The sequence below is a fragment of the Mytilus trossulus genome, chromosome 3 (genome assembly GCF_036588685.1).
Source record: "Mytilus trossulus isolate FHL-02 chromosome 3, PNRI_Mtr1.1.1.hap1, whole genome shotgun sequence".
NCBI classification, from domain to species: domain Eukaryota; kingdom Metazoa; phylum Mollusca; class Bivalvia; order Mytilida; family Mytilidae; genus Mytilus; species Mytilus trossulus.
Genome location: NC_086375.1, coordinates 38,179,273 through 38,251,361, shown reverse-complemented (window position 1 = coordinate 38,251,361; position 72,089 = coordinate 38,179,273). Strand labels below are relative to the sequence as shown.

General features: G+C 31.7%; 5 protein-coding genes across 5 annotated transcripts in view; 1 reads left to right on the top strand and 4 right to left on the bottom strand.

Annotated features, from left to right (window-relative positions):
- Positions 1–5,159, bottom strand: part of LOC134710748 (ribonuclease Oy-like) — a 10,066-nt gene extending 4,907 nt beyond the window's left edge. Inside the window, exons 1-6 of the mRNA XM_063571144.1 lie at positions 5,019–5,159; positions 4,674–4,730; positions 3,676–3,737; positions 2,515–2,596; positions 1,225–1,280; positions 336–405 (exon numbers count right to left, since the gene is read on the bottom strand). Coding sequence (XP_063427214.1) covers positions 336–405; positions 1,225–1,280; positions 2,515–2,596; positions 3,676–3,737; positions 4,674–4,730; positions 5,019–5,159 — 468 coding nt within the window. The remainder of the gene's footprint in view (positions 1–335; positions 406–1,224; positions 1,281–2,514; positions 2,597–3,675; positions 3,738–4,673; positions 4,731–5,018) is intronic.
- Positions 5,160–10,548: 5,389 nt separating this feature from the next.
- LOC134711420 (ribonuclease Oy-like) lies at positions 10,549–22,218 on the bottom strand. Its single transcript, XM_063571987.1, has 10 exons — positions 22,108–22,218; positions 21,429–21,486; positions 20,519–20,597; positions 18,065–18,120; positions 17,061–17,130; positions 14,952–15,019; positions 14,009–14,122; positions 13,096–13,144; positions 11,738–11,809; positions 10,549–11,039 (listed from the first exon to the last, which is right to left on the bottom strand). Exons 2-10 carry the CDS (start codon positions 21,476–21,478, stop codon positions 10,881–10,883), a joined length of 717 nt encoding a protein of 238 aa, XP_063428057.1. The 5' UTR covers positions 21,479–21,486; positions 22,108–22,218; the 3' UTR covers positions 10,549–10,880.
- Positions 22,219–25,754: 3,536 nt separating this feature from the next.
- LOC134711419 (ribonuclease Oy-like) lies at positions 25,755–38,209 on the bottom strand. Its single transcript, XM_063571986.1, has 11 exons — positions 38,082–38,209; positions 36,629–36,788; positions 33,646–33,707; positions 32,921–32,996; positions 31,915–31,970; positions 31,019–31,088; positions 30,464–30,531; positions 29,845–29,958; positions 28,516–28,564; positions 28,105–28,176; positions 25,755–26,019 (listed from the first exon to the last, which is right to left on the bottom strand). Exons 3-11 carry the CDS (start codon positions 33,696–33,698, stop codon positions 25,801–25,803), a joined length of 777 nt encoding a protein of 258 aa, XP_063428056.1. The 5' UTR covers positions 33,699–33,707; positions 36,629–36,788; positions 38,082–38,209; the 3' UTR covers positions 25,755–25,800.
- A 5-nt stretch (positions 38,210–38,214) lies between these two features.
- Positions 38,215–59,061, top strand: LOC134711418 (uncharacterized). The gene is made up of 8 exons (XM_063571984.1): positions 38,215–38,324; positions 50,507–50,963; positions 51,458–51,795; positions 53,852–54,055; positions 54,819–54,984; positions 55,647–55,775; positions 57,830–57,980; positions 58,681–59,061. The coding sequence occupies exons 2-8, from the start codon at positions 50,665–50,667 to the stop codon at positions 58,903–58,905; spliced, it is 1,512 nt and encodes a 503-aa protein (XP_063428054.1). The 5' UTR covers positions 38,215–38,324; positions 50,507–50,664; the 3' UTR covers positions 58,906–59,061.
- A 2,360-nt stretch (positions 59,062–61,421) lies between these two features.
- LOC134711417 (ribosome-releasing factor 2, mitochondrial-like) lies at positions 61,422–70,995 on the bottom strand. Its single transcript, XM_063571983.1, has 8 exons — positions 70,751–70,995; positions 67,943–68,071; positions 67,162–67,242; positions 65,109–65,902; positions 64,310–64,552; positions 62,917–63,271; positions 62,325–62,491; positions 61,422–61,700 (listed from the first exon to the last, which is right to left on the bottom strand). The coding sequence occupies exons 1-8, from the start codon at positions 70,953–70,955 to the stop codon at positions 61,440–61,442; spliced, it is 2,235 nt and encodes a 744-aa protein (XP_063428053.1). The 5' UTR covers positions 70,956–70,995; the 3' UTR covers positions 61,422–61,439.
- Positions 70,996–72,089: the final 1,094 nt, after the last annotated feature.

Below are 72,089 nucleotides of genomic sequence, written 5' to 3'. Positions count from 1 at the left end.
AACACAACCACATACAACAAAAAATACAAAATATTATATATATCTAGAGATCCATGGCTTTCAGTTAGCATTTTGACTTGAAACTCTAATTGGAGACAAGCATATATGTTTCTGTTGGTAATCAATTATATAGGAAGATGTAGTTTGAATGCCAATGAGACAACTCTTCATCCAATTTATACAAGTAAACCATTGTAGGTCAAAATAAGGTCCTCATCATGGATCCTTGTCTATTTTTTGTTGACACACTCATATTGGCTTAATAAACAGATTAACACATGACTCCTCATTTAGAAAATGTCTTTTTATGGATGTTGAAATATAGTTATCATTACCTTTATCTTGCTCATATCGAAAGGAACTGATTTACAATTCTTTGGCGTTTCTTTTGATCCCAATGACGGCCTGAAATTTTAAAAAAATCATCATACCTTTTAAGATGAATTGAGTATGTCTGGTTGCTCAAAGTCCGATGGTAAGTGTTTCATCCACATTCCCTTAACATACCTTGTATGTATATATCTTTAAATGAGTCAGGTTCAAGCAGGTGAGAATTTTCAAAATGCAACTTTATTTAGTGTAAAGCCGTTTATATACATTCACCGGGGGTGTTTGTCCCCAAAAAAAAACATCTTTAGGTCGCCTCTGTGTCTGACATCAGATTTTTAAAGGGACAACATGTTAGCGTTAGGTTCAGGTTTCTAGGTCTGTGCATTATTTATGCATGTTACTGCATAAGGAGGGTCATGTCCCTAACCTCAGGCCATCTAAAATAGCATCTGGGTATAGCAAATAGTACATTATCGTTTGACCTTAAGGGTATACTATCTTCATGAGTATATTGCAATGAATTTAATTTTTTTCTTGTTTTTATTGCTGTAATTTTAATGAGTGGCAATCTGGAGAAAAAAAGAAATCTACCTGACTATCAATCAAAATATCAAATGCTTTTTACATTCTTTTAATTATCCGTCAAATTAAACATATTCTTATTACAAACTTTACACTATGAATAAAAACTACTATGATGTTATTAAGACGTCAACAAATAAATATCTTAAATGCATGTTGGTTATCAAATATTTTGCGTGAATTATCACGCTCATCTGGCATATACTTTGAAACGTTTAGCTGTTTTGATATAAGTGTCACTGTTGAGTCTTTTGTAGATGAAACGCGCGTCTGGCATATTAAATTATAATCCAGATAACTATTTTAGCTTACCACAGTCCGTGAATAATGAACGAATTGATGTAAGCAGGAATGGAGCATGTTTTGTGCTGTAAAAGAAAAGGCTGAAATTGATTTCATGTAATAAAACACCCACCCTGTCTAAAATCCCTCCTATAAAATTGCAATTGCATGGAAGAAGCTGCAAAATTGCACTTCGTCACATCGATGGCACCGGAAAAGGAAGTATAACTTTTTGCTCTGTTTATCTTGAGTATTTAGAACAACTCGAAGACTGCTCAAAAAGATATGTTGCTATAAACGTCATATACCCTTGTTTTACATGACACAAATAAACTCATCAGGACAAGACAAAATTGTTCATCCAAGTTTCATTAACTTGACGTTTAAATGTGGTGCTCACATTGTAAATAAAATACGACCAGTTAATGAGTTAATTTACTACCGGTGATGTTTTTTTCTTCTTATAAGCAATAAGATGTAATGTAAAATATGAAAATAAAGAGATGAAATATGATTGCCAGTGACACCACTACCCATCAAGTTAAAATGAAGTGGATGTTAGCAATTATAGTGTTCACTGTAGTACTGCACATGATGAAAATAAACTCGTGCGAAGTATAAATTGGTTTGAAACAAATAAAGATTATGTCCAGTAAGACTGCTAGAGAAAACAATGGTGGTAAAACTTCTGAAACTGAAATCGTAGAAGTTGTTCATATTTCGTGCCTTTATGATAATGGATATTTTACATTAACATGTTCACTATGTATTTTTTGAAATCTATTACTTGATTAACCAATGCTCAGTCATATTGCAGCGTTATTTGTGGTTCAGACTGCTTAATATATGTGAATTAACTACTAATTTAAATAATGTGCATCAATGCTTTTTCGCCAAAATCCATATGAAAAATTATTGTACAAATTATCAGTGATTTTTTGTCTATTTTGTACAAATTGTAATTTGTACAAGCACTTTTTGTACAAATTATAATTTGTACACGACATATATATTTAAATCATATAACCCTCATTATGTGTGCAATGTTCGTGTTATTACAAACACAATCATATGTTTGGAGTAGTGCATATGTGCTGATTCTTTTCAATATTTTTTCACAACTACATTTAATCATTGAAATAAGCTGAAATCGTGAGATTTTTTATTTGTAAGAAAACATTGCATATAAAATAATAGATGGGGTTCTATGAGTTCAGATGTTAGTCAAATACAAAACCCTTATGTCTTTTTCCCTCTCCCCTGTGTAATGAATACACATATTGAGACATATTCGGTTTTATTAACATATAAGAGGAATACCTCTTCTTTCATGCCCATCGTGCAAGCTGTTTGAGGCCATTCTTGTGCGAATATGAAGTGATCCCATCTGGCACCGTAGGTTCTAAAACGAATATCCAAAACTAATTTAGAGAATGTGAATGCTGACATGATGGGGACCTTTTTATTATATGTCGACTATTCGAACCTTCCATTAGAAATAATTTTAGTTTATCACCATATATGTATTAACTATAAAACAATATTATGCGTTTGTAAACTAGTACTAGTACTTGATTTTGTGCAAGCACATTCGTGTCAGCCATGACATTGAGGGATTTTGGCTTGGTTTGATATCGGAATAAAGAAAATATCCTTCATTTCTGTAATCATATATCTAAGAGCCATTTAGCCAGCCAGTCTGACCACCAGACAGATAGACAGACATACGGCAATGCAAGATCAACATTTATTTCTTGATAGAGGGTTGCTGCTCACAAGGAAGCTATTAAACCAAGAGTTCCAAATAGTGAAGTTGAAATCATCCCTTCGTAAATATTACGGACGCCATCACGAGTTGGTTGACCGTTATGGAATAACCGTTTCACAAATGATATCGGATATGTTCCTTACGTCGTTACTACAACGCCACTCCCTTTCATGACTGTGACCTACCGAATTAGACTATTTACCGGATTTGTTATCACATAAACAACATGACGGGTGCCACATGTGGAGCAGGATCTGCTTACCCTTCCGGAGCACCTGATATCATCCCTAGTTTTTGGTGGGGTTCGTTTTGTTTATTCTGTAGTATTTTATGTTGTTTCATGTGTACTATTGTTTGTCTGTTTGTCTTTTTCATTTTTAGCTATGGCGTTGTCAGTTTGTTTTTGATTTATGAGTTTGACTGTCCCTTTGGTATCTTTCGTCCCTCTTTTATTCAAATATGTATACTTATGGAGAGGATAACACAATTCACACTTTTTAAAGTTTTCATGAATACAAAAGTTAAAAAGTAACGCCAATAGATCAAATAATTAATTATAAGCAGTTGACTAATGAAACAACTATCCGCCACAGTTTAAAGAAAGTGGTATTCAGAATTTATAGGCCACCGTATGGCTTGCAACAATGAAGGGAAAATATATTTTACGGCGAGTGACAGATGTGTATCTGCATAAAATATATTTTATAACTTACGCAGCTATAGAAGTCAACAGGAAAATTGTCACAAAGAAGAAATTCATCACACCATCAACAATCTGGTAAAAATAAAAATCTAGATTAAAAGGACAAAATAATCGCAAAGAAGGTGTAATTAACGTTATTTGATTTCTTTTAATAGTAATGCTTAGTGATAATTGTATTATCACTGCAAATAGATAAAATGATAATTTCGCAATTTAGTCTTGTCTTGTCCATATATTGTACATATAATTCACCATTGAATCAAGTGTGTTACGGTATTTCTCCACACGAGACAGGTAAATTTTAATATTTAAAACGAAAGAGAATTAATTAACTGTTCAAATTGGAGAAATATCATAATACACGAGTGGTGAAGTATATTTCTCTTAAGATTTTTGGACGATTTCTAAACCAATTGTTTTATCTTTCTTTTTCAATATTTCAAAGAGGAAAATAAAAAAAAGAATACAAATTAGAGAAATATTACATACGTATCAGGAAAAAGTGTCCTTGTTAAATTTGTCTAAAGAAATCGTGTGTGACATTCCATCCCACAACATTGAGTTCGAAACTGACAAATGGTCGAATGATTCTCTAGTTTATCATACATCACACAAATGTTTATCCTGTTATGTTTTTTTTTGGTGGCGATCTTCTTCGACGTCGGTCTCAACAATAGCTTCTGACATAACTACTTATAAAAATAGCACTAAACCGTGTTTGGTCAATTACCAAAATCATCTCTTTTGAATTATGTCGGTTTTAAAGAATATGGTATATAAATCTTTACCTACAGCAACCTACCACGTCCAAATAACCGTGGTTGTTTTCAACCATCTTATGTTTATTGCCTTAAAGATACATTTTTTCGACGATATTCTCTTTCAGTCTTATCAACAATCAAACTGAAACCTAATTCACTCTTTTCGTCCGCATTAGTAAGTGTTGTTCTTTTGCTAAATTAGCTTAAAGAAATTGAGAAATAGACAAGGAGTGAATTATATACTTACTTGCTGATAAATCAACAATAAAAAAATAAGCATGTGTTCGGACACTAACACAAAAGGCTATAAAATAAATAATCATATGATCAAGTACTTCCTCATATGTAATTTCCGGATACTTAGTACCATGACAAGGAATAGTTTTAAATTCTAATTATAAATTTCATTTTCGTATTTAAAACTTATTTTATAAAAATCAACCTTTGAACAGATATCGACTAAAATATCCATTCCGATCATATTGACTACAGCTATGTTTTGAATTAATGCTACGGCAACAATGTGGATTGGTGCTAACTTCAACTATTATGCTTGCTAAACATTATTAACAAAAAATATTAAGAAGTATACTAATTTGATACTAATTCTGGCAAAATGTAACTGAAACTGATGCCACCAGAATGTTGGATATTTTGTCAACTCATGTTTTGCTTGAGATGGACTTTCTTCTTTCCTGAGACAATTGGCATTCCTATTGGAATGTCTTATCATTTGATTTCAAAGTTAAATAACATTGTGTTAAGCATGGCTATCCCATTGAACTTAATTTGATATACCACGTACTGGTATATTAAAGTACGCTCCATAAATTAAACCACATCTAAACATCGACAACTTGTAAAGTTGGTGGAGAACCAAACTTCAAGACAGAAGAGATGACTGTTTTTTTCAACTGTGAACTTCTATTTTATAAAAAAAAAATGTTCCCACTTATGGAATATATTTAGCCGAATCTACTATTTTATTTGATATTAGAATTTTTAATGACAAAAGATAACCATGCTATATCATGTCGGTATTTTACACTTTTCTATGACAGAGTTGTAATCAATTTCATTTATATAGGACTATTTACTGATATGATCCTATGCTAACTTCCAATACTAATCTTGTCACAGGAACATACAAAAGGTATGCATAAACTTTAAGGTTTAACCTACCCTTTTTTCTTAAAATGTTCTGTACCAAGTCAGGAAAAATGGCCAATGTTATATTATAGTTCGTTTCTGTGTGTGTTGCCTTTTAGTGTTGTGTCGTTGTTCTCCTCTTATATTTGATGTGTTTCCGTCAGTTTTCGTTTCTGACCCGAATTTGGTATTTTTCGCAATCGATTTATGAATTTCGAACAGCGGTTTACTACTGTGGACTTTATTTAAGACAAGAGGTATCGGATGCTTTTTCAAACTTTTATTTATACATATGATACAAAATTTCGTCTTGTACCTATGGTTTAGACATATGCAGAAGAAGGTCAATATTTCTGTCAATTATTCGCTACCAGTTGTAAACCAAATTTAGCATATGCATTTTTACCAACCGTTAACAATGGGCGTTGAATGGTCAAATAGGGACAGTTAAGCATATAGAAGTATGTAAACATATTTAATTGTTTGTTTTCGCTATTGTGGCATTGTGATAGATAAACGGGTGTTAATTTCCTATTTTGTTTATTTGATCATAATTATTAAAGGGATAATTCGCGATTTTTCACTTTTCATCTTATTATGTTCATAATTAATACCATAAAAAACATATTCACCAAGTTTTATTTTGATATGAAATCTAATAAAGAAGAAAATTGGGAATTATTAATTTTATTTTTTGAAACTTCCTGACTTATGTGACGTAGTTTAAGTCTTTCATGCATGCCGGGAGTGAAAATATCTCATTTAAGTCTTGTTCGTTAACCATCTAATAACGCGATTTAAAGCGCATCGACGACTTTTGGTGTAGCTAGTAACCAGCGAAAAATAAGTGATAGCCATGCAACTTTTAAAATAACATCGTGTGGATTTTTAAAACGAATTTTAATAATAAAAGTAAATCATACAATAGAACATTTTTATGATTTTTTTTCTAAAAAATACTTTAAAAAACATATGAAACTGACATGATCGATAGTGTATTAAAAATACATGTTTGTATTCTGACCTTTTTGCTTCATTCCAGCAATCATTTTCACTTGCTTGTACGGTGGTAACAATAAAATGTGTATTGTTTGTAACACCTAAGGAATGTTAAATGCGTAGTTTAACTCAAGGTAATTAAAAGATTAGCATTATGTAATTCTAATCTTTTGATCCTCATTCAGTGAAATCTAGGCGTCACGGTTCACTGGCATTTCAGGTGTGAACAACATTCCGTATCAACTGTAAACGGGAGTCAGACAAAGTTTCAGATACACGAATGTAAAAAAAAAAAAAATAATAATTAACGGGAATAATAAGATCGCACAATAACTGGATAGCTGTTGTATATTTTCATATTTTGCATAAGACCACTTTTAATGAATTGTTACTTTTGATTACTTTAGTAACGATAACATATTGAATTATTTTAATTGAAGAATTAATAAATAAAAATAGCCTTCAAAACACGAGTTTATGAACTAAAAAATGTACTATTTCAAATTAGGAACGGCAGCCTTAAATATTTCAAACAGATCATTATTGACATTAACAATTGCAATTATATAATTTAGTCTATCCAAAGTGATCTTTAATTACCTATTTAGGAATTAAACTGCTCATCAAAATATTTTAAATCTCACAACACATGAATACTTCAGATATTTGAAAAAAGATGTTTTAAAAAAATTGACAGGAAATTAATGGATCTAATTGAAATGGAATCAACAAATTACGAACAGATATGCTTTTCAAGTGGTCGGCAAGTGCGTACATTTTTTTAAATCAATATTTCTGGCCTTCACCATTGACAACGAGTTTATATTACATTTTACCAAATTTACCCTTGGAAAAAATACGTATAAAGATTTTTATTTCATCAAATCTGTTTGGTTTTTTTTTGGTATTATTTATATTTTTATAAATAATTTTCTTTTCACCAGAAATGTCATTAATAAACAAGCGTATGAGTTTAGTAATATCACTTTCGGACACGCAAGATAGAGATGTATACTATACATCTAATAGTTCAAAATGGAAAGTTATAAGTTACCGTGTAGTACACTTATCAATACACTAAGAAGTGAAACGATGCATGAATTTGCAAACTGGACAGGAAATCGCTTGAATACCTGGACGTGCCACCTCACACCTTTGGGAGTAATACCTTTAGCCATGCGGGTGATCAGTGGAGCGAAGATCCTAATTTATTTGAATAAAGTTTATTACATAAAAGAATTATTTCAAGATTTCCGATAACAATTCAAGTTTCACGGAAGACTTATTTATGATTTGAAATTTTGGCTTTTTCACTAATTCCTATATTATCAGTCTAAAATAACAGATCATGGTTATTTAAAAAAAAAGAAGAAAATTTTTCGTATCAAGTTAGTTAACTAGTTATACTAGTCGGATAAAACAACCGTACGATTGACGAGATATCGACACGCAATTACGACTACGTCGGGTTACTGTAGTTTTGGTCCTTAGACATATTGGGACTGTAAATCGGAGAAGGTGACAAAATGGCTGACCGCAGAGAATTGATACTCTAAATTTAAAATCGATGGTGATCTCTTATCTAGCAGAATAAAACTTTAATATCTATGAATTTGAGCATGTTTATGCAGAATAAACATAATATCAATTTTTGCGAAGTTTCCCTTTAAGTGCAGTTTTCGTAAATTAAAAAAAAAATCTTTTTTTTTTCAAAAATCATATAATCAATACTTTTAATTTTGGCATTGCACAAGTCATGTCTTCTTTAACTGGGATGTGTTTTAGTCTCAGATGCATGTTTTTTTTATTATCAATTGTTTTTGGCTTTTAAATAGCTGTCAGTAAAAAGTATAATCACAAAAATACTGAACTCTGAGTAAAATTCAAAAATGAAAGTTCCTAATCAAATGGAAAAATCCAAAGCTCAAACAAATCAAACGAATGGATAATAACTGTCATATTCCTGACCTGGTACAGGCATTTTCTTGTATAGATACAATTGCGAGTTCGCTCAAATCGAACTTTCTTGTTAATTTGACATGTTGTTACAATTTGTAATGCTTTTGAGTTATTAAATGTTTACTTTTTAAGGGTTATGTCTCATCTCTCTATGTTGTAATTTATACCAGCTTTGATAAGTCTTGTTGGTTATAAAATTGAGAATGGAAATGGGGAATGTGTCAAAGAGACAACAACCCGACCAAATAAAAAAACAACAGCAGAAGGTCACCAACAGGTCTTCAATGTAGCGAGAAATTCCCGCACCCTCTCCCTATACCTCTATACCTCTATACCTCTAACCAATGTAGAAAAGTAAACGCATAACAATACGCACATTAACATTCAGTTCAAGAGAAGTCCGAGTCTGATGTCAGAAGATGTAACCAAAGAAAATAAACAAAATGACAATAATACATAAATAACAACAGACTACTGGCAGTTAACTGACATGCCAGCTCCAGACTTCAATTAAACTGACTGAAAGATTATGATTTCATCATATGAACATCAGGCACAATCCTTCCCGTTAAGTATCATACCATCATAACATATATGAGAAGAACATAACCCGTGTCATGCCAACAACTGTTTTTAGAATAAATGTGTTTAGTTCCGACGCAAAGACCTTATCAGTGACTCAATATTAACGCCAAAATATGACTATAATTTTTCACTTCTTCGTACTATGTACAGAAAACAACCACGGTTCTTCATTTAAACTGTATACTTTATACCAAAACTATTTTCATATACCTGTGTATTTAATCTATTTAGCGTTTTTTTTTATCAGGGTTGTTTTTTGAAATTACTTACACCTCACAGTGGTATACTACTGTTGCCGTTATCTATTTTAAAACCCCTCATTTTACTGATTTTTTTACTAACAATGTGTCATACATCAAATTTATTCGTTAAGTGTATGTTCAATTGTGTTAATATTTTCTTTTGATTGAGTAAAGCCATTTCTATTGATATTTTATGGTGTGTCTTACTATGTTGCGATGTTACACTGTTATTTCAGGTAAAACGTTTAAACACACCATATTTGTTTGCACCTGTCCTAAGTCAGGAATCTGATGTTCAGTAGTAGTCGTTTGATGATTTGGTTTCTCGATTCTCGTTTTTTATATAGATTAGACCATTTGTTTTCCCCTTTGATTGGTTTTACACATGTCATTGTTGGAGCCCTTTATAGCTGAAATTGAAAATTTGTTTTTCATTCTCTTTAATTTCGTAATTTATTTTGGACATTTTAACTCATTTTTATCAACAGTCACTTATGAGTCTTCTGTGAACAAATATCGCATCAGTCGTAAAGCCGTTACTCCTGGTATGTATCTATGATGTGTTAATTTATTTTGGCTCTTTCTGTAGAAGGCATTATTATCTTGCCTTATTTCTAGGAAAATATCGATTATGTCAAATGACTCTTTGTTCTTTTCTTTACAGACGAAATAGTGCATTGTTGGGGATATCACCCACGATATTCGTACCGATCAGAAATGTGTTATGCGTTCATTTATTGCGGGTGTGTTAGGAATGCCAATAATATCCTTGACATTGTATGCCAGCCTTATTACTATTTAGAGCTGCTTGGAAATTCGACCACGGCGATTTGATATAATAAATACGAATAGAAAATACAAGATTCTTTAATGCCCTTATGAAGACGACAAGATAATTTGCTAAAAAAGTAAATGGGATAATTTTATTTCAAAAAATGTTAACAATAGAAGCAAATTTTAGAAATACATTTTAAATGTATACGAGAAGCACTGCCCTGGCTGAGCAAACTTTAAAAAAATAATGGTTTGGCTTTTTTAAAATTCATGCAACTATACTTGTATGGCAAGCTGACAATACTGTCAGCCATATTAAGAACACTTCACTGTTTGTATCAATAACCCAAAACTGAAAATTCATTTTAATTGCATTTTAGCTATAATTCATCATGCTTATTAATTCCTATGTAAACGTGAGCTACGTGGAACCAGTCACAACTCGTATACCCTATCATAATTATAAATTAACTGTTAAAAAAACTTTGAATTATTGAAAAAATAAGGCTTTTGTACCTTAGGAATAGATTAATTAGAAGTATTTGGCAAAACTTTTAGGAATTTTTGGTCCTCAGTGCTCTTCAACATCGTATCTGGCCTTTTAAATATTTTTTTTATTCGAGCGTCACTGATGAATCTTTCGAAGACGAAACGCGCGTAAGGCGTAAATATTAAATTATTTATTCTGGTATCGATGATGAGTTTATATGCATAAACATTCATATATGTGTTGGTCTCTTTTATGATTAATTCCTTTTAATCTCTGGAAAATATATCTTTCCTCCTCTACAAGGTTCAGTTTCAGCCCGTCTCTTCCAGTATAGGGTCAATTCACCAGTAGGGCATTCGATAAGTTTAAACTGTTTGTCCATACATATCCTTATTTCTGCCAGTAAGTAACCTAACTGAAGTATAAAACAAACACATTTATTGATTTACACTGTGAAAATACAATATGAAAATGTGTGAATAGCAACATATTAATTCGAAACGTTTCACTTTAACAAGTCAATTATCCACTTTCGATATTACCTTCTGGTATGTTTTTATAGAATTATTTGCAAATCTAATACGACGTGCTTTTTTCGCTGTGTGAAAAAAAACTATGCTCTAATTACAATAAGATTTGTTTGCACATGCGTATTAACTATTGCAGAATAATGAATTAAAACAAATTGACATGCATTTCATATATTCCATTTACTTAAAACACTTCCAAACTCTTAAATGATTATTTCTATTCATCTATTATGACTGTAATATGTTGCAATTCGAAATGGACATATTTGACCAAGATACAACAACCGTTCATGCTTGCTTTTCTAATCTCCTCTCTCTGTAAAACCACATAGCAAGTCGTTTGCTTGCTTACAAACAAAAATGGGAGGTTTATAGAAGACCCTACATAGACGCTCTTCACTTATTCACATCAGACACACATATTACCTTAATTGTCCTAATCAGAATCTAAACAGTTGATGGAAGCTATACTTTATTGTAGTTTCAACATGGGTAGGCATTATATCGTGTTATTTCTTAATTTAGGGACCCACAACATGCACAAGTAAAAAAAAATGAAGATTTTAAGATTAGTTATCATTACCTTAGATCTGTAACACTGTAAATTTGGCATTACACCGAGTTTCCTTTGAAGGACACTTTGAACTGTTTTAGTCTGTAAGGAAAAGAACATAACAGAATAATTGTAAAAAAATAAATGACTGTGACATTTGTGGAATTATTTCGAGATAGGTAAACGTTAACCAGAACGCAAATTTTGAGATCCATTTCTTGGACTATGGTAACGATTTATTGACAAACTGGTAACAGTGAAGGGCTCTTTTACGTTGCTCGAATTCGATGTAGGAATCTATTTGGGTGAGTTATATAAACAGTGCTTCTTAGAATAGACCTAAAGTAAAAGCTAATGTGACCCATCTCCTCTCGATCAAAGAACTGAGGTTCTCTACCATGGTCCCTTGTATATCATTTATTGTAATGCATTATTTCTATAAAACAATTTCTTTCACCAACATGTACATTCCCGTTTGAATGGTTTTACATTAGTAGTTTTTTATAGCGTGCTGTTCGGCGTGAGCCAAAGCTCCGTGTTAAAGGCCGTACCTTGACCTTTAATGGTTTACTTTTATAAATTATTACTTGGATGGAGATTGTCTCATTGGCATTCATACCACATCATCCTATATCTTTACATATCATCCCGTTCCGCTTTTCGTAACAAACGCTTCGTGAAATGAAGACTCTTCTCTCTTAATTTCCGGGATTTAGAAAATATCAAAGAGACAGCACTATATGATGCTATATCGCAACTAAAAATTGTCAATTGAAGTCGCTTGAGAACTTAATTGTACGAGTCCAGTAAAAGCATAATTTCATTTCCTGTTGTAAACATTTCAACAAGTTCAAGCCATGTTTAAAAATTCAAGATGGGTGTTTATCCTAGAACATTTCAAAGCAGCTGTTTCAATACCTACGACACACATGCATTTCAATGAGTAATGGGGTTTTCTTCTTCGACGCTCGAGGATCAAATATCCGTAGATCCAAAACCAAGTACAAAAAATTCAGGAGCTAATACACTGCAAATGAATAAAAACTATGTAAAAAAATCCAGAAAAGGAATCAGAGTAATGCATAAAGGAGATATTGCCTTTAATTACAAATGAATCCATTTGTTTTGTCACTTTGAAATTCATTAAAGGCAATCATGTCCGTACCAGCGTAGTGTAGAACTTGGTTAGTGATATCCTCGAATACCAAGGGTAAATCAGTAGAAATGTCGACCTATTGTCAAAAATGGAATTTCTCGCACCAATTAAAATTTGAACGATGCGCAATTCTATAAGTGTTGTTCCGAGGTCAAAATAATCAAGTCTAAAATAATTGAAATTATGTCTTTGTTTTATTTTCACATCGTATAAAAACAAATTTGATACTTACAACGTAAGGTGTTGTGTCATTTGGGGTGATATTCATTTTACTCAGATACCTATAATGTAATGAATATTTGAACATCAATTATTATGGGGGTTTTTTCTCGACTAATACTTGTTGTATTAACACTTTATTTTTATATAATGCATACTGAAAGAAAGTGTTCGAATTTTATAAATAATATCGTGTATGCATTAATTGTACAATGTTTAATTATTCCAAGGCACTGCTGGTGATAATCAAACTTTAGAATTAATATTGAAACAAATAAGCAATAACACAATACTTAATATGATATAATAAAATTTGATGCGACTGTCAAACAAGTTAGAGGTTTAGCAAGCAATAAAACCAGGTTCATGCCACCATTTTCTACTTTAGAAAATGCCTGTACCAAGTCACAAACATCTATTCGTTTGATGTGTTTGAGCTTTGGATTTTGCCATTTGATTAGGGACTTTCCCTTCGAATTTTCCCCCGGAGTTTAGTACTCTAGTGATTTTACTTTTTATTGTACAAAGCCTTTTTATCCAAAGCTACTTTCGACTTCTTCTATTCATAGCTGCTTTTTGAATTAATGTTTTTCCCCGATTAACAACATTTTTAACGTCTCAAATTCATCAAATGTTTCAAAACATGTGCTCGTCTTAAATATGCATGACATATTCACCACTTTACATTTAACAACCAAACTTTATATATCAATCAATCTAAAAGTAATTTTGTTTCAGTGGCATACTATTGTTTGCATTGTTACATAAAATACTACCAATCATATTTTTAAGCGGTATCACATCGAAACTTTGAAAATAGAACTGACTGTCTTTCCTTGAACATATCTTGTCTTATTTGTATTTGCGTCGTCTGGCATAAGAAACTTTTCTGTGATGGATTTTATATTACTCAGTTTAAAACTTACCTTGAAGCATTGTATATTTTCATTAGGTCGAGTGTTTTCCTAAAGAACAGATATTCTGTTCCAGTTGTGTTGAGACTTAATGCACATGTTCCATGTGTGTCCCATTCATGTTTCCTGAATCCATTCAAATCAAATATTGTTTATATATATAAATGTTATGGTCAATGATGTCTTTGTCTTAAAAATAAACAAGATTTAAAAATAAAAGAAGAGCACACTTGATATTAAAAGATCAGTAAATGATAAATTAAGTTCCGGTTGTCTACAAGTGTCATCAAAGAGAGTATAATAGAAACCAAAAGAGAAACCGACAATGTTTTAGGTTCGGGATTTTCGCTCCGTTTTGAAGGCTTTATTCTAAATTTGAGATGTGCTCAGTTTTGAAGGCCTTATCCTGGCTTTGATATGTAAAATAGCAATTACGGCGCTGTTTGCTTGGTTTTTTTGTTTGTTTTTTTTGTTGTTTTTTTTTGCTGTGCATGTTCTGATTTGTGACATGAATTGGTATTCCATATCCTTCGTTTTTTTCTAATTATACAATAGAACAAAACCACAATTGGATGACTGTGTTAGTGTACTAGAAAACACAGAAATTCACAGATTTTAAAACTTAGCAACGGTAGATCCGTACTGGTTCCAACTTTTCCATTTTCTTATGATCTGACCTATGTCAGTTTAAATGGTATTTATTTTCAAATCAAACTCTTTTGAAGAGCAAAAATAATGGCGTTTATCTGAATATGAGTAAACTTTCTGTATGAGTATATATTACCTACTAAGAAACAAAACCGTCATGTTCCAGATATAAAACAGTAACAACTGTTACTGTCTGCTGTATCAAGTATAATAATGCAGGATCAAGAGGTATCTTCAAATTACATTCAGTGATAAGTATTATTCAATGGTTATTAATCAATGATAATAAAAATGATAAATATCTTACCAGAAATCATTACGACCAGTACTGCTGTAAATATTTGGCCAAGCATTCAGTAATTCATCTGTAAGATTCTACAAACAAGAGTTGAACGTATACTACATGTAATCGTGGACTCTTTTATTTTTTTTTTTATTTTAAAACAATTATTCAAACCATTGACTTCATTTGAACATAAGATAGGAAAACAAGTCCCATTTTATTTGCAACGATAAATGAAACCAATAAACACTGACAGCCTGTACATTATCGGTTCCTGGTTTGGAACAAGCACATTACACCACAATAATCTCCTTATTCACAAAGAAAGTAGCAGAAATTTATGATATGAGCTCTAAACATTACTCTCGTGTACGAACAAAGAAATAAATAACTGTAGACATCAGTTGAAAAGGGTAATTGGATTCATACAATCTGCACAAAACACGAAATAATATATTTGTCTAAGATACTGTGCATTGATTTCACAATTTTATACCATTGTATACTGCAACTTGTTGTTTTTATTTTCTAATTATAGAAACACAGCTATATTTGGAAATCAATATGGCGTTCATTATCACTGAACTAGTATATATTTGTTAAGGAGACCGCTTAAGTACGCCTCCGGGTGCGGGAATTTCTCGCCGCTACATTGAAGACCAGCTGGTGACCTTCTGCTGTTATTTTTCTATGGTCGGGTTGTTGTCTCTTTGACACATTTACCTTAGCCGTATTTGGCACAACTTTTTGGACTTTTGGATCCTCAATGCTCTTAAACTTTGTACTTGTTTGACTATATAAATATTTTGATATGAGCGTCACTGAGAAGTCTTATGTAGACGGAACGCGCGTCTGGCGTAATAAATCAAAATCCTGGTACCTGTGATAACTATTCACACCACTGGGTCGATACTACTGCTGGTGGACGTTTCGTCCCCGAGGATATTTCCAGCACAGTAGTCAACACTTCGGTGCTGACATAATTATCATTTATGTGGTCATTTTTTTTATATAAATTTCCTGTTTACAAAGTTTTGAATTTTTCGAAAAACTAAGGATTTTCTTATCTCAGGCATAGATTACCTTAACCGTATTTAACACAACTTTTTGGAATTTTGGATCCTCAATGCTCTTCAACATTGAACTAGTTTGGCTATATAAATATTTTAATATGAGCGTCACTGATGAGTCTTATGAAGACGAAACGCGCGTCTGGCGTACTAAATTATAATCCTGGTACCTTTGATTACTATTTACACCACTGGGTCGATACCATTGCTAGTGGACATTTTGTCCCCGAGGGTTTCCCCAGCCAAGTAGTCAATACTTCGGTGTTGACATGAATATCATGTATGTGGTAAACAAAAATTTATATAAATTTCCTGTTTACAAAACTTTGAATTTTTCGAAAAACTAAGGATTTTCTTATCCCAGGCATAGATTACCTTAGCCGTATTTGGCACAACTTTTTGGAATTATGGATCCTCAATGCTCTTCAACTTTGAACTAGTTTGGCTTTATAAATATTTTAAAATAAGCGTCACTGATGAGTCTTATGAAGACGAAACGCGCGTCTGGCGTACTAAATTATAATCCTGGTACCTTGATAACTATTTACACCACTGGGTCGATACCACTGATAGTTGACATTTCGTCCCTGAGGGTGTCCCCAGCCAAGTAGTCAATACTTCGGTGTTGACATGAATATCATTTATGTGGTCATTTTTTTTCATATAAATTTCCTGTTTACAAAACTTTGAATTTTTCGAAAAACTAAGGATTTTCTTATCCCAGGCATACATAGATTACCTTAGCCGTATTTGGCACAACTTTTTGGAATTTTGGATCCTCAATGCTCTTCAACTTTGTACCTGTTTGGCTATTTAAATATTTTGATATGAGAGTCACTGATGATTCTTATGTATACGAAACGCGGGTCTGGCGTACTAAATTATAATCCTGGTACCTTTGATAACTATACCACATCTTTTATGTAAGATTATTTTTAGTAATCAAAACAAATTTAAGGCTGGCAAATACATTAAAATTGCAGTAGTTTAATATACAGACTAACACACAACTCCTCATTTACAGACTTTGTGTTAATGGTTGTGGAATTAAAGTTATCATTACCTTAATCTTGTTCATATCGAACTGAACTGATGAACAATTCTTTGGACCTTCCTTCGATCCTGCAGAAGGCCTGAAATTATACAAATTAATAAATTCAACATAGCTTTTGTGATTGATTGATTAATTGTTTATTGGTTGTTTAAACATTTGAGAAAGAAGAACGTGTTATTTGATGTAATATAAAGACATCTCTTTTGTATGCTTGACCTGTTTGGAGAGAAATCATTTGTCCTCAATGTGCTTTTCGTCAGATGCGGATCTACGATTTTGAAGAAGGAGAGGGTAAGAAGGCAACAAAATAATACATTTTCAAAGAAACAAAGGTATAATGCATCCTCATGAACAAATATTGTAATTAAAACCATTCTTATTTTTGTGTACAAAATCTTTAACCTGAAGTTTAATGAGGAGACAATCTAGACGAAATAGTTAATATACATGGCTAATGCTATCTGTCAAAGGCATTTCTATTACTTCAATCATATGTCAAAGGTTTTAATGTTTTTATTACTAGTAAAAAAAATTCTGTCCTGAGTGTTCTTGCATTTTTGTATCCCTGTCACGCAATGATTTGATTTTAGCGGTATTTTGAATATTACCATTTAAGCGGGATGTTTGGGCAGTTTAACTCAGCATTTTTTCTTAAAACGTCCTGTACAAAGTGAAGAATATGACAACTGTTATATAATATTAAGTGTTTCGTTTCTATGTATGTTGCATTTGCGTTTGTTTTGGTGCCGGTTAGTGTTTCTGTTGTTCCGTTGTTTTCCTTTTACAGTTTATGTTTTATACCTCGGTTTTTAGTTTGTACCCCAGACGTTTGAAAAGCGATATACTATTGTTGCCTTTATTAGCACTCAGAAAAAAGCATACCATAATGTGTCTTGGAACGCATACACAACTATTTATATAACGCATGGCGGTTCTAAAGATGTTGCGTACATTTATCACACTGATAGTATTATCCTTATTTGAATGATCAATCTATTAAACGTTTTGCTTACCATAATCCGTGAATTATGAAGGAATTGATGAAATTAGGAATGTAACATTTTTTGCCCTAAAAAGAAAAAAATGATATTGATTTGATGTTTATATTTGAGCTATTGAGAACTTACATATTTACAATTAAAATATTTTACAAAACTTGCAACCATGCTACAAAAATATTAATGTGTTGCTTGCAAATCTCTTAATCGTCTTGATGAATAAACATATGGCTTGTGTGTGCGCACACGTTCATAATTTATTGAAAAATGTATAGTCAATTTCAACAAACGGCAACTCATTGGTTTTGTCAGTTAATCTGATAGTTTTTTTTCATTCATAGGTGAATGTTCAAACCTCCAATCTATATAATGAAAAAATATGAAGACGGTCGTACTAAGCTTGAAGTTGTGGAAATAGAGAAAGACATTGGAGTAATTATTGACACGAGTGTCGTTTGCTAATTACATTCAAAATAAAGTTAATTATATAGCTTATCAGATTGTAGACCTCATTCGAAGTTTCTTTTTCCATCTAGACAATTGCACATTTATTTGACTATGTTAGGCACTTGTAAGAATGCATATGCAAACAGCTAGGTTAATATGAAAGACTGTCAAATCTAATTCAAAAATAGAACACGGGTTCCGTTAAACGTATGAAGCACAACGAAATCCGTTTATATATTTTTATTAGATTTGACAGCTGACATCACTAGTTTTTAAAATGTCCATAAGAGAGCGACCAAATGGTGCCTACAATGAGATGACAGAAGTTTACAAGCTATTGACAGGTTAATATAATAAGATTGCAAAAAATGAATTACTAGAGATGAACAACACAAGCAAATCAATACAACTTCAAGGCCATTTAATGAAACTGTAGAAACAACGAAGTCGTCCAGATCTGAGGAAGTATTTTTCGCCAATAGAGTTGTCGACCTATTGAACAGCATCCCTTAAAAGTTGATTTCAGCTAAACAATTTAACACAATAAAAAATAGATGAATTTTAGGTCAACCAAACGTTAATAGATTCTAATACATGTATATGATTTCGAGGCAGAATATGAAAATTTATCCGGAAGTGAGAAACGTACAGAGCAGAAAATGAGGGTACAACAGTGCCAGCGTTTTGAAGATCAATAGATATCCATAGGTGGGTACAAGTCTAAATATAACGCTTTTCAATTTAAACCCCACCTCTTTCTAAAATTATTCCAATCAAAAACCACATGGAAGTTGCAAGCAAGCATGAGCTGCAGACATGCACTCCATCATATCGCTTGTACCATAATAGATAAATATAGCTCGTTTTGCGGTTTATCTTGAATGTATAAAGCAAGTCGATTATTGCTCATATAATTGTTGTCATGTTTTTCTAATACCCGTGCTTTAAATGAAAAATGCCCTCACGTCAGAAAGACAAAATTGTATCATCTTTTCTTCAGCTTGGCGTTGAAAATGTGTTGCTTACATTGAGACCATAATTAAGAGTGTAGTAGATAGAGAACAGTGTATACCTTTGATAATTTTCTAGGTTTATTTTCCGTGATTGTTGTTTCCTTAAATTCAATGAAATGGTATATGGAATGTTTATCGAAGTATTGGAGGACAGGATAACACTTAATTAACATGTGCCAAGTATTTCTTTTTTTGTAAATGTGAAACATGTTAATTTAAAAAAGACTGATGGGAAAAACAATGGAGCAAGTACAAGATTTTAATGATGGTGTCTATTATAATTTTATTTTTTAACCTGAAGTTTAATTCGAAGATAGATATAGGAAGATGTTCATATTTCGAGACTTTATTAGAACCAAAATTTTACATTAAATCTTTTATTATAATTTTTTGTTATCTTTAAATTTACGGTAAGTATATATACTAAGTCTCATAGATAAACTAATACTGATATTGCAGAGCTATCTACGGTTTGAAAAACTTAATCAAACGTGTTTCTCATTCGAGAATACAATTTACACTTCGCAAGATTGAGACGTTTTCCGGGTTGAATGAGGAAGACGACCTGTAATGATAATATCGTTACTTCTTGGGTTTCGTTATAGTCTACCAGGTTTGAGTATTCAAAAGTGATTATCTTGTTCTATATCCGGACAAGATTTTGTTTCATTTTGCGTCAATCAGTAATCGTGAACTTTTACACTCAAAAGGGCCAGTTGAAAACAAGTCTGACCGAAATGATCATTGGGAATCTCGCTTCAAAATTGAAGATTTTTATAAATTTTCTAGTCAGGTTTACACTCTCTTTTATTTTATGTGTAATTGATATTTCAATCATACCCCCTTAATTCTATTTGTGTAATGTTCTTCTAAAACAATCTTAAATTTGAAGCAGTTTTTATGTGGCTTAAATCCTTTCATTTTCCAAAATCTTTTTTTTTTAATTATTACAATATTAATTATACAGAAAAAAATAAAACGGGTTATATGACCAATATGAAATAAATACCTCTGCCTTGCCCATCAAGCAAGCTGTTTGTGGCCATTCTTGTGTGAATGTGAAGTGGTCCCATTTAGCACCGAAATCCCTAAAGTGAATATGCAAGACAAAATTAAAGAATGTAAATATTGATATATGTGAGCTATATGTCTTGTGAACATCTCATAGCCGTTGTTTTCCTCTCCCTCGATTGAGTTTGTAACCGAATTTGATTTCTCTTTATGACTTTTGGACAGCGGTATACTACTTTTGCTTTTATTTAGTTGATAAACTAATTATACTTTTATATTCGAGGATATAAGAAGTCGGTTATCCGAACCTTCTATTTTAATGAGTTCAAATTATAACCGTTTATACTATACTCAGTAACATTAGCTTGCGTTGGAATACTACTACTTGGTTTTATTCTTCTCGTCTCTCATAATCAGATTAAATAAACTTTAAGGGATTTTGACTTGGTTCAATATAGGAATAGGGAAAATCCCCTTCTGACCTGTTAACATACTTTAAGGCAGACTGGCAGGCAGAAAAGCAAACAAATAGCAATGCAAGATCGGCCTTTAGGGAATATCCACACATGTAAGTATGTGTAGAGGATCACAAACGCAAAACTGTTGTATAATCATAATATATAGTTGTGCATGTATTTTGATTATATTGAAAAATTGTCACCTAAATTGAACATCAAAATGTCAAATACTGGAACAAATGAATAAAATTTTTAGATTTAAGAAGATGTGGTGTAAGTGCCAATGAGACAAATCTCCATCCAAATAACAATTTTAAAAAAGTAAAACATTATAGGTCAATGTACGGCCTTCAACACGGAGCCTTGGCTCACACCGAACAAGCTGTTATGTTAAACTCGAACTAAATATGTGTTTCTACATAATTTACAAATAGTTATTTCAAAACTTACCCAGCTGTCGATGTCAACAGAAAAATAGCTGTAACGAAGAAGACATTCATCTCACAATCTACAATATGGTAAAAAGAAAAATCATGTTAAAATGTAAATTTTGCAAAGAAATATTGAGTTGATGCCCCCATCCCCTCCACTTTAAAATCATGTTTATTAATGACTGCGGGAATCACTGCAAATAATAATTTTGCATCAAAATTCATTCGTGTGTATCCAAAACTATCGTAGAAATAAATACAAGAAAATCATCACTTGGTTTGATATAAGTGATTTCAGACATAAACATGATCCTTCCGCTGGGGGTATATTTGGTGGATACCATAGTGTGGACGTCGGGGGACCAGTTCCTTCGCACCTCAAACGTTTGTCCAAAAATTAAAATAATCTCTTCTGAATCAAATATATTAATACAAAGGATATGATATGCATATCTATGCTGACAGCAACCTCTCGCGTCCCAACTCCAAATACCGACATTTGATACCATTTCATCCATCGTTTGTATTCATTGCTTAGTAGATGCAGTTTTTTTTCTGTGTTGTCAGTCGTAAAATACTGTCAACAACCGAAAAGAAACAATATTTGCTTCGTTCTTCCACATTTTTGGTTGCTTGTAATGTTGATAATAAAGTTATAAGATACCGAAACATTGACAAGGAGAAATGTATCTACTTACTTGCTAAAAAAACCCAACAATAACAAGCAATTCTAAGTTAGAATGTTAACAAAACAAATCATACAAATCGTCATATGATCAAGCACTTATCTTCCTGGTATGTAGTTTCCGTATAACTATAACAAGGAATAGTTTTAAATTCTAAAAATAAATTTCAAATGTGCATTTAAAATACATCTTATAAACATCTACCTTTGAACAGATATCGACCTAAATATCCGATAGGATATTGTTGACTGCACCTGTTTTCAATTAATAAAATTGTAACAAAGCGGCCTGGCATCATGCGAAATTTAACTACTATGTTTTCCAAATATTATTGACAAAAACTATTAAGAAATCCGTTAAAATTACAGGAAAACTTGAAATTAAAGTCAATTTGTGTTTCTTGTATAAGAACAGCTAGCATAATTGAAATCACACAAATCTAGCTACGCTCTGATTCTAGCAGAGCGTTCCCTGAAACTGACACCCAAAAGTGTTAGATATTTTATCAACTCGAGTATTAGTTTTGCTTGTGATGGACTTTCTTTTCAACTGATACAGTTGGCATTCCTAATGGAGCAACACGTCTTCCAGTTTTAATCTACTTGTTCCTGCCGTATGAGCCATCCCATATGGATAAGAAGCAAATAAAGGCAACAGTAGTATACCGCTGTTCGAAAGTGATTAATCGATTGAGAGAAAACAATTAATCCGGGTTACAAACTAGAAATTAGGTAAACACATCAACTATAAGAGGAAAACAACGAAACAACAGAAACCCTGAAGTGAAACAAAAAACCTAAACGACAATGTAACACACAAAGAAACGAACTATAAGATAAAAACAGCCATTTTCCTGACTTGGAACGGCACATGTTAAGAAAAATGATGGGTTGAACCTGGTTTTGCGGCTAGCCAGAACTCGCGCTTTGATGTCAATGTTAAATATTAACATTTATACATAACAGGACTACAGTACAAATAAATGTAAGAACATTCAGAACAGAGAAATACACAAATAAAAATTACAATATGATATTTCGACATACTTATAGTTATCAAAGGTATCAGGCTTATGAGTTAATACACTATACGTGCGTTTCGTCTGCATAAGACTCACCAGAGACGCTCAGATTAAAATAGTAAAGACAGCCGAATAAGTACAAAGTTGAAGGGCATTGATGACCCAAAATTCTTAAAAATTGTGCCGAATACGACTAAGGTTAAATATGCCTTGGATACGAAAATCCTTAGTATTATGCAATCACTATCCATGCATTGCACCTTCATATTTAACAGATATATATTATACACAGGCACTCGTCTCAGGAAGAACATTTTCTTTATACCTTTATATACCACATAAAGGTGTATAGAATATATTTTTTTCTGCGACGAGTGCCTGTAGTTAAAAACTATTGTGCGTCGATGGTTCATACATAGTGTCATATAAGGAATTTAAAAGGACGTATTTGCCAATCTCCTTCTGTATAAAGCCAAAGCAATGGAAATACTTTTTTAAAGGGGTATCTAACAAGTGTCACTAGTGGAGTAGAGACTGCTAATGAATTGAGAACACCTACATTTTCACCAATTTGTAAGATTCGTGTTTGACACTAAATACAATTTTCTTCTGAATCACTCATCTGTCTTTCTTCAAATTATATTTTTGTATTGCCTCTTTGCTTTTCCATATTTTTATTTAAGACAATCTAAAATGAGACATACCATTTTGGCACTGTTCAATGCGCATTTCTGAACACAAATAAAATGAGGATTTGTACAAGGAGCATATTTTCAATTTTATCTATTTGAAGATATAGTTGCAAAATTGTCCCCTTGCCCATTACAAATAATGACGTCTTAGAAAGCTTAGAAACTGATTTTCTCAAAGAACTCATGAATAATAAATTTATTATATGCAAATACCATACTCTACCGTATATCCTTGATTTTCACACTATATTTAGCCGATACAGTCTGTGACTCTTCTCCTTGTCTCTGTTCTCTTAGTATTATTCATTTGACCTGATTGCGCATGAAATGGTTGACATTGGGTGTAAAGTGGGCAATAACAACTCAATCATAATTTTCGGTCAAATGTTGGTGTATTATAATGGTTGAAAAAAGGGTTTCATAGATCGTTAAGTACCATTATCTATAAATTTATCTTTGTACATATTGAAAAGGAATACATAAATGAAGAATTGTGTTTAAATCATAGTAACCTGAAAACAGCACCATGAATCATGTATGCAGGAGAAACAAAATACAAACAGCTACAATGCATTATGAAATTGGCAACAGGCTATGTCTCCTTATTTTTATATCTATGTCTGCCCAAGCCAAGCTAGTAAATTCATTCAAAACTTTACTATAAAGAACAGGTTCCAATTGTTCTTTATAAAATATGTAAAAATAAGGAGTTTGTTGTTTGTTTTAGATAGCTTCTGACTCACTGACATTTACCTCATTGGTTTTGTCTCAAAATGATAAATCAAAATATAATACAGATGATTCACCATGTAGTTTGACTGAGATTGTTTATACATAAAATCCATCAGCAAATACTTCATGTACATTTAAGACATTCCAAATAATTCACCAACGAAGGGAAATAATATCAGTTGGACAGACAAACAACACAATTAGCTTAAATTTTATCATAAGTTATTAATGGCATAGGAAACAGAGACCTTTTTATTATTTGTTTTTCATTTTTCAGATAGTGAACATAGTTTTGACAATGTGAGTTTTTTCAGAGGGAAGATAATTCCATTTTTAGGTACCAAATGATCAGTCACCAATATAAATTTGTCAAGACTTGCTCTTTTACTATTTAAAATTACATACTAAAACACACCATGAGTCTATCGCTGAATGAAAGTTCAGCCTGGAGTATTCATATTGCCATCTGAAAAAGTCAAGATTACTAAAAAAAAATCTGTTTCAAATTGTTTCTGCTTGAATCCATCTTGGTTTTCTAACTGCAACCAGAAACTTCCTGTAGATATATGTTTTAGCAATGATTAAAATTTAAAAAAATAAAGTGTCAGTCCCTGCATAATGACAAAGATCAGGTGTGATTTAACTTAATAAAAATCCCATATACAATGTTTTGGTGCCGTGGTGTGCCTGACAGAGGCAGAACATACAGATTTAGAAGGTAACAGGTAACATGTACTATTGGTATCAGATTTGACCTGGAGCTTATTAATTATTTGAAATTTTAATTATGTTGAAAAGAAAAGGACCTGGAATAGTGTAGCCTTTAATCAACACCATTGTCCTTCATGAGTTATATATATATAAAGTTGAATTCTTTGCTCCATTCTTTTTCGTATCATGCCAGCTTACAAGTTGGATATTTTAGTAGTTTAAATGTATACCACAGACAAAAACAAACGTTTTCAATAATTTTTCATTTAATGAACATTTAATTGAATTACAAAAATATATAATATGTATGAATGGAAAAAGACCCGAGTCAGTTCATGAAGAGAATTATGACTAGCTTTTAGCACATAATATCTATTTTATAAATTATCAGTGAGAAAAATCACTTAACATTATATACAAACAAGTTCAAATGTCTCTGAAGACTAGTGAATATTAAATGCCCAAATATGTAGCTGAAATATCAAACAATGGTAAACAATGAGTAAATACCCGCAATGAAAATTTAATGCATAAAAAGACTGACGAAAGTTATCCAATGATATCCCTGCTCTGAGGAATAGGTGGATACAGGAAACCATCATGGGGACAGTTGCTGTTGTATTTACTTGACCCGCTTGATCCATTGGATTCATTTGGGTTGTAATGGTGGTGATGGCGAACATATCTTTTGGATTGGTCACAGCTGATCGGTTTGAAGGTCTTTGACAGGCAGATCTCCACTTCATATACTAAGTGCTTTCTGGTTTTCTATAATAAGAACATATATCTTTTTATATTTACAATGGTTAAAATCTACAGACATTTTTAATAATATTGAATATGCTGATAAATGCAATCTTGGAAATTGGAATTTCATATTTTGTAAAGTTTAGCAATACTACTTACTTTTCAAAATTATCATTTATTGAACAAACTGTGAAATAATAATTTCCTGAAATAAAACTGAGACAATAGATGTATTTATATCTGGTCAAATGATCAATCAAGGAAGAATTTGGCAGGTGGTGTTATTAGACAATAAAAAATACCTTACTGTTAACCTCAGACACATCAAACTTTCCGAAAGTACTTATAATTTCCATACAAAAATAAAATTGATGCAATTTTTTATAAGCTTTCTTTAAAATAGGATCTGTTACAAATATTTTTATGGACATAATTCAAAATGTAAAATATTATGAGAAAAAATATTTAAAAAGATAATGATAATTGGCAATTTTTTTTTAGACTAACTAAATGTAATCAAGATTTTTAATTACAGTTTGCAGTGAATGTTACAGCTGGCATGTTATTTTTCTCTCTATTTTTGTACTTATTTAATTAAAAAAAAAATTATTCTCCTCATAAGTGAAAAATCTCGTCTCAGCAACTTATTGGTTAAAATTAAATAATGACGTCAAATTTCTTCTGAGTTTCTTTTTGTGAAGTCATAAAATGTGGTGAACATGCCTGATGAAGTCACAAATAAAGACCACAACTTTCTGCAAAGGACAGACGAAATTCATTAGAGAAACAAATCCACCAATATATAATGTATTACCATATTTCACCACTCTCAATATTTAAATTTGAATTATTTAAAAAGCTCACCAAGCCTCATGCTTTAAATATTTAACTGTCAGGAGTGGAAAAATATTGTAACATACTAAGTTTGCAGTTGTGGAATCTTTATTTCCCCAATAGCAAACTAATCAATCATTGAAACCAATTTGAATATTTTATGAAAAAAGTTAAATTTTTAAAGTTTGTTCATTACATGTGTGTAACCAAGATACAACCAAGATACACCAAGATACAAATATATACTCATTCTGGATCTTTGTTTTTTTTTAAACTAGATTTTTTTTTTGTCATCTTGTCTTAGTTCACATTTAACAAGTTTGCTTAAATTTTATATCACAACTGTTTTCACTAAGAATAACAAGAATGTGTCCAAAGTACACGGGTGCCCCACTGGCACTATCATTTTCCATGGACCGTAAAATTGGGTCAAAATTCTAATTTGGCTTTAAAATTAGAAAGATCATATCATAAGCAGCAAGTGTACTAAGTTTCAAGTTGATTGGACTTCAGCTTCATCAAAAACTACCTTGACCAAAAACTTTAATCTGAAACTCCCATTTTCATTTTCTATGTTCAGTTGACCTTGAAATTGGGGTCAAAAGTCTAATTTGGCTTTAAAATTAGAAAGATCATATCATAAGCAACAAGTGTACTAAGTTTCTAGTTGACTGGACTTCAGCTTCATCAAAAACTACCTTGACCAAAAACTTTAACCTGCGGACGAATGAACAATCGAATGGACGGGCGAACATACGAACGGAGCCACAGACCAGAAAACATAATGCCCCTCTACTATCGTAGGTGGGGCATAATAAAATGATGTCAAAATTTTAGGTGTAATACCACCAAATCATAGTATGTCACATGAGTTGCATATGAATAAGGGTAGAAATAAATATTCCCTTGAATTAGACAGTTGTAGGAAATTAATCCTTTATTTCATAGAAATAAATGCTTTTGAGTCATAAACTTATATCCTAGGATGTTTCAAAGTACTGCTATTTTTCATTTGGTGTTTATAAAGAACATTTTGGAAACTTGAGGTAACATGGCACTGACAGCTTGTACACAGGTGAAAAATTGATGGCTATTTTCTTATAAGCAAATAAATTGTAATGTAAAATTTTGTCTATAGTACTTGACAAAATAAATTTTTTCTCATGCCAAGTTTTATTTTAGTTTGAAACAAAGATAAATTCTGCAAATTTAACAAAGACTAAAAGGGGAAAATCAATTTTGGTATTATACCTAACAGAAATGGTCTATTACCTGGTCATAGGCACATTCTATCCTTGGTACAACTCCAATCTGGTCCTGAATGGCTGTTTCCAGCTGACTGACCTATAAATATTAAAATGAAAATTGATGAAAAAGGAGCAATGTTTTAAAACCATTATGATACAAATGCAGACTACATGTTAGCCCATCAACTCTAAAAGTAATCTTCACCTGAGCCATTGGCATACAACAGAAAACTAGCAAAACCCTCCCCTCTCTCCATCACCAGAAAGAAAATGTGTACTATAAATGCACTTTAAAAAAAAATAATGATGATGATGAAGAGCATATTTTAAAAGATTTTCCATCATGAATTGGCAAAAAGAATGTTCTTCTACCACACTAATAAGAATAATGGTTAACTGTTATACTCAGGCTTTTGAGGATTAACTTTTTACTCACATTATAAACTTTTGTGTCACTTGGCATTATATTCTTATTGTTCAATAATCTGAAAAAAATAATATATTTATTATCAACTGAATCATCTGAACCTGATAAATAGTATATATTTATTATTATTAACTGAAACTGAAATATGTATATATTTTAGGTACTGGTATACTCTTTAGGGCCAATAAAAAAAACTATGTAACTCATACCTGTCAACCTCTGAAAATGAAAAGTCAGGTCATGACCTGCATTGAGAAAAAAAATCTCAGGTCATAACGCGTACGACATTTTGCGGGCTCAATTGAAGAACAAAAATATGTTTACATATAATTTATATAGTCAATATGTATATAAAACAGTTAGAACATGTATACAAGTTTATTTCAGACTATTGTTATATTCCATAGTAGCAGACTTGGCATTCTTTAAAAGAACTGCACTTGGTTTCAGTTCATAGCAATGCAAATGTGTATTCATTTTACAAGAAAGAAGAGCACACAGTGTATCCTTATTAAGATCAGCCCTAAACTCTGTAGCTATTTTCTTTACTAAAGAAAATGCCCTCTCACTGTCTGCATTGCTGTTTGGCAAAACCAGTAATGTTTTAGCAAGTTTTGACAAAACAAAAAATCTTGGCTTGTTAAGAAAAATGTCATGCAACTTGGAAATTTCTCCCCAAAATGTACCAATGTCAGTTTCAGGGGAAGTGCAAAGTGGAAGTTCATCTAAAGGGGTCAACTGATAGTCACTGAACTCATCTTGCAGCGTGTTGAAAATATCGTTACGTAGCTCAGGTAAACAAGTCCTACATTTTGACTTTTGGTTACATTGAAAAAGACCGATAAAACCGAAGGTCGTATTACTTCTAAATACCGGAAACAATTCCGGTCAGAAATCCGGGTGAAACGGGTACTGTTAGAAATTCCCGGGACCCGCCGGGTAAAGAAAAACTCCCGGGTGAGAGGTGAAAATAACGGGTGTCACCTGCAAAAAACAGGTGAGTTGACAGGTATGGTAACTTGTGGTAAAATTATCTTTTGAAAAAATTTCAAAAAGGGTAGATAGGAAAATGATAAGTACTTCAAAAATTTGGCATTAATTTTAAAATTTCTCTGGTTTCCTTGTAGGTTTGTTACTATTGTTTTCTTCTAAGCTTCTATCCAAAATGACTAACCCATCTAATTTAAGTTCAAGCAGAAGTGGTCTATATTGAATGGTTCACCTGACTGATCAATTTTATATATATAAAAATTATTGTTTGGTTGCTGTCTCAATGACATAAGACCCAATTTACATTTCTCGTAACTAGAACTACAATTCCATAGTTCTAAAACTCACATGGTAGCATCTAGTCCTTTCATTACATCTAGAGCTTTTCTGAAGTACAAATATTCAGTAGCTGTAGCTGGTAAATCCATAGCACAAGTTCCATGTTTTGTCCATTCATGCTCCCTAAAAAAGAGTTATTTCCCCTGTGAGTAAACCATAATGCTTCTTACACATATAATATATACAACAATAAAGATAGTTGTGAACACTTGCAATCAACACTTTTCAATGACACATCGTTTCTGACCTCATGAAATTTTTAGTAAATCAATGCATTATTAAAAACATCATATACTCCAGTCCAATATTTGAATTATATCCCATTCTTTTATCATTTTTATGTGTGTTCCTAAAACTCCTAAACTATGAAACTTTCCCTGTGACACCATGCCAGTTTATATTTACTCCACAAAAATATAAAGGAGATGTGGCATGAATGACTAAATGTATATAATTGCCCAGTTGTGCAGAATTTTTTTTTAAAATATAACCAGTCAAACAGACTTGTGCCGTACGGTGACCTATAGTTGTTAATGTCTGTGTCATTTTGGTCTTTTGTGGATAGTTGTCTCATTGGCAATCATACCACATCTTCTTTTTTATATTGTATTATGTGTTTTGTTCTCACCAGAAACTGGTATCACTAGTATCAGCATACATGTTAGCCCAAAACTTGCTCAACTCTGATGTTATATTCTGCAATAATTAAAATAAGTTTTCTAGTATGCATTTATTTATCTTTCGGTATCATCAAATGATAAGTATAAAATATAAATATTTCTTAAACATGAAATTTCCTTAATTTGCTAATTTAATAACATTATGCTATAAATCATTTCTTTTATAAATGTAATCTATGTTTTTAAGTTAAAAAATAATTTTCAATTTAGCAGAGAAAGAAGTTTTAACTTTGGAATCACTGGTCTTAGATTTTAAAACTAAAATGTCTGAAATAAAATCTTTCACATTGCAGTACAGTGGATTCACTAATTTTCCTAGATTGAGTGAAACTTGCATTTTTCATGGATATCAAATTCTTTATTTTGTCAAAGCCTGCATACATTCTATTAGAAAATTTGTTTTTTGTTAAACATTTATATTCATGGTTCCACTGTACCCATGAAATCCAAGAAAGTTAGTACCTCACAAATATTTATGAATCCACAGTACATTTTGTATTTACCTTAATGACGTTAGCATCAAAAGGCACTTGTCTGCATTCTGTTGGACCTTCTGTTCCATACTTTGTAGGCCTAAAATAAAATGAAAAAAAACCAATCATATTATCATCAACACCCATTTGCATACTCATATAAAGCCAAAATTTCACATAAAGCCATATGTGCAAAATACAAAAAGAAAACAGCATTATAGAGAATATAGATAGAATATTCATAGTTATCACAGGTCAACACTGTGTTAGAGATTTGTTATATCTATAGTTGCCTCTGTAAGACCTCTTCTCATCAACTTCCAGCAACAAACTTACCCCAAATATGTCTTTTTTAAAATATGTTGATGTGATTAACATTTTAAAGGTATAAGTTTTGTTCAAACTTTCGGTAAATTTTTTTACCATTTAAAAACATGTCTGTGAGATCTTTTCAACACTGTTCAGTACTGTAAATTCAGAAATTATTGCGTATATTTATTATTGCGATTTTGTTATTTAAACATAAATGCCATTTTTATTTTTACGTTTTTGTAATTCATGTAAAACATTTCAAAATGCGAGTTTAAATTGTTGCGTTTACAACTCTGTCGCATTTTTGCAATAAGAAAAACCTCGCATTAATTTCTGAATTTAATTTTCAGTATTTCATATGCAAAAATCGACAACCCAATTTCATACTGAATTTGTTGACAGAATATGTAATTTAATGTAATTTTGAAGAATACATTTTTTTATTTCATGTGGCACAAAATGGTACTGCCAATCACAACTTATCAAAATTTTCATTCCATTTTTTTTTTTATAGTAATGCATTTTTTTTCTATGGGCGATTGTTCAGTCAAACAGGATTTACATGCAGTTAGTTGCTAGCAGACATTCTAGTAAAATAATGATATGAAACTAACCAGAGTCCATGTATAGACCAAGTTGATACTCCATCAGGTATTACACACTTATGGTGCTGTAAAAAACAAAAGTATAAATCATTCTAATGCAATTTGTATGTAACAATTATTTTCATTGGCTAAAAGTTGCCGTCAAATCCACAGTTGACCAGGCGTTACTAAGGAGGGACAACCATTTTGAAATGATTGAAACAACAAATGTTCGATTACCGTACTATATAAACGAAAATAAAACAACACCTACCTCGAAATTCGCCGTTTTAATGTAATTTTATCCGAATTTGAAGCGTACAGGTAATGTAATATCATCCAGTTTGTAAGTTTTCATTTGTATGACGTCACGTTTACCAATGACGGCTTTGCGCCAAAATCGTTCATGACGTTACGCGGATTTTTTTTTATTTGTCAAATTTAGACATTTTTCAAAGTTTTATCGTATTATTTCTTTTTGTAATGCATTAGAATCGGAATAACAGTACTGTAGTTGAAGAGTTGCCACCGTCAATTTTGATTTGACGGTCGCAAATCTCCGTTTTACTGTCTCCGCTACGCGTCGCCAGTAAAACTGCATTTGCGACCGTCAAATCTACAATTGACGTGGCAACTCTTCAACTACAGTACTGTTATTCCTTAATTGTACATTTATAATAATGGTAAGATGATTTTTTTAACAGATTCTTTTCTAAATAATGCCATTTTTAAATTCTAAATATGTAGTGCATTTCTTAAGATCTCTACCAAAAAAAGCAAATAAAAAAAAAAACACTTGCACTTTCTCACTAACATTTTCACAGTTTGATTGAATACTTTTAGGAGAAACTATATCAAAGTTATAGAAATCTCTTTTAGCTCTAACTCAAAATATGGACAATTTTATAGATTTATGACAGCAGTATACTACATGTATGGTTGCCTTCATTTATGTTAGATAAGAAAAAAATTAACGGTCAAAGGATTAGTTTCTTTCCTTGAGTACACTGTTTGTTAATGCATAGTTTGTTCATACCTCTTGCTCTCCCTGAACACACACAGTGGTAGGCCATTCTTGAGTAAATGTAAAAATGTCCCAATCTGCCGACTGACTTCAAAGTAGATAGAAAACAATGTTTAAAGATATTCTATGATTACATTGCAAGCTTTCTGCCTTATCCTACTAATGGAATTAAAGATGTGATCTTTTACATTTGTCATTTCAGGGTCTTTTATAGCTGACTATGTGATATAGGTTTTACTCATTCATGATTGTTGAAGGCAGTTTGGGGACCTATAGTTGTTAATTTCTACGCCATCTGGTCTATGGTGGAGAGTTGCCTCTTTGGAATTATATCACATCTCCTTATTTTTATATTTCACAATGAGGCTATTATACATCTGTAGATATGTCCTTCAATTTTATAGCACTATTATAATTGTAATTTCAGAAATGTTTGTGCTGTTTTTGTTTTCAGGAAAATTGCAACAGGACAGGTTTCATAGTAATCTCCATACTTAATTATGCATACATTTAAGTTTATATTTCATAAATCATTATTAGAATGTAAGCAAAACATTTCAAAATTTACAGAAACTTTTTAAAGTACAAACCTTACTTACTCAATGAAATATGAAATGAAGGAATATTAAAACAAATTACGATTCTCCTTTCCATTGTTATGAATATGATTTATAATAAACCAATTACTTAAATAACATAGATCACTAGATATTTTGTTACAGTGTAAATGGGTGTACCTGAGTGTAAAGCATAGAGCAAAGAGGAAAAGTGTCTTCATGGCTGGAAACATCAAGTCAACCTACAGTAAACATAGTAAAAAATATTTTATAGTACATGTATACTAAATAAAATACTATTTCAAGCTTTGTTAAAAATGACTATAAAACTTCTAATAAGCGAAAACAAAGTACATGACGTAGTTCAGGCTTTTCTTATAGACTGATGTTAAACATTTATCATACAGAAGTATGTCATGGAATATTAGTTAAATATGCAAAACATTCCCTATATCATAGATATCTATACATTGATTATAGACCAAAAACAAAATCTGGGTGCCACATGTGTATAAATATATACAATTAATGAGTTCTAAAAATCTTAGGGAATTATGTAATCTGGGTAAATATATATTTTGTGCACAAAAATTAAGATCTTATATGCTGTAATATGTGTCACACCACCTTCTGCTATCTATGTGTATAGTTTATATGTTGTATGCCTATAGTTGTTATGACTTTGGCAAATAAAGATTAAGAGATTAATGTGGAGCAGAATCTGCTTGAAATCTTTTAGAGCACCTAAGACCACCTCTGGTTACCGTTATTGGTAGGGTTCTTGTTGCTCAGTCTTGTGTAAACTGTTGTTTGTAATTAGCTCCATTTTTGTGTTTTGACATGACATATTGTCTCTTAGTTTTCAACTTATGACTATTCCTTTTATCATGTTTATAGCAGGTCTTAATGTCTTAATAAACACACATAGAAACATTAATGGTGTCCAGTGTTTAAGATCTTCTATCTGCCTGTCTTTTAAATCTTAATCATCTGAAGTATTTATGCGAAACCTTAGATATTGTAACTTATGTCATTGTAACGAAATTGTTGATGAATTTCATTACACTTTGCAGTGTATTTCTTTGGCAAATTTTCGAGCACAATATTTGGATACTTTTTTCTTGCACAGATGTAACATACTAAAATTTGAAAAACTATTTCAGTTAAAAATTAAAATAAGTTGAAAAAGCTGTGCAAATTTATCAGGGTTATAACTTTTCAAGTGAGTCTTCCTTGTTAATCACCACTCTTCTCTACTATACTGTTTATTTTATTTTATTTAATATTTTCATCTCATCTTGTCATGTGTGTTTTGTGTTATGTTATATAACTTTTGATGAACTTCTTTGTACATGTACCATTGTAACTTTATGGTGTTTGAGAAATAAAGAATCTTGAAATCTTGAAGTATAGAATAGGTGTGAATAATTTTAACTCTGACCATCAAGATCTGTAATCAATGTTTAATCATCTCATAGAATTAGTAAGAATTAAACATATTAAAAGACAACTAATAAACAAGTTCCAACCAGATGCTTCACAGGGCGTAGCTTTATACGAATGCAGAGGTTGAACCCTGAACGGTTGGGGCAAGTATGGACACAACATTCAAGCTGGATTCAGCTCTAAATTTGGATTGTGATTAAATAGTTGACACAGCATAGGTTTCTGACACAGAATGAATGTGTTCTAATGAACTTAAATTTTTTGTTTTCTCTTAGAGCAATTCACTATGCTGTTCAATATTAATCCTCTCAAAATAATGTTTGAAGAAATTTTCTTTTTATTTATGAAATTTCAAATGAGAAAAATTGAACCCAATTTTTTAATCACATCCCCCTTTCCCTTATTCCAAAACGAATCTCAACTAAAATATTCTAATGGAGTTTGCAACAATAACTACTCATTTAAATACATCATAAAATAAACTGTAAATAAAATGTAAAAAAACTGCTTGTTATCACTGAATGGTAAAGATTATTTAAATTTATCAGTTGGTAGTAAAAAGTGAATATACATTGTATATTGTATATAACAAAGATTTAAGTTGATTCTGGACAAAGAAAGATAACTCCAATTAAAAAAAATTCTTGCAATAAGATATTTCTTGCTTACTATTTTGGACAAAGAAAGATAACTCTAATTGAAAAAAAATTTGCTATGTGAAATTAGATATTTCTTACCATTGCACAATACTTAAAATAATAATTTTAGATCCTGATTTGGACCAACTAAGTACATGTTTAGATTCAGCATATCAAAGAGGCCCAAGAATTTAATTTTTGTTAAAATCAAACTTAGTTTAATTTTGGACTCTTTGGACCTTAATGTAGGCCAATTTGAAAACGGGACCAAAAATGAAGAATCTACATACACAGTTAGATTTGGCATATCAAAGAACCCCATTTATTCAATTTTTGATGAAATCAAAAAAGTTTAATTTTGGACCCCGATTTGAGCCAACTTGAAAACAGGGCCAATAATAAAAAATCTAAGTTCATTTTTAGATTCAGCATATCAAAGAACCCCAAGGATTCAATTTTTGTTAAAATCAAACTTAGTTTAATTTTGGACCCTTTGGACATTCATGTAGATCAATTTGAAAACGGGACCAAAAGTAAAGAATCTACATACACAGTTAGATTCGGCATATCAAAGAACCCCAATTATTCAATTTTGATGAAATCAAACAAAGTTTAATTTTGGACCCTTTGGGCCCCTTATTCCTAAACTGTTGGGACCAAAACTCCCAAAATCAATACCAACTTTCCTTTTATGGTCATTAACCTTGTGTTTAAATTTCATAGATTTTTATTTACTTATACTAATGTTATGGTGCGAAAACCAAGAAAATGCTTATTTGGGCCCTTTTTTGGCCCCTAATTCCTAAACTGTTGGGACCTAAACTCCCAAAATCAATACCAACCTTCCTTTTATGGTCATAAACCATGTGTTAAAATTTCATAGATTTCTATTCACTTTTACTAAAGTTAGAGTGCGAAAACTAAAAGTATTCGGACGACGACGCGGACGACGACGCCAACGTTATAGCAATATACGACGAAATTTTTTTCCAAATTTGCGGTCGTATAAAAATCATTTAGTTATAACATTAAATTTTCCTGTTAAATAAATAACTGAAGCAAAGAATTGAATAACTTACAATTGACGAAAATGTGAAAACCAGTGTCCACTCCTGTTTCAGTCCACTTTGGAAATGAAAATATTTATAATTTTCTGGCCTTCTTATAATCTACAGTAAAATCTATCAAATCCTCAGGCTCTTCTATTAAACCCTTTGAAATCCAAGTTGGTGTGTAAAACTGAAATATGAAACAAACCAAAACTCAAAAACTTTGCTAAAAAGAATTTTTAAATTCGATTCCTATTTCAAAGAAAATATATACATTTAAAATCCATACTTTTAAAAAAAAAAAGCATTTGGTAATCAATGTTTTACTGTAGCTTAATAATAAATAGATGTTGTGATAGATTATCGTGACAATGCTGGTACCTACCAGTTAATTGTAGATCTTTGTTGATCTATACTGATAAGACATGTCCATATCTAGAACAGGAATTATCTTAACCTGTTTTTAATAAACAACCGAATTGTGAATGTATATACATTGTATGCCTTTCAGTTCAATTGAATCACCAAACTCTTAGTTAGAAAAGCACACAGTACTTTGAAATGAGACTGCATAAGCACAAGATAGGTTCAAACTAAAGTCTGTGTCAGACTAAAAGTACACATGGTCATGTGGTCATTCTAACCTAAGGACAGTGCATGGACTAGGTTAAAATGTTAAACCAGATTTTGATATCTGCTCACATACATTGGATCTGAAAACCCTCAATATCAAGGAGATGTCGAAATAAGGCTGAATTATTAAGCTCTGTTGAACTCTGCTACAATGTATATGGATAAGCATTATTTTCTTTAAAATTAATTTTTGAACAATGAAATAAGAGGTTTCCTGTTTTTTAATCATTGATCATGACATGTAATTAAAACTTTCTCCTTTCCTTTCAAAAATGTATTCTATATATTGTTTTGTGCCATGTTTTAATAATAAATCTCATTGTTCGTACACCAAAATGAAAATAACCTTACATCATTGGTCCAATTTCCAATGGTTAGAACGTTTTACACAAATCACAACGTTTTGGTGTACGCTTTTGAAAATATTACCCAGATTGCATTAGATTCTGAAATGGTGAATTGTTTATTTATCTAATCATATTCTGCAGATCAGCATTATAGTTTTTTATTCTATCAAATATAAAATATATCCTTTATTCAACCAGAGACATATTATATGTCTCTGATTCATCTGCATAGCCATTAAGAAATTTTTGCAGACAAAGGTTTGGCTGAAACTCCTTTTCCAGATAATATCACACAGTGACACACCAACCTATCGAATATAATAAATAATAATGCTAAGTAACTAAGGGACTTTGTATTATATATCATATACATGACATACATGTAGCTAGACAAATTATATAGTGTATAAAAACTATAATTTAGTCATTCATTGACTCCTGTGTAAAATATTGTTCACAAGTTATCTTTATTTCCTTACCTTACACTGTTGTATTGCACTTACCAGCTTATACACCGAAGGAAGGATGGATGACTAGGAATCAGCTGATGGATGTGACGGTCGGATGCTTGTCTCCTGTTCCTTTTCTCAAAGTCACTAACAAGGAACCCGTATTTTTTTCCCGGAAAGTAGGCCACACCGTCATACATTCCGAGATTTAGAAAATCAAATTTGACAGGTTGCATCTCACATTTTGATGTTAGCAATATTATATTGCGATTTTAACTTCATTGACACAATTCTATGGTAACATCTCAGTAACATTGATTCTATATTTATGAAAATATTTGAATTGCAATATAAGCCTTTTCCTGAACGGCCTTGCTGTCATTGAATTATGGCACATATGATAAACAAAATGTTATTGTTCTGGCCACATATAAGGCACAAAATGTGCACCTGAATATAGGTATCTTGTTTTGTAACCCCCATTCACATAATGGTTACATTGGTTACATTGGTTACACCCATACACACTATCATTGATTATTCACAACTTCTCCAGTTTATTTGTAACTTTCCTTCACCTAATGGTTACATTGGTTACACTGGTTACACACATGCAATTTCTGTTACCATGGCAACCCGGGCAACCCTTGCATGACGAATCAGGTTGGTTACATTCATGGAGAATCAGGGGAAATTTGGTTACAATGGTTACATGCATGGGGAATCTGGTTACAATGGTTACATATATATGGGGTATCTGGTTACAATGGTTACATGCATGGGGAATCTGGTTACAAAATGGTTACATTCATGGGAAATCAGGTTACAAAATGGGGAATCTGGTAACATGTAATGAGAATCTGGTAACATGTAATGAGAATCTGGTTACAATGATTTCATGCATGGGAAAGTTTGGTTACAATGGTTACATGCATGGGGTATCTGGTTACAATGGTTACATACATGGGAAGTCGGGTTACAATGGTTACATACATGGGGAATCAGGTTACAATGGTTACATGCATGGGAAGTCGGGTTACAATGGTTACATACATGGGGAATCAGTTTACAATGGTTACATGCATGGGAAGTCGGGTTACAATGGTTACATACATGGGGAATCAGGTTACAATGGTTACATGCATGGAGAATTAGGTTACAATGGTTACATGCATGGAGAATCAGGTTACAATGGTTACATACATGGAGAATTAGGTTACAATGGTTACATACATGGAGAATCAGGTTACAATGGTTACATGCATGGAGAATCAGGTTACAATGGTTACATGCATGGAGAATCAGGTTACAATGGTTACATGCATGAGAAAGTCAGGTTACATTGGTTACATGCATGGGGAATCATGTTACAATGGTTACATGCGGGTGCGTCTAAACACTGCTAAGGAGTCCTTAGTGCACTAAGGACTTATAACATGCCACTAAGGACTAGATGGGGTGCTGTTACATGCAATTTCTTTTCATATTATGGTAGAGAATGATATTTAATGCAATAATTTCAATTTTTGTAGAAAAATAATCATAGATGAATAAGATATTCAACATTATTTAGACACGTGCCCGTATTTCTTTGATGTGCCGAAAATCAATGAACCGTTCGACACGTGTCATATTACATAACTGATTACACGGGAATCATGGTATTTGTTGTGTTTAATGGACAAGATTGGTAAAAAAATGAATTGTTGTTGAAATACTATTAATGTGGTTTTTTTCAGAATGAAGAAGTATTTTTTCTCAAGTGTATCGAAGGTTTTTTAATTTACAAAGCACTCTCAACATTATATCTTTAACTTTAAATTAACAAATGCAGGAAATTATTCGTAAATAATGTACTAAACACTGTGGAACATTTTGAAAAACATTTCTCTTTCATATATTAGAAATAAAACCTAATCTGACTAAAATTCGTTAAATGATTATTTTAAACTTCTTTTACTTTTAGAAGAAAAAAAGAAACAAATGTCAAACAATTTCAAATTAATAAGTACCGCCTTTGTAAACTGATATCAAACTGGTGGAAAACTAGTGGTTTTGATAAATCACAAGGACGCCACATGATTTTTATCAATTCAATCGTTTTTCGTACTTCGTACTAGTACGTAAAAAGCAGTAATAGAAAGTGGACAAATAAAAATCATGATTTTTAGGTGTTTTTTTTCGGAATTTACTCATGTTTTAGTGAAGCCACTCGTAACGCATCTTTGTCGGAATTAAAATAAAAACAAAAAAGTTATAAATATATATATTCATTTTGTCTTCATGAGTCTTACATAAACATTTTACCAAGCTGACCACACTCTTACTTATTAGTTGGCGCGCATCAACATTAAAACCTATGGCAAATAACTATGTGGGGAAATAAATGAAACAAAAGCAAAATTATTTGTCCTTTTAATCATTTTAACTATTAAATAAGAACAACACATTGTATTATGATAATCAAGTATTAATCTTTTCGATACAATTGTCAATTTCTTAAATTAAAGAATATATGATTGTTTAATCAGTTGTTATTTTATTTGGCACGTGTCAATCGGTTCATTGATTTTCGGTATATCAAAGAAAAATGGGCACGTGCCTAGAAAATGTTGAATATCTTTTTTATTTATGATTATTTTTCAATAAAATTTGAAATTAATGCATTAAATATCAATCTTTAACAGAATATGCAAAAATAACACGTATAACAGTAGTTCTTCTAGTCCTTAGTGGCATTGTATAGTCCTTAGTGCACTAAGGAGTCCTTAGCAGTGTTTAGACGTACCGGTTACATGCATGGGAAAGTCAGGTTACAATGGTTACATACATGGAGAATTAGGTTACAATGGTTACATACATGGAGAATTAGGTTACAATGGTTACATACATGGAGAATTAGGTTATAATGGTTACATACATGGGGAATTAGGTTACAATGGTTACATACATGTAAAATCAGGATACAATGGTTACAATCTGTTACATACATGGGAAGTCAGATTACAATGGTTACACTACTTGTGACTATCTTTTTATTGGTGGCCATAAAACTATGTCCACCAGGATGGCTCTATGTGTCCATCATTTTACCCCCTGTTGCTAATTAATACACAAGGTATTCAAGGATAAAGGGAATTCATGTCTGCATTGAAGTGTTAAAATTACATAACTTTGATACAGGTAAAGTGTCTCAGGTAAAATATATGTGTTTGTCAAATTTAATTACTGTGATTATGATCCAAAAAAAAATTACAAAAAAATTGAAATAAAAAAATCAGTTGAACCAGTGACATTTGAAACAGAGTGTTTAATCTATAATTCTATCAATTCATATAAATGTTATTTTTTACATGTACTTTTTGACAACTGAAGATTAAATGAATGTCATCTTCATATGATAATACAAACTTTCACAATGCCTGTCTTTTTCTATTGAAAAGGTGTTTCTAAAATTAATTTTCCAAAATCAAAATTGTTTATATTTAGCATGCTTAGAGAGACTGATCTGCATTCAATGTTGTTTAACAAATGTTTGAGATAATATTTTTAGGACTTATTTTTAATAAAATTTAGGCAATTCATTATTTCTCTATTGAATAAATATATTCAACATATATTTATTACACATACATGGCATATTTTCATAATTGATTTATTAATTATTACAGCAAAATTTTATAATATTTTTTATTGTCATATAACTGAGACTCTGACTACTAGCATGATGGATGTGTCTAAACACTGCTTAGGAGTCCTTAGTGCACCAAGGACTAAGGACTCCTTAGCAGTGTTCAGACGCATCCTAAGTGCACTAAGGACTAAATGGGGTGCTGTTACATGTATTTTTTTTCATATTATGGTAAAAATTAATATTTAATGCATAAATTACAAATTTTATAGAAAAATAATCATAAATAAACGAAATATTCAACATTATTTAGACATTGGTTAGCACACATTAGCTTTAATGTGTTTTGTACCCGTATCTCTATACAATTTTTTTTTACTTGCAAGTGTGCTTTAATGTGATAACAGGCGACGATGGACATGAGTTTGAATAGACTGCAATGGAGCTGAAACACTTTCGCTTGTTTCTTGTGGTGCACTTTTCAAAATTTATTTAAATATATTAAGACATTAAGCAATGTAAGAAAAAAAAAGATTTAAAGAAGTTGTAGTTGAGAATATTTCTGTCGGCTTTTTCATTTTTTTCATGTGATATATTTAGGTTAATATATTCAAATAATAATATAATAAAATCATATTGTATTACAAAAAAGTATTTACACATCATGTGGCCTCAGTGAATATCAGTTTTTCAAAAGTCAATAAAACCACACATTTACCTCATCAAAAGACAGTAATTGTATAATATTGCATGGCCAATTAGTGGCATAAAATCAGATACAATTGATTTACAACAATAATAGTCACTTGTAAATATATATTTAGTAATTTTATCAGCATTGGTAAGAATCAGAGCCAAAAACCACATATATATTGTGAATAAAAGAATAAAATTACATTATATCAAAGACATATAATACATTATGTATTATATGTCTCTGATTATATGCATGCATTCTCAAATCATTTTCTTGACTTAGTGTCAATATTCATGCCTGATCTCCTTATTAATTCAAAACAGTCACAAATATAACAGAAATAAATTTTTCTTGGGTCAAGATCATGCATCTAGAGGCTGAGCCATAAAAATTTATAAGATTTATTTAAATTTTTTAAATTATAACAATTGTGAGAAATGTATTGACAAACATCTTCCCTATGAATATTATAAAGAGTACATTGTAACTAAAAATGAAGCTCATCTTCAACTTTACCAAGTGAGCCAATTTGAACTATGACACCAGCGGGGGATTCAGAATTTTTCAAAAAGGGGGGCCCCTGACTGACCTACAGTGATTCCCTATATAATCAACCATTTTTTTCTCTCACAAAAGGGAAGGGCGGGCCCTCCTTGATCTGCCTTATTTTTATTTGGACACTCAGATCTTTCAATATGTTTTCAAATATGTCATATATATGCACACTGTGCTTCTAAAACACTGATTTGTGGTCATAAGTTTCAAAACTTTTGTTTCCGGTGCACCAAAGACAAGTACTTTGCTGTTTTGTAAGCACCAAATACCACCAAAAGATTTTCAAGTCCCATCATGTTTAAGTCCCAGTTTATTCAAGGATTTGTATAGTTAAAGGTTTATTCTAACAAAGTTCAAAAAATATTCCTGTGACTTTCTTCTTTCCTACATTCTTAAAGGAGATCGCATTCATAATGCTATGAAATGATTCAATGCAGTCTTATTTACTTTCATTATTTTAACCAGACATAATTATAATACATTATAATCTCTGTTCCATGATATTAAAACAATTAAATTTTCATTTTCATTTGGTGGGAACTTTATGTAAACTATATTTTTATTCGTTTATTTTAGAAAATCAAGCCCAAAAATTAATAAATAATAATAAAGACATAAAAATAAAGTTCTATGACAGAGAGACAAAGACATAGATTATCTTATCAACCACTTCTTCAACAATCTGTTTATTCTTGTTGAATTTTACATGACTTGTGTGTATCATATTTATAGTTCTGATATATACAAATTTTAAATTTCATTATAATGTCTTAAGTTGACAGATTCTAATTCCGACATTTTGCTAGTTACACATTTTACATGTATGTTAAATTTTCAATATATAAAGGGCAGGGTTTGACATTTTAGGTCTAACCTTTTTTTTTTTTAGGGTTTATTTAAATACTAAGTTATTTGTCAATATATATACATGAATACAAGGACACACTTTTATTTTTAATTCAAGAATTCTGATATTATATTTATATATATATTTTTCAAACATGTCTTCTTTCTTTACCTTTAAACATGTTGAAGAAATTTACAACTTTCCAATTGAAACAAATAATTATATAGATATATGCTATGCAAATATGAAATATGAAATAACAGAGACATATAATGCATATGTAATATGTCTCTAGAATAGACAATACGCAAGATGTTAACATTTATAAATTAGGTATTAATCTGAGTTTGAATTAAAAGTAATTAACAGGATTAAGATTGTAAGTTATACCCAGAGTTTAAATTATATGTAATAAACAGAGTTTGGATTGTGAGTTGTAAACACATGATAAAATTAATATTGCATTGGGGAAGATGTTTATTGATTCATTAAATTTGAGGCAAGTTTTAAAAATGGAATAGCATAATATAATAAAGTTAAACTAAAATAAAGAGTAGAAGATGTTGTTTGTATTTTATTTTACTGTTCAAGATTAACAACCAGCATATTATTTTATTTTTTTGGATTGTCATTGTCAACACACAGAGAAAAAAATGTAGGACAGCTAGATATGGAGAAGTATGTATCGGACATCTTGAATGTTGTGATGTATTGCATTATACGCTTGCGCAAAATCATAATTTAGAACGGCATAACTTTAGGATTATCAAAACCCGATATCTAATTCAAATTAAGTAAGTCGAGATAGTTCCTGTGAAGCGCCCAATTGAAAATTTCTAATGCTATCGGAAATCTCCAAACTTATTGTACATATTAATAGTTTTGTGTCCGTGTGTCCGGACACAAAATGAATGTCAACTATATTTTGCACCGAAACCTTGCCACTAATGAGGACAGCAAGTCACAGGACAAAATGTCACAGACTAAAAGTCACAAATCATTTTTTCTGATTATTTTCTTTGAATAATAACTGATTATTTCTACAAAAATATTTTTGTATTTTTCTTGAACTATTATATATTAACCAACTTTGTAAACAAATTTATCAAAAAAATATAACAGATGATCAAATAATTGTTAAAAAAAACAAAATGTTAAAGTAGTTTGTCACTAAATAATAAATTAAATGGCTTCATGGTGCCAATAAATATATCTTTAGCATGATTGAAATTAAATAAGTCTTGACTTTTCAAGTATATTGACACATTTCCTAAACTTTAATATGAATATATGTATTAAAAAGTAAATATTTCAAGATATTTGTCTTTTATATTTAAACAATTGTCAATAAATTATTTGTGACTTTTTGTCCTACCAAATTAGTGACTGCATGTCCTGTGAATTTTTGTCATGTGACTTTGTCCGTTTACAAAAAAAAAACACCATCATAATTACTTAAAATTCGTGAATTCAGATAAAACAATTATTTAAAAGAATAATCCCAGGCTGAATGTTATATTAAAGTAATTGATCTTGACGTGAACATTAACAAACAAAGTCCTGCTTCTAGTGGAGTTTAATGACCTTGACTAAGTTGGTCCTGAAACTACTGTGTTATAGTAGTCTCTGAGGTCTGTTGCAGAAAAAAAATAATTTATTTTACTCACAGAAGACACCAAGTCAGTTTAGATACTTGTACATGCATATCCAGACATTTTCAAACAGATTTATCATAAAGTATAAATGTGTCGGGACAACAACAGACTTTTAAGTTATGACCTTGAAAAGTCCATTCATAGTATGTTGAGACAAACTCATACCCAGTCTTCCAATTGTGATATAGAACCTTGTGTTACAATTTCAGAGAGATCCATACACTAACACACAAGTTGTGGTTCCTTGAAACTACAATATAAATGCTTGTTTTTGGTCCCCTTTTTGGTCTCTTATTTCTTAACCTTTGGTACCACAAACCCCAAAATCAATCCAAACTTTCTCTTTGTGGTATTGAACATTCTAGTAAAATTTTATAGAGATGCATTCATTAAACCTTTTTGTCTTTAAAACCAAATGTGTCTTTGGGCAACACAGACGACGTCATAAAAGACCGGACATAAAACTTATTTAAAAAAAAGTTTGCATTTTTAAAAGAAATATTATTAAAATTTAATAGATTTTCTTTTGACAAGGCTTATGAACAATTTTCTAAACAGTGAAATGAATATAATATGTTACTTAAATTTACATATGATTTAAACAATTCACCAAAGTTTCAGGTATATAACCATTGTAACCAAATTCTCCATGCATGTAACCATTGTAACCAGATTTCCCATGCATGTAACCATTGTAACCTGATTCCCCATGTATGTAACCATTGTAACCTAATTCTCCATGCGTGTAACCATTGTAACCTAATTCTCCATGCGTGTAACCATTGTAACCTAATTCTCCATGCGTGTAACCATTGTAACCTAATTCTCCATGCGTGTAACCATTGTAACCTAATTCTCCATGCGTGTAACCATTGTAACCTAATTCTCCATGCGTGTAACCATTGTAACCAGATTCCCCATGCATGTAACCATTGTAACCTGATTCCCCATGCATGTAACCATTGTAACCTAATTCTCCATGTATGTAACCATTGTAACCTAATTCTCCATGCGTGTAACCATTGTAACCTAATTCTCCATGCGTGTAACCATTGTAACCTAATTCTCCATGCGTGTAACCATTGTAACCAGATTCCCCATGCATGTAACCAGATTCCCCATGCATGTAACCATTGTAACCAGATTCCCCATGCATGTAACCATTGTAACCTGATTCCCCATGTATGTAACCATTGTAACCTAATTCTCCATGCGTGTAACCATTGTAACCTAATTCTCCATGCATGTAACCATTGTAACCTGATTTTCCATGCGTGTAACCATTGTAACCTGATTCTCCATGCATGTAACCATTGTAAACTGATTTTCCCATGTATGTAACCATTGTAACCTGATTTTCCCATGCATGTAACCATTGTAACCCGATTCCCCATGTATGTAACCATTGTAACCTAATACTCCATGCGTGTAACCATTGTAACCTGATTCTCCATGTATGTAACCATTGTAACCTAATTCTCCATGCGTGTAACCATTGTAACCTGATTCTCCATGTATGTAACCATTGTAACCTAAGTCTCCATGTATGTAACCATTGTAACCTGATTCTCCCATGTATGTAACCATTGTAACCAGACTCCCCATGTATGTAACCATTGTAACCTAATTCTCCATGCGTGTAACCATTGTAACCTAATTCTCCATGCGTGTAACCATTGTAACCTAATTCTCCATGCGTGTAACCATTGTAACCAGATTCCCCATTCATGTAACCATTGTAACCTAATTCTCCATGCGTGTAACCATTGTAACCAGAATCCCCATGTATGTAACCATTGTAACCTAATTCCCCATGTATGTAACCATTGTAACCTGATTCCCCCATGCATGTAACCATTGTAACCAGACTCCCCATGTATGTAACCATTGTAACCAGACTCCCCATGTATGTAACCATTGTAACCTAATTCTCCATGCGTGTAACCATTGTAACCTAATTCTCCATGCGTGTAACCATTGTAACCTAATTCTCCATGCGTGTAACCATTGTTAACTAATTCTCCATGCGTGTAACCATTGTAACCAGATTCCCCATGCATGTAACCATTGTAACCAGATTCCCCATGCATGTAACCATTGTAACCTGATTCCCCATGTATGTAACCATTGTAACCAGATTCCCCATGCATGTAACCATTGTAACCTAATTCTCCATGCATGTAACCATTGTAACCTGATTTTCCATGCGTGTAACCATTGTAACCTGATTCTCCATGCATGTAACCATTGTAACCTGATTTTCCCATGTATGTAACCATTGTAACCTGATTTTCCCATGCATGTAACCATTGTAACCTAATTCTCCATGCGTGTAACCATTGTAACCTAATTCTCCATGCGTGTAACCATTGTAACCTAATTCTCAATGCGTGTAACCATTGTAACCTAATTCTCCATGTGTGTAACCATTGTAACCAGATTCCCCATGCATGTAACCATTGTAACCAGATTCCCCATGCATGTAACCATTGTAACCTGATTCCCCATGTATGTAACCATTGTAACCTGATTCCCCCATGTATGTAACCATTGTAACCTGATTTTCCAATGCATGTAACCATTGTAACCTGATTCCCCATGTATGTAACCATTGTAACCCAATTCTCCATGCGTGTAACCATTGTAACCAGATTCCCCATTCATGTAACCATTGTAACCTAATTCTCCATGCGTGTAACCATTGTAACCAGATTCCCCATGTATGTAACCATTGTAACCTGATTCCCCCATGCATGTAACCATTGTAACCTGAATTCCCATGTATGTAACCATTGTAACCTGATTCCCCCATGCATGTAACCATTGTAACCCAACTTTCCCATGTATGTAACCATTATAACGTGACTTCCCATGCATGTAACCATTGTAACCAGTCTTTCCCATGCATGTAACCATTGTTACCTGATTCTCCATGCATGTAACCATTTTAACCCAACTTTCCCATGTGTGTAACCATTGTTACTGATTTCTCCATGCATGTTGCACTGTAACCCAATTCTGCATGTATGTAACCAGTGTAACCTGATTTCCCATGCATGTAACCATTGTAACCAGACTTTCACAGGCTGGTTACAAATTTTTAACTGGATTCCCCATGGACAGCCATTCATGTACAGTTTGCAACAGATAAAGCCACCATTGCATATCAGTTACTAAAGGTCCATGTGTGTAACCAATGTAACCAATGTAACCATTGCTTCAATGGGGGTAACAAAACAAGATACCTATATTCAGGTGCACATTTTGTGCCATATCTATCTGGCCAGGAACATGTTCCAAGTTCTGTTGCACCAGAGACTGTGTCTAGTATCACTTCAATATTATCCTTATCAATTCATGCATTTCTCCCTTTCCCTGGCATTCCATATGTCTCTCTACATATCTGTATTATTGTTACGTCGAAGGTACACAACAGCCTGTGTGGATTTTGCTTTATCCACCGGCCCAATGGCACTGTGGACAGCCCACCCGTGCCTACTCAACTTTTTTTGAAAAATATTGATAACCAATGCTTATCTGTTTTTTTTCAAGTGGTTGCACTTGCAAGTCTTTTTATTAAACAACAAAATTGAATGCCCTCTCCTATGGGTTGGCAGAATACACCTTATCGCTATTTAGTCCTATCCGGAGATAAACAGTAATTTATACAACTTCCTGTTTTGGTCAGGTGGCCAAAATAGAGGTCATCAGTAGTGAGCTGAGGGAGGAAAAACTTTAGAATGCGATTATCAAGAACTTTGATAGAGTAAATGTAGAGTATGATCCACTTTTTCGAAATTAAAATTGAAGTAAAAAAATATTTTGTTTCAAGTATTTACGGTAGTTTAAACAGGTCTCATTAAAAAGTATCATGCATGGTAAAGTGTTTAAACAGGGTCCCAGATAGCTTCAACTGGATGAAAAGTTGTGCAATTTTAAAACTTATCTGGAATGGAATAAATAGCGATTAGGTGTATGGACAAGCTTGAAATTTTGCCCACCCGGTGCCAACTCCCACTGTGGATGGGTGGACAAAGCAAAATCCACCTGAGCTGTGGTGAAGGTCCGTTTGGGTGTTATTGTCTGAATTTGAAGCTAGTTCTTGTATGAAATACATATTCTGGCTTACATATATAAACTTAGTCCAAATAATTATGACGTCTGGCAGGGCTATTTTTTTTTTTTTTTCTGGGACGCGGTCATAGAAAGGCATCCTAGAAAAAAATTAAAATAGCCTTGCCAGACGTCATAATTATTTGGACTAGCTTTAACTATAATAGTCCAAATAATTATGACGTTTTGAAAGGTTACATTTGTATTCTTTTTTATTGCCTCACAGTAAGAACAAATTATATAACCGTACCACGATTTCCCAAGGATTACGAGAAATATCCAAAGGACAAATTGATTTGTCCCAAAAACATGGTGTTATACTCCTTAAAATAATATTAAACTATATACATGATTTAATTTTAAAATTTTAGTCTTGTTTAATCAATAAAAGTGCAATTTAACTACTCAGGAAATCAATAAGCATGTCTTGAAAGTTATATGAAAATATCTTGTTGAAAACAATATGGCGCATAATTATTCAAAAGGTAGACAACTTTAAAGATTTGAATACCAATTGATTTCTTAAAGCTAACTTGCTATAAATTAAGTTAACGACTAAAACAACTCAAACCTTATATTTATACAAGTTTAAGCAGTATAACAATATATAAGTTTTTGGGACAAATCAATTTGTCCTTGGGATATTAATTTGTTCTTGTAATCCTCGAGGAATTTGTGGTACCCATTATATAATGACAATTTTTATGCCAAAAATTAACACAGAATCAACCAGTGTAACTTGTTTTACCTACATTGTACTCGACCAATCTGATTAAAACATTCCCCAACTATCTGCTTGCATCAATATGGATTAAAACTCAATTAGATTTGTCCTTATAAATTACAACTTACGAAGTAAAACATTTTGGTCACTTGCTGAATGGGAGTTTGTTTAGATAGTTACATGTCGAGCCAGTCCTGTAACAAAAGTACTAATACAGTAATCTTAGTAATATCTTCAATATTTTGTGTATTTTTCAGGTTTTACAAAATGAATGTACAGAAAAAGTGAATGAAAATCAATGCAAAACGGTTCAAGAAAATGAACTGAAAGTAGAATATTTACATGTAGATATTGACATACATGTACCACTAAGATGAACAAAATACATAGATAACCTACTAGAATTAAATCTTACATGGCAGCATTAGTTATGATGAACCGGAAGAAAAAATCGATATTGTACCTACTCTGTAGCGGGGCTCTGATTTACTATGTAATACAAGTGGTATATTTCAACCAGGAGTATAGTCCATTACAAGTATTAGCAGATGCCAGGAGCGAGGCTCGGAGACTACTAAGGTTTATAACATTGTATCATTACCAGTGCAATAATACAGTTATGATGTCAAACAATACTAACTGGCCTATTTGTACTGAAGTAGATGGCGGTATAAATCTAGAGTCCAAAAATTCTAAAAAGGCTTACTCTGTTGGGTATGTTTGTTAAAATTTTCTACATATACATTGTATATACAATTAATCATACTTGGAAGACTTGTTATGGTTTTTTTAATTGACATTTTATATAACCTTCATATCGTAGGTTTGAAAGAATGGAGGTTATTAAACTGTCTTCTTGGTCTTGATGATGCATGTGAAAAGAAATGAAATTTTTGTTGGTTTGAAAGACTAAACTTAGTGAAATAGGAAAATTGTAAAGATACATAAATAGGAATGAAAGGAAGTATATGTTATGATATAATTCCATGAGAAAGTTTTTCAACAGCACAAAAAAAGTAAACAAATATACAGCCTTGAAGAATACCGTAGATAAGATAAAATGTTTAAAAATAACTTTTCAAAATAATCAACAGAACTTATATTACAGTATCTGGTATATTTATAAGATGGAAGGCTGAACTATTTCTCCATTCATTTTATCATTTTTGCATATGCAGGTAATACATCTATATTATCTTCTTTTGCAGGCCTTCTGAAGACTTAGAATTTGAAAGACTGCTTGTCAGAAATTTATCATTTAATGTATTTCTCATGTGTCACAGACCAATATACAATGATGGGAGTTTGAATAATACATATGTTATTAAAACAGTTGTGGTGCCAAACGACCCGTCAGACTTTACTAGAAATTCATACGAAACACAGACGTTGAATGATATCATGTTAAATTTACATCATACTCACATCGATATTCTAAAAATAGAAAATGTTATGGATGAGATCAATACACATGAGATTTTATTTTATCTTGTAAAGGATGATCTCTTGAAAAAGGTGGATCAGCTTCATATTTCATTACATATTGGTAAGTTTACATGAGATTTTATTTTACCTAGTAAAGAATAATCTCTTGGAAAAGGTTGATCAGCTACATATTTTATTACATTTTGGTAAGTTTACATGAGATTTTATTTTACCTAGTAAAGAATGATCTCTTGAAAAAGGTTGATCAGCTACATATTTTATTACATTTTGGTAAGTTTACATGAGATTTTATTTTACCTAGTAAAGAATGATCTCTTGAAAAAGGTTGATCAGCTACATATTTCATTACATTTTGGTAAGTTTACATGAGATTTTATTTTACCTAGTAAAGAATGATCTCTTGAAAAAGGTTGATCAGCTACATATTTCATTACATTTTGGTAAGTTTACATGAGATTTTATTTTACCTAGTAAAGGATGATCTCTTGAAAAAGGTTGATCAGCTACATATTTTATTACATTTTGGTAAGTTTACATGAGACTTTTATTTTATCTTGTAAAGGATGATCTCTTGAAAAAGGTTGATCAGCCACATATTTCATTACATATTGGTAAGTTTATATGAGACTTATCTTTGAAATTACTGACATCCTTAGATGAGAACTCAGTGCTCTTATGTTAAAGTGATTGCATTGAGTAGTATGAGTCAAACCAAAGTCTTAAAAATTAGTATTTACAGCTTCTCATCTAAGCATGCAGGTTCTCATCTAAGCATGCCAGAGTTAGGATTAGAGCAAAGACTAATCGACAAGGAGTCAGGGATGGGTAACAAGTTTTCCCAAAGACTTACATTGTGAGCTAGCATGTTTATATTCAGATTTAGTATTCATAACTCATAACATATTAGCATGTTCTCGTCCTGAATATGCATTTAACTTGTCCTCACTATTATCATCCTGAAATTAGTCTTTAACATAATATATAACATGTATTTATAGTATATTGTACAGTTGTAATAACATTTTATTGGAGATTCAAAAAATTCAGCAGATTTATGTTGTATTACATATTCAAAATTTAAAATGACACTTTAAAATGACAGATTCTATTGCATATTGGAAAGCTCCCTTGAAATTTTATGAAAGTGGTACAATTTACACATACATGCATTGTAAAACAGACCTTGCAAAGGTTGTATAGCCAGTCAAGGTTGCCAAAAACTTACATTTGTTGTTAATGTTGTAAATGACAGTGTACAAAGATGAATGAGGGTATAATTCTCCGAAGTTATCAGAATTTATTTGTCATTGCATATTACTAAGCTGTTTTTATATGTAAGGGTTGACATTTAGGCAAATATGACGTGTACAATGTATACTATATATATGCCAAAAAATATTGATATGAAGAAGTAAGAAATCAGGAAACCTTCAAATCTGTCTTCCAAAGAAAAAGAAATTAACTTTTAAAAGTTAGGTAATGAATCATTCAAACACATATTCATTTTTTTTGGTTTCTAACAATATAAAATGTTTAAACATGTTAAAGTTTTCATAACATGTACATGTATATGATATAATTTTTCAAAAAAATTGCAAACTGTTCAAACTGAAAATTATCTAGAAATTATGTAACATGAATGGCACATACATCAAGTTGTTTCACTTACTCGTTTCTTTATTGTAAATGTCTATAACAATATCTACTTTATTTAGCCTTGAAAGATAAAACATGTTATAGATCATCAGAAAAAATCATTACAACAACATGTGCCTACTTGTGATTAATTCTACTTGGATATTGTTACAAACACTTTCAAATTTGATGTAATTATATATTAAACAAGTCAAAGTCCAGTAATTTTTACTTGAGTTTCTTTTTTATTCTATTTGTGGTATTTATCATTTTTGAAAGAAGAAAAATTATCGTAAAGGAAAGGAAACAAATATGAAAAAAATAATTTCAATTTGTATTTAGTTTTACCATATTTGATGGAAAAAATAAACCAAGCTCAAATCCTATTGACATCAGTAATTATTTTGGATAATAGATTGTTTATTATGACTCAAATCCTATAGACATCTATAATTTTTTTGGATAATAGATTGTTTATTATGACTCATTACTGTTTACATACATAAAATATTATTTTTTAGATAAAGTAGATGATGATCATTTATACAGTTGGTATAGAAGTCTGTATAACCTTTTCCACAAGTCAAGGTTCAGATTATACCATACATCAGCATCAGATCAATTATGTTTACAAATCACACTCATGGAGTCATGTACATACTACATGTCCTGGGTCAGAGATCCTGGACCCCAAACCATGATATTGTACCCTCCAGCTATTGATGGTATGTACTAATCCTTTGGTCAGGGGCTCATTCAGTCCTGTATTGATGGTAATTACTGTAAACCAACTTAATTTCGCAAGCGATTAATTTTCGTGACTTTCGTGAGTAGAAAAATAATGCGAAATTAAATCATCGCAAATATGTATAACTTGTATCTTTCCTTATCAATCTAAATCAAGTTAATTAGAAAATCGCAAAATTAAATCACCACAAAGTGGACTGGCTAGGGATAAATGCGAAATATAGTATCCATGAAATTAAGTTGTTTTACAGTATACAGTCTGATTTGCCACATGCTTCTGATGATTATTATTGTAATGTTATCTTTTGCTGGCAAGTAATCAAATTAAATAAAACTGAGAATAGAAATGGGGAATATGTCAAAGAGACAACAACCAGACCAAAGAGCAGAAAACAGCAGAAGTCCACCAATGGGTCATAAATTTTGCAAGATAATTCTGCACCCAGAGGTCTTTATTCCTAGTTAAAGGGACCATATATATAGCTTTAAATCGTAAAAGTTCATACAATATCCACACAAACAACACATGCAATAGAACATACTTACAAATAATTGATAAAGTATACATGTAGACATAATGGTTCAAACTAAGATATTGTACCCACATACTATTGATGATAGTGCAGACCCTTGATAACTGTGTATGATGCAATGTATTAATATGTACGCATGTAGTGTATCAAAAAAAAATTTATGTAATTTTTTTACAATTTGTTATGTGTTATTTGTTATATGTTTCAGGTTCAATGGAATTTGAGCTTTCAAGAATAGAAGATTATTTAGAGAAACCAGAAGGGTATTGTGATGATAGTGTAGATATACCAGTCTTGAGGGGTACTCCTATATCATTATGTACAAACACTGACAGATACATGTTAAGAAATCCTTGTAAAATAATCTTAATAGGGTAAGTGGATATATTAAAAGAGATCGAGCTTTGGGTGGGTATTAATTGTACACTTAGGATGAAACTATTGCTTCATTTTCATATTTACCAGATCTAAAAAAAACAAAACATACCAGGCACAGATCCAGCAATTATAAAAAGGGGTTTCCCAACCCAGAGTAAAAGGGGGTAGGGGTCCAATTATATGCCCCCCCCTGGATCCGCCAATGCATACACATAATCTGCAAATGTATAACCTGGATATACCCTCATTCTCATCTCATCCACAGTCTAAAGCAAACATGGACATCACTGAAAATGAATTCCCAGAGGGCTCTTTATTGCATGTTGATGGCAGATCTATCTTATTTTCTGTTAAATTTATCTTCACAACATTTTTAGCATGGAAAAAATAACTTTGCATGTTGAAACCATAAGTTAATTTTCTAGATGTAGTTGAATTTTTGTGTTGTTGGGTTGCTTTCTCATTGACTTTTATCTGACATCTTCTTTTATTTTTTTTTAAGAAAAAAATCTTGTGTTTAATTTACCATTGAATGTTCTGACAGTATATAATGAATAAGAAAAAGTTTGGAAGGTAACTTTTCTTGTAGAACACACGTGCCTTTTTCAGTTACACAGTATGTATCTTAAATGTATTTTTGTTGCGTTGTTTTTTTCAGAGAGGAGAAAATGCAATTAACTACAGAATCATATTTGCCCTTTGAGCTTCGATGTGATGTTATTGGATTGAAGATGCTAGATGGTCATATTGATGCAGATGTTAATGAATATACAACCAATAATAAAGGGTAATATTATATAATAAAATAATATTCATGCCAGACATTAGTCAAGTTTGTTGGAGATTTTCTTGTTATTTTGAAATTTAATGATTAAGATGGTAGGTGAAGGTCATGCACCCCTGAAATTGGCAAAAAGTGTAGTAGGCATTTTAAATAAAAATAGTCATTAAAAATAACATGCAGCACATGTAGGAATATTTTTGTCACTGACCAATTAAGGTTTCGTGTGCATCTTAAACAAAATTACATGATCACGCCATATTAATATTATAGAAAGCATTGAGTAGAAAAATACAAGTTATACTGTATATATACGGTGCAATGAAAATAACTTAAACCTTCATGTAGAATGGAGTAAAATATTTCTTAATCCTAGCAGTTATTATACAAGTATTTAAACCAAGCAGTTAGTAGAAATTAAGTTAAACCAATTCATGAATAAGAAATTTGTTAGTTAAGCAGTGAGGTGAACATGTAGAATTCTTAAACTATTAAATGTACTGTAAATTCAGAATTTATTGCGTGCATTTATTATGGCGATTTTGTCATTTTAGACTTAAATGAGATTTAAATTTTTGCGATTTTGAGAATAATTCCACCTTATGTAATAATGCTGTATTTTGATTGGATGAGAAACATGGTATTTTTCACCAATTTCTATATATTGAGATTTTCTTTTCTCTGCCAGGGAATACCATGTCTAAAAATAACTCAATGAATTATTTTTATTCTAATATGACAAATTCATGGTCATTCTAAATATATGGTTTTAGATGAAAAATTTAGGATAAAAAGCATCATTATTGAATTTGGACTGAATGACGTAAAAATTCCAAGAATGACGTCATAAATAAAACTCAAAGGAAACGAATTGTCAACCAGTCACATAAAACTGGAATCCACTTGTGTTACACTTCACTGAAACTGATGACCGAAGTGAAGTAGTCAGCCGAGAAGCAGCTTATTATCATAAGAAGGGAGATATAAATACAGTCAGTGACTGTACTTAAGAAAATGATAAGAAATGATTATACGGTCAATGCAATTTGACTGCTCATTTAGCACAGCTGCAGAGTATACAAAATGTATACATTCAAGTCGAAATTTCATATGATACCTGATTATAATAAACTTTCTGAGGTGGAACATTTGGTGGAATTAAACAATTATATCATGCTAACAAGGGGTATTTGCCAAAAATACTGGTTTCGAGGTAACCAAATTTCCCTCGCCTAACGGCTCTGGAAAGGAGTAAGTTCGGTAAGGGTCCTATTTGGCCCCAATTATAAAGTTCATAGTTACAAGACAATAAATGTTTTAAGTTGCCCTCAAGACATGTTAGAAAGTTAAACAGAACTGTTTTTGTCAAAGTTTAATTCTAAACACGTTGATTTTTACATCCAAAAACGGTCAAAATAAGGGATTTTGGTGAAATTTGACAAAATCAGCTACATTTCAACCAAATAAATGACCAGGAAACATAGAGCGCAGGCGTCGACAAGCTTAAGATTCAAATAAGACATGTGAAATGTCTTCACAAACATTATTTTAAAAGATCTTTGTTGTCGACGTATGCGCTCTATGTTTCCTGTTCAATTATCTATGGAAATTTACCCATTTTCATTGATTTTTTCGTGAAAAATCAACATGAGTACAACTTGTGACGTCATAACGAAACGCAGAAACGTAAATTTTTCAACGAAATGGTTTATATCCTAGCTAGTCAATGTATTAGCTATAATTTATTTTGATATTGGACGATAAATCGGAATTTGAAATTTGCGCTAAAAAAGGGGGCCATTTTAGGACCTTATCGAACATACTCCTTTGTACCTCTCAACCGGTATTTTTGGCAAATACCCCTTGTAAGCATGATATATTTGTATATAATCCTCTTAAATTCATTTTTCATATTTCAATATGCGAATTTAAATTATTGCATTTACAACTCAGTCGCATTTTTCGCAATAATAAAAACCTCGAATTAATTTCTGAATTTACAGTAGTGTGTAGGAAATGACTTTTACCTTTCACATCTGTCATTTCACATTTCATTGCAGAACCATACAACAGTCTACCCATGGACGATCAACAGTGTTAGAAGCACTGGACAAATACACATTGTACGACAACAAGAACATTTTGTATCTGAACATGCCAGACATGTTTTGGGACATCATTACACCATTGCTAAATTCTGGAGTCCTAAAGGTAAGTTATACATTGGGGAATAAAGGAATAGGGTTGAAACTTAAGTAAAGTGCAGTTAGTCATTCTTAATTGAAGTTTAGAATGTTTTGAAGTTCCCCTTGGTCATATTACAGTTAAGTCATTCCCCAGTTATCCTCCTTGATTTTGTAGAATACAGGATGATTTGAGGTTTTACAAGGTGATGTAAGCCTTACAATATAAAACAAATAAATTGTTCAAAATATTACCTTTGATCATTAAACAGAGGTAAAATTGGACTTCTCAATAGAAGTATTTCACATTTGTAATTCCAGAGTTAAGGCCTTTACTATGAAATAATCAAGAGAGAATTATGGAAAAAATGTTGTCCATTAAATTTTGGTAAAAATGTTTGTTAGTTTATAGATACTGAAGTACTTTAATAAGTTTAAAGTAAAATGCAATAATATCATTATAGTCGGGCTACTTTTAGGGAATTCAGGAGGAAAGACAATATTCATTCTGCATACAGAAAAAAATCAAAAGCTCTAGATGTTGTCATAAAATTTTGACATAAATTTCTTGAAGCAAGGCAATGTCTGAACTTTGAATATTTTAGCTAATCACTAGAAACCACTGTAATTGCAAAAACCAAAAAATGGGGTTGATTTATCCAGTTCATGAAACTAAACCACAAAAAGATTTATGACTGTACTGTTTTATAAATGTTTCTTTTTTTCAGGGATTTCATCAGCTAATTATCGACATCAATCTCCACAGAATATCAAAGAGTCTGCCGGTGGGAACAATCAGAACTTACTTCAGTGAACTTAAACGTATTGAATCTTATGGCTTTGATCTCTTCCAATCTATAAAGCTTGGAAATGGTGTTAAATTCACACAAAACAGCGAACATCATAGACTTAATTATGTGAAAACAAGACCACCATTTGGAAAGTCAACATAATTGTACAGATGATATTGTAGATCTTTATTTATTTTTTTTATGTTTTTAATCATGATAATGCCAATTTGTACCCAAATTTTTTCCCCCATTGTATCATGCCATATTCATGAACCTATTTATATAGAATAATAAAAGAATATTAAAAGTTTATATTAATATTGAGAAGATTGCCTTTTTCTTTACAATAATTCATATTGTATAATGATAATTTTGTGTTTATGATACCAACCTTATAAGCAAAAATATCAAGTAAAATCACCAAAAATACTGAACTCTGAGGAAAATTCAAAAAGGAGAGTCTATATAAATCCAATGACAAAATCAAAAGCTTAGACACATCAAACCAATGGATAACAACTGTCATATTCCTGACTTGGTACAGGCATTTTCATGTAGATGGTAAGCCTGCTTTATAAGTCAACAACAAAAAGTTGGAAAAGTTGTTTGGTTGTATGATTGATGTCTAATGCTAATCATTGATAAAGTGATGTTGTTCAATGTTGCACTGATACAGGATGTCATAGCTTATATTTTACAGTATGATGTCATATCCATGATCTTAAAAATAGATAAAATGGAAAATGTTCAAAATGTAGATAAAACTGTTTCCTACCACTTGCCTTAGGTTATCTGTTGATTTCAAATTTTTATTCCATTGGATTTTAGAAGGTAGAATTGCTTTGGACATGAAGTACCCCTGGTATAATACACTTTATTGCTACTTTTCTGTCATAACTGGGTATGACAGTTGTTCCCTGTAAATTTTGAAATCACAAGAGGAGATTTTATGAAACCAAAAAGTAAAGTGATTTTTGTATGATATCATTAGTAGATCTAGAAGTATCTCAAATTCTCAGGTCTAAATGTTATAGATTTTCGGGGGAAAAGAATTTAACCTTAAGCTTATTTAAACTTATAAGCTATGTTGAAATTTGTGATAAAATACTAGCATAGATATAGTGTTACATTAGACTCTGGTAAACTTGCAGAAAGATCATCTTCTTCTGAACTAATCAATTGAAACCAGAGGAAAAAGAAGATTTCCTTGTAAAATACTGTCCATGTGATAGTACATTGGCTAGAAGTATATGGAAGGATGGGATCTCCCAAAACTGTCTACCCATGTGTCCCCAAAGTTGGGAACCTCTGGTTTTAGTTTTATATTTTCATTTAAATTTTGGTTTAATTGTGTGTTTCGGAGATTAGTGAGGTGTCCATTTAGTAAACACTTTTGTTTAGGGGGCCAACTGAAGACTGCCTCCAGATTATTTTTTTTTACACTGTGTTGAAAACCCTTTGGTGGACTTCGGCTGTTTTCTGCTCTTTGGTCAGGTTGTTGTCTCTTCGACACATTCCCCGTTTCCATTCTCAATTTTACTTTTGTGTTTTATGGCCAACAAGTATTACTTACAGTGGGGACTCAGTTTAACAAGATTGAAGAAGGAACTGAAAATAAATGTTCTTGAGATCTACAATTGAAACCCAATATGCAAATCTCCTTTTGAGGTAGTGAATGTGAAACTTTTGCAATGTTCTAAGGACCTCTACTGATCTGCCTTAATTAAAAATGTCCAGCTAAATGATGGATTAAAGTATGATTATCTCCCCTACATGAAGTTTTGAAAATGTTTGTAAAGAAAGAAAAAAAGAAGATATCAAGGGGCATTAAAAAATCACAAGTCCAATGAAAACAGACAATACCATGGTCAAAAATAAAAAGGATGTAAGGACTGAGCACTTTACAAACTTACAAATTACACAAAAACTAAAGACTGAGTTCCTGCTTTACATGTGACGCCCAATGTGTTGTAATGGGTTCAAATTGAATATTTTTTCAATAAGAAGAATTCAAACTCAAATACTTTCTCAATAAGATTTTTATGCTTCTGTGATTTATAGGAAAGATTTTCTGGATATGTATAATTGGCATATCAGTTAATGACAGGTCAACAATATCAGAATCTGGTTTCACTATGAGAATTTCATGTTTAATGTAGGTCAATTGACCAAGATTCCTAGACCTCATTTTCATTTTCTCAAAGAAAACTATTTTTTTCAATTGAGTTTCTTCTATAGGTGCTATAAAAGAACAGGTCAATAGTTATAAACTACTAGTCACTAAAATTGGAAGATTTAATGAAAAACAACCTTGCAAAAAAGAATAATGTAAATAATGTATTGATATAAAGACTAGCTTTCTTATTAGCATAGTGTCCATGTTGTCTGAGTAGTTCATCTATTTTCTACAGTGATTGCTAGCCTGTCATCACTGGGGTTGTTAGTTCGGGCCCGTCTACAACCAGGTGCATTTGAACCCAATCTTAATCGACTAGGATAGCAAGTTTTCCTGTGGAAGGTCCTGGTTCTCTCAAATTCTCCACTATAAAAACAATCCACTAAGATCTAGCACAGTGCAATGAAAGCTGCATTAAAATCAACAATCATCATCATCAAATTAAAAGTGACAGAATGGACACTTCTCTCCTTCATAAAAAATGCCATTCAAACAGACTCCATTAAATAAAAAATATTTATTAAAAAATTCCAAGAGCTTTATCAACTGCTTTTTGTTGTTCTATTTCTGACATTTTTTCATAATGTGAGAACTCCATTGTAAAGTTTGCCATTCCATGGGTATTGCTTCTTAAAACAGTAGAAAAACCCAATGTTTCTGACAGAGGTGTGATAGCATGTACCAATTTGATATCTTCTTCACTATCAACATTCTCTATATGGCTTCTTCTTTTTCCTAAATCAGCCATCACTGCATGTAAATTGTCCTCATCTACAGTTACCTGAAAAGAAAACAATGAAGTTATTTCTTAAATGCATGATAAATGTATTCAAATTGTACTTTTATTGCCATCATTGTTATTAGAAAATTATTTTATAGCACCTTTTTTTTTAATTTGTTCAAGATCAATATGAAGATAGAAAACGTCCTGAATATGCATGACATATTTGCCGCTGGACGTAAAGCAACCAAAAACCAATGCAGATACAATAAAATGGTTAACTTTGAAAGCAATCTTTTGAAGAAAGGGAATTCAATATTTTTTGCACTTTTTACATGCCATATTTCTGGTAATACATGAAGTAACAATATATTTTACTGCAATTATATTTTTATCATATAAATTCAAATAAATGAACATGATTAATGCATTTATAATGGATGGTCTGGTTCGAGTTTACAAAATAAAAAGCAGAAAAAAAAGAATAGAGAATAATGGGATGCTTAAATATAAAGGCTAGAAAATCATGGGCAATAAAAAATATGGGGCTCCTATTTTGATAATCATAATCTATTTACTAGTAAAAAATGCTTGAGGTAATTATCAATGTAATTTTAATTTGCTGAGCAAACTGATTTTACTCATTTTCTGAATTTCAATAATAAAATGGTTACAAATTCATACCTCCATTTTCATCATAGGTTCTAACAAAACAGCTTTGGCCTCCTTCAATGCTTTGTGTACACATTGTGAAGCACAAGCTGTGATCATGGCTTCTGTGGTAGATCTTCCTATCTCTGCTTTATACAAACTGACTTCAACATCTATCACAGGAAAGTTTAAAATTGGACCTGAAATGAAATATCAAAGTATTATTGTATCAAAGAACCAGCTTTTTTCATATTAAATCACTGCCTTACTTGCAATAACAATTCAAATTAATTAGTATCTATGTAGGTTTAGACACATACTCATTGTCATGATTATTTTTCATGTCAAAAATGTGCAAAATTTGAAATATCAAATTTTCATTGATAGAATACATTGTAAGAAAACCATTTTTAAAATAAATATATATGAAAAAAAAAGAATATTTGGTATTAAATGTGACAGAAATCCAACAACACAAAGATAAAAAAAAATAGGGTTAGAAGCTCTAAAAGAGATAAAGGTGTAGAAACAGTGTAGTAAAATATACACCTAACAATCTAAAGAAATATCAATCATAACTTTAAAATTGATTTTTATCATTTGTTCCATAAATAATATACTATACCAGAACTGAATGCAGATTTGATTCCTATTTCAATTGCCTTCAATTGGTTTCTATGTAATTTTTCAAGAGTATTTTCACGAGACTGAACAAGCTTGACATGTTTGAATTCCTTCTCCTGCAGACTAAAATGAATAGACATCCCCAAGACCACATGTTGTTTAACATTATTGATCACTGTATCCATTGTTTCTTCCCACGATGATTCTCCTTCACAAGTTTCTCTGTAAGCGACTTGTAATGGACCCATATACACATCTAACTTGTACTCTGTTAAAAGTCTCTGTCTTATAATGTCTAGGTGTAGCTCTCCCATGCCTCCTAATATGGTCTGACCTGTTTCTTCATCTACTTGTACCTAAAAGATAATTTTTTTAGTTAACTAGATAGTTTAAAAAAGGGAGATAATAATATATGAAGATTTTTTAATTACCAATTGGCAATTTATTGGTTGCAAATTAATTTTTTTGATGTGTCTGTAGAGTATGTAAATGAAGATTTTAGTGGCTTTAAGGAGGCTCGCGGGTACAAAAATTTTAGCAAAAAAATAAACATTTGTTTATCATTACAAATTTTATTTATCACACTATAAGTTATTACTTTAAGATATGGTACAAAAATAAACCCAAAAAATCGATTAGGTTTGGCCTCAGATGACTTTTTAAATGTTAATATCATTGAAAGCGCTCCCAATTATCTCCCTTTGTTGCAAAAATGCCTTTTTTTGGCATTAAAACTGAAATATCTTTTAAACTCATCGGTGACCTATATTTTTTATTATTGTTTTCAAAAAAGCTGTACATAAATTAAGTAATTGTAAAATTTAAGCGATTTCTGTAATTTAGTTCTTTTTTTATTTCGATATTACAATGTATTACCTCTTTTTCTCCTATTAGTTCAACAGAAAAAAAGGACAATAACAAAAATGTATGCTTCTTTCGAAGGCAGCTTGTGAGCTTAAATGAACGGTGACCCCATTTTTTTATTTCAATTATCTATTAAGTATATGATAACATTCATTTATAGAAAAATATAGCGAAATCTTATATTAGAAAAAAAAATTGATTTATACCTGCGAGCCCCCTTAAGTGACAACTTTTGTTTGGTTTATTATATTACAATGCAAACTCTGTTGTCTCCATTTTTAAATCAGTCAGATAAATTAAGGAATTATCCATAGCAACTGTTGATCAACTTACAAAAAGTGCAAGATTAATTGATAAAATTTCAGTAAATATGGCATACAAATATTGTGATTATAGTTTTTAACTAGCTAATACTTATCCCATCACAATATCTCCAATAATAAGAACCTCTCAAATCACTTCTTAATTAGCAATACCTGTATATTTGAGTGATATATATAGTATACAAAATAACTATAGAGATACTCTACCATGAGACTGGGGTCCTCTCTCTTAAGACATTCCAAAGCTAAATCTAACTTTCTCTGTACTGAAGGAGATTCTGATTCAACAGAACACAGGAACACTGGAGGGTGTATATTGATACCACCAAGGACTGGAATCTCATCAGGATCATGTTCTGTCAATCCTTGTAGTTTACGATGATGATGGAGGTTTTTAGCTGCCATCTCTGCTGTAGCCTTGCTTGCTGTAAGAGTGTCACCAGTCTGGGTCTAAAAATATACTGGTTTTTTTATAAAAACATGACAAAACCTAGTGATGATTGGTCCCTTTCAATAACTTCAAATCTTTTTATTTTTTTAACATATTGGCAAATTGTAAGATTTCAATTAAGTACAAGGTCTGAAATTTTTCAACATTTGTGGCAGATTATGATAAGTCATAATTTAGGTGATTAAAAAGTCATAGAGTGGCTAGGATATTTTACAGTTTTCACTTCTGCTCCATACCCGTAATAATAATGTCCTTACTGGTTATAAGTAGTTTATTAGTGTAAAATTTTTATAGGATTTGGTACCTAAATTAACATTTTTTTTTTAAATAAGGCCGTTAGTTTTCTTGTTTTACATTGTCATATTAGGGTCTTTTATAGCTGACTATGTGGTGTGGGCTTTGCTCAATGTTGAAGGCCCTACTGTGTCCTATAGTTTTCAATGTCTGTGTCATTTTGGTCTCTTGTGCATGTTGTGGACAGTTGTCTCATTGGCCATCATACCACATCTTCTTTTTTATATAACAAATATATTCTAGGCCTAAATATAAATATACCTTCTTGAGTCCTGCTACACAGATGATGTTTCCAGCAGTGGCTGTGTTGACATCATGATATTCATTAGAGTATACTTGAATCAGCCTTGATGGTTTCTCTCTAATATTCTTATTCACATTATAGATCTCACCTAAGTTCATTACACCAGAATACAATCTAAGAAATGTTAGTGGTCCCCTGTGTTTATCATGTATGATTTTAAATGCATAGGCACATAAGTCTGTCTCATAGAACTGAACCAAATCCATTGTTTTTTCTAGAGGACTAGGTAAATAATGAGTAACAGCATCTATCAATGGCTGCACTCCAGCATTTTTTAGTGATGAACCACATAGTACGGGAACAATATGTCTGCCGATGGTGGCATTTCTCAAAGCTAAATCGATGTCCTCGGCTGTAATGGCACTGTCTGTTATAACACGATCTGCTATATTTTCACAGTAATCTGATAAACTTCCAATTAAATTGTTTCTAAATTTTGATGCTATTTCCCAAAGTTCTGGATCAGATTTAGAATCCAAATCTTCTATACAGAACATTTGACCTTCAGAACTCCTTTCAAAGTCATATGTAATTTTTTGCATTTTTATAATATCAATAATGTCTGTAACTCTGTTACCATCAACTATAGGAAAGTTGACAAGTAGAGGTTTTATTTTCAGTTTGTCTTGAATTGATTTTAAACATTTCTCAACATCAGCTTTTGGTTTGTCCATTTTATTCAAGAAGACAATGCTAGGTACTTTGTACCTGTTAGCTTGACTCCATACTGTTAAAGTTTGAGCTTCAACTCCTGTCCAAAAAAAACACAGAAAGAAATAATTGGTATTTTTCTATCCTTCATACTTTTCAATTATAGGATCTAAATCTTATATGACAGTTTGTCCCCCAACCCCCTATAAATTTGGTAAAAACTGACTCATAATAGATTTCATTATGAACTCATGTCTCTTAGAACCTTTTGCAGAACACAATTAGGAGCTGTTAACCAACAATCCCAATAAGCTGATTAGAAGAGGAAACTAATCGATATAAAAATAAAAAGATGTGGTAGGATTGCTTATATTAATTAAACTAGAAAAAAAAATGCGCAAGGGCAGCTTGAAGACTAATTGAAATGATTATGATGATACACAGCTTGGATTTGTTTTTATGCACTAACGCATTATGTTGATTATTTTTACTAGTTTGTCAGTTCTTCTTCCAATGAGTTTGAATGTCAAATTACTAGCTCTTGTCTTGATGTTGCACATGTGCTCCTAGAACAGAATACATAACTCAGAGAAGAAGACAATCTAAAACTTTCAGACCATTTAAACTTTTCTCATAGGTGCTAGTTTGTAATATTTCTTATGTTTTAGAAAGGTGTGAGTCAAGTTCTGTCTCTGTGTGATACAGGTGCTCCAAGAATTGAGGAAATAACTCAGAGAATAAGAAGACAATCTAGAACTCGCTGACGATTTAAACCATTTCTTCAGTGGTGGGACTAAGTAGTTTTTTTCCAGTGTTGTGAGTTCTGTCTATTTGACTGGGTGCTCCGAGAAAGGATTAACTAAGAGAAGAAGAAAACAATCTTATTTATAAACATGTTTCTCCAAGTTTGTTATAAGTTTAAAGTGATCCAAGTTTAATAAAGTTATTCAAGTTGTAATATTTAGTGAAAGTGTTTGAGTGATGGAAGTTTGCTTTGGGCCGAGTTGTGGCCAGTGGGGAAGTACATTGTTAAGCGTGCACAAAAGTATATATAACACACAGATCAATAAGGGTTATCCAAATTTGGGTATTTTCTAAAAAATTGGTTTTTTTCTCAGGAAAAAGATTGTTTCAAAGACAAATTTAGGAAATACAAAACACTGCATCTATACATCATATCACAAATATTTCAGACTTTGTTTTTTTTAGAGGACTTGGTAAATAATGAGTGTTTGTGTTTCTTAAAGTGTTTATACATTGTGGCTCAATGAAATCTGTCTCTTCCTTCAGTAGCATAGATTATAAGATTTTTGAGGTTTAATTTGTACTCCACATGTCCTCTTTTCACATTTATCTTACCAGCAGAAGCATCAATAATTGTCACAGCTCCATCCAAAACTCTAAGGCTTCTTTCAACTTCTACTGTAAAATCTACGTGACCTGAAATTATACACATCTGGGTTATTTTTTTAATTTCTGCTGCCCAAATTGTATTTCAGAATATTCTCTTTCCTCTTATTTAGCAGATCAAATATGCAGGCAAAACAAGACAATATTTTAGTCCACTGTTCTTGACACACTTTTAATATTGTAAGAGAACTAATTAGCTGAATACTGAGGAAAACTATAATATATGCATTTTCATCTTGATTCATATAAAACACTAACTTCTTTAAATTTACATATTTCAATAAATGCACGCCTCCTGGTGCGGGAATTTCTCGCTACATTGAAGACCTGTTGATGACCTTCTGCTGTTGTTTTTTCTATGGTCGGGTTGTTGTCTCTTTTACACATTCCCCATTTCCATTCTCAATTTTATTTTAACTTTTAATTTAGTATGGTAAATCTTTATACTTTAATGTTACAAATTGATATAAATATCTGCTATAAACCATTATACAAGTTATGCAGTTCAGTTCATGTCAGAACAACAGTTACAATATATGTGTTTGAATCTTCTTATGCTGTGACCTCTTCAGTCAATTTCCATCAATTACTGTAGATAAATGGAAAGAACAATTTGAGGTGAAATGGTGACATGTCACAAAATACATTTTTGCTTGGAATGTTGCAGTGGAATTATTGTTTATGCATAAGATCAATTGAATATACATTGTTTATTTAAATATAACCAGACCTGGTGTATCTATAAGGTTTATTTTGTGTTTTTTCCAATGAAGTGTGATTGCTGCTGATGATATTGTCATTCCACGATTTCTCTCCTGTTCCATGTAGTCCATCACAGTATCTCCATCATCAACATTACCTACAAAAAGCAGATACAAAAATATTTTATGATAATCTAATTAGGTGTATATTTTAAAACTGAGTCAATCTAGTAAATAATATTGATGATGATGAGGAGGATTTTTGTATAACTCAAAATACTGTATCAACATGATAAATGATCAGGACATTGAGCTTGATCATGTTGATATGAAGCAAATTCAAAGAGCAGATTTGTTTTTACATAAATTTTCAATTATAGAAGCATCTTTTAATATTGACATAGAAGATATGATTTCAATATCCAAGTAGACCGAAAAGCAAATACACAGAAAAACTTGGGCATTCCAATAAATATAAATATTACAATTAGCATGCATGATAAGTGACAATTTTAAAGCATATGATTTTATGGATTTGCATACAAAAAATGTTTAACTCTTATTTGTTAATAAGCATTATTGTGTTATCGTGTGTTCAAAATGAGTACTAATCTCTGTTCACCAATGTATGGCTCTAAAGCACAAGTGTAATTAATCCAGGTCTAAAATAACTAGCATGACTAGTGCAATCATTAATCTAGTACAAAATCACTAGCGTAATCATTCCTGGTTTAAAAACACTAGTGTGAACATTCCAGTTTTCCTTGAATTGAAAACTCTCCACTTTTTACATAAATCATCTATGCAAGTTTCAAATACACTAAAAACTATTAGACCACATTTTTATATGTATAAATTTCCCCTTCAAAAAAAAACCTTTTTAAAACCTTATAATGACTGGTGGATGTTTTACACTGGACCAGGATAGAAAAACCTAGTGAATCTTTGTTGGTGGATAAAACATCAACTGGAATTTTCTTCACTGCACACTGCCGGAATCAAACCACTGCCCACAAGAAGTACCCCTGTCAGACTGTATTAGTTCTACATGTAAGGTCCTGTCTCCCATGTAGTCCAAATAATTATGATGTCTTGAATGGCTTTTTTATTTTTTTTGCTAAATGATGCCTTGTTGATTCTTACTAAGTAAGGGGTCAAAACAAGTAAAATAGAATAGCCTTTCAAAACGCCATAATTAATTGGATTACCTCCCAGGTTGAACTGAAATATTATGTTTTGTGACATTTTTGATAATTTAATGTTGAAGGTAGATTTTAGCTGCTGAACTGTAGCTCATAGGTTCTTTCGTTATTAATTTTGACTATTTGTGGACCATATATGTAGATCCGCAAATAGTCAAAAAATAACATTAGGACCTATGAGCTATTTCCGCAGTTAGGAAAATCTTTGATAGTCTGGGAGTGTATTAAAAATTTATTCACTACTTTTCATGACTCAGGGTAATCTAGAGATTGGTATATTGTATAATTTGACATCTATGATCTACCTATCTTCTTCAGCAAAAATTAATAGACAACTTTCGAGTTCCATGTATTTCCGTCAAAAACTCTGGTTTAAGGTCAAGTTACAGTAAATGGGCTATGTCTTCGATTTCATTAAAATTTGGCATACAGCTCTGGCTCGATGAACTTCAACTGAAAATCGAAATAATAATGCATTTATCTCAATAATCATTTGAAATATTACTGATTGAATTCTTACAAAATGGGTGAACATTTGTATAGAAAGCACATAAAATCGGCGAAAACCCTTCTAAATTTTGTCTTAAAATCGCCAACTCTAATTCTACTCCATAGATTTTTCTTAAAAAACTAAATGTTGTTGATACTAATGATGTAAAATAAAGATAGGGTCACCGACTTCGTTCTTACAGTATACATCATTCAAAGTTGCGTTCTTTGTGAAAAAATCCAACAAAACGTCGAAATAATCGTAACGTTATCGCGTTGCAGGCCGTAAAACGTTGATTTTTGACGTTTTTCACTATCAATAAGGTAACAAATTGATTATTAGATCAAAAACGAAGTCGGTGACCCTATGATTATTTTATATCATTAAAACAGAAATTTATGTGTCAACAATATATAGTTTTTTAAGAAAAATCTATGGAGTAGAATTAGAGATTTGGCGATTTTAAGACAAATTTCAGAAGGTTTTTCGCCGATTTTATGTGCTTTCTATACAAATGTTCACCCATATTAAGAGAAATCAATCTGCAACTTTTCAGCAAATAAAAGAGATAAATGTATTATTTTTTCGATTTTCAGTTGTAGTTCAACGAGCCAAGGTTGTATGCAATTTTGTAGCAAAATTTGCGACATAGCCCATTTACTGTTCCTTTACCTTAAGTGAACGTCATTTGTGTGTTTAGGGGCGTCGTCACTTCCAATCCAATGTTGAGCGAGTGGTTGGAAAACTATAAATCTATATTGTACGCATTATCAGCAAATTGAATTCTCAAAATTGGCAATCAGCATAGCTGTCATTAGGGAATTGTCATTAAGCATTTTAAGTACATTATTTCTAGTTTATCCTGCACAATGACAATCACTAAGACGCTTGATGAACGTAAATAGTGCAGGGATACATGCGACCCCCCTCTATCTGGTAAATGACGTCATAAAGGCGCATATAATTGACGAAATTTTTCCGCTAACAGATGAACTCGAAAGTGGTCTATTTGTTCAATGTCAGACACTGAGACAGTCGGACACTGTGATCTGTCGTTCCATTTGACTTTGAATTTCTGTCACATTTTTTTTGAAAACACCTTGCGTACAAAATGCATAAGAATTAAAAGTGTAGATAATTGTTACCAATATGCCTTGTGAATCCAGAGTAAAATAACATTCTCTCTGATGTTGTTGTTTTTCCGGCATTGATGTGTGCCATAATGCCAATATTTCTGATATTTTGCATTGGTTCATCCTTAAGACCTGGCTTTGTTGCGGACGACTTCAAACGTTTAAAATGTTTAAAGAAGTATGTTAATTTGTGCAAACAGTATCGCCTGTACATCATTTCGGTTAGTTAATGATCGAGATTTGTTGAGGCAGGGGAATACAAGGAAGAGGGAGAGAAACCAATGAAAATAGGTTAGGAATATCTAAAGGTCACATCATCATACGGACGTAGACTGGATAAATACGGAACACAATCTTTTCGTTTTCCCCCCATTCTGCCCCTTCTTTGTGTTTGATATAAAAGTTATACATCACATCATTTAGTAAACGTCAATTCAGTATCACTATGCAGTATATATGAGGGATAAGGGGACATGGGAATGAGGGGAGGGAAGGGAGTGAACTGGGAGAAGAGGGTAGTTCAACTGAATAGGTTTTTTTTATTTGACGAAATTTCATCATGAAGTAAGGTGGTAGGGAATCCTAGATAACATGATAACAAAAATACCGAAATCCAAGGAAAATTCAAAGCAGAATCGGTCCCGTAACTTGCAAGAAGAAGGATTAGGGGAGTGACTCATCGTGCGGATTTGTAGTACTGGGTAGGGCACGGAGGGAGCCCGGGTGGGAGTTGGATAACAGAAGTGGAAATCAAGGACACCCTATACATCATCATTATCATTATGTATACATATACTTATAGAATTGTTTACAGACATTTAATTATCTTAAGACTGAAGTATTTAAGCTGTTTATCAGCGGGCAGGCCGCCAACTTGGTATATGATCTAGTTCCGGTGAAAAATTCTGCTCTAAGTCTGCCCTTTCAAACTTCCAGCGTTGTATAGTCCATTTGTTTTATATCCTTCCAACCAAATATGAAAAGTGTAAACCGATGAATAAACATTTGAGTTTGTTCTTTTTTTATGCTTCACTCGCACTAACAAACGGACAAATATGGCTGTATTTACATGCCAAAAATTATTCTGAGTACAGACTTAAAGAGTTAAAGAGTTTATCTGAGTCAGTGAGTGGACAGTATCAAAGTAATGCAGGTGTTTGTTTATTTTTACACCTTCTGAAGAAAGGAAAAAAAAATGCCCAGCAAAAACCAAGAAAGATTTTATCTTTCTTAAACACAAAATGCATTTAATCTTTATATGACTAGTGGATGCTAGGCATTACAACTTTTCAAACAGCACAGGTAAGTCTGTACACAGAGTAGTTTTTGAGGTAAAAATACGGCCATATTT

Excerpts from the sequence above, each read along its gene's own strand:
- LOC134711418 (XM_063571984.1), top strand. The coding sequence starts at position 50,665 with ATGGCAGCATTAGTTATGATGAACCGGAAGAAAAAATCGATATTGTAC. Across the intron at positions 50,964-51,457 it reads AAAAAGGCTTACTCTGTTGG|GCCTTCTGAAGACTTAGAAT; the intron begins GTATGTTTGTTA and ends CTTCTTTTGCAG. Across the intron at positions 57,981-58,680 it reads TAAATTCTGGAGTCCTAAAG|GGATTTCATCAGCTAATTAT; the intron begins GTAAGTTATACA and ends TCTTTTTTTCAG.
- LOC134711420 (XM_063571987.1), bottom strand. The coding sequence starts at position 21,478 with ATGAATGTCTTCTTCGTTACAGCTATTTTTCTGTTGACATCGACAGCT. Across the intron at positions 11,810-13,095 it reads ATGACACAACACCTTACGTT|ACTAAAACAGTTCAAAGTGT; the intron begins GTAAGTATCAAA and ends TTTTCCTTACAG. Across the intron at positions 11,040-11,737 it reads TACAGTGTTACAGATCTAAG|TTAGGTTACTTACTGGCAGA; the intron begins GTAATGATAACT and ends TTTATACTTCAG.
- LOC134711419 (XM_063571986.1), bottom strand. The coding sequence starts at position 33,698 with ATGTTTCCAGCCATGAAGACACTTTTCCTCTTTGCTCTATGCTTTACA. Across the intron at positions 30,532-31,018 it reads TTGATGCTAACGTCATTAAG|AATATAACATCAGAGTTGAG; the intron begins GTAAATACAAAA and ends TAATTATTGCAG. Across the intron at positions 28,565-29,844 it reads AAAGGACTAGATGCTACCAT|ATTATTGAACAATAAGAATA; the intron begins GTGAGTTTTAGA and ends TATTTTTTTCAG.
- LOC134711417 (XM_063571983.1), bottom strand. The coding sequence starts at position 70,955 with ATGATGTACAGGCGATACTGTTTGCACAAATTAACATACTTCTTTAAA. Across the intron at positions 65,903-67,161 it reads AATTATTGATGCTTCTGCTG|GAGTTGAAGCTCAAACTTTA; the intron begins GTAAGATAAATG and ends TTTTTTGGACAG. Across the intron at positions 63,272-64,309 it reads GAGAGGACCCCAGTCTCATG|GTACAAGTAGATGAAGAAAC; the intron begins GTAGAGTATCTC and ends ATTATCTTTTAG.